The sequence below is a fragment of the Neovison vison genome, chromosome 8 (assembly GCF_020171115.1).
Source record: "Neovison vison isolate M4711 chromosome 8, ASM_NN_V1, whole genome shotgun sequence".
In the NCBI taxonomy this organism is placed as follows: Eukaryota; Metazoa; Chordata; class Mammalia; order Carnivora; family Mustelidae; genus Neogale; species Neogale vison.
In genome coordinates this window covers 30,006,859-30,076,121 of record NC_058098.1, presented here as the reverse complement: position 1 = coordinate 30,076,121, position 69,263 = coordinate 30,006,859, and the positions used below count along the sequence as shown (strand labels likewise).

Here is a 69,263-nt window from a genome sequence, read left to right as displayed (position 1 = left end):
AGATCAAGAGTCACATGCTCTTCCAACTGAGCCAGCCAGCCTCCCCAAAATAAAAAAAATCTTAAATTTAACTTTGTTATATAATTATGTAAAACAGTAACATGGTTCCAAAGTCAAATCTACAAAAGAAGGTACATCCAGAAAAGTCTAGCTTCTGTCCTTGAACCCTCCTTTCTGTTCCTGCCCTTTCTTTATAGGTAACCATTTTTGCGATTAGGTTTTGGTTTACCCTTTCATGAAAACAGACAAGAGATTCCAGTCCAAATTCTTTTGGTTTTAGTAGTACTCATGGCTAAGATTTGTTACAGGGAAAGGATGCAAACCAATATCTGCAAAGGGAAAGCTATGTGAGGCAAAGTCCAGATGAAATCAGGCCCAGGTTTGTTTTTGTTTTTGTTTTTGTTTAAAGATTTTATTTATTTATTTGACAGAGAGAGATCACAAGTAGGCAGAGAGGTAGGCAGAGAGAAAGAGGAGGAAGCAGGCTCCCCGCTGAGCAGAGAGCCCGATGCGGGACTTGATCCCAGGACCCTGAGATCATGACCTGAGCCGAAGGCAGCGGCTTAACTCACTGAGCCACCCAGGCGCCCCAGGCCCAGGTTTTTAAAGTCCTCTCCAGTAGAGTCACATGGGATACCAAGACCCAACTCTTAATTAAAAGCTTTTTTTTCTTAAATAAAAGATTATACATTTTCCATCTTTTCCTTCTTTTAAAAGATTTTATTTATTTATTAGAGAGAGAGAGAGACAGGGAGAGAGAACATAAGCAGGGGCAGCGGGGAGAGGGAAAAGAAGGCTCCCTGATGAGCAGGGAGCCCCGATGCAGGTCGATCTTGTGACCCTGAGATCATGACCTGAATCAAAGGCAGATGCTTAACCAACTGAGCCACCCTGGTGTCCCTTGAGTCTTTTGCTACTTACAAAGTGTGCCATAATGATTAGCCTTGTACATATATCTTTGTTTATTTTCGCCAGTGTATTTTGGGCTTAGATTTCTAGAAATGGGATTGCTGGGACAAAGAATTCATATATATGTCCTGTTGCAGGTCAGAGTCAACTTCCCTTTCTATAGCATGGTCCCCATGTCCTGGTAAATTGCCCTGTGAGTGCAATTTAAAAAGTGATGAGATATCACTTCTAAGGTTAATTTAAGAAAGACTATGACTTCTGTTCTGCTCTCTCTCTAGCTCTTTTCTCCTGCTTGTTCTAATGAAGCAAGATATTATGTTGGGAGCTGTTTTACGGAGAGGCTCATGCAGCAAGAAATGGAGGGCAGGCGGCCTCTGGCCAACAACCAACAGCCAACAGGAAGTGAAGCTCTCAGAGCAACAATTCAGAAAGGAACTGAAGGAACTGTACCCTGAAACAACCACAAGAGTAGTTTGGAGGGGCACCTGGGTGGCTCAATGGGTTGGGCCTCTGCCTTCGGCTCAAGTCATGGTCTCAGGGTCCTGGGATTGAGCCCTGCATCGGGCTCTCTGCTCAGCGGGGAGCCTGCTTCCCCCTCTCTCTCTGCCTGCATCTCTGCCTACTTGTGATCTCTCCCTCTGTCAAATAAATAAATAAAATCTTAAAAAAAAAAAAAAAAGTAGTTTGGAGGTGAATCCTCCTCTCCAGGCTGAGCCCTGAGATGGCTGCAGCCCCAGCCAACACATCAGAGACCCTGAGCCAAAGGACCCAGCGAGCCTGCACCTGAAATCCTAACCCACAGAAACCATGAGATACAAAACGTGTTGTTTTACGCTAATTGGCCTGATTTCTCTTTTGCAGCATTCATTAGCAGATACACCTCCACTAGAATTGTTATATGTACTCTTTTATTAAAAGAATTTGTTTATTTATTTCTTTATCTTGGAGAGAGAGAAAGAGAGCATGGGGAGAAGAGCAGAGGGGAAGGGACAAGCAGAGAGCCTGACTTGGAGCTTGATCTCACAGCCCTGAGATCACGACCTGAGCTGAAATCAAGAGTTGGATGCTCAAGCAACTGAGCCACTCAGGTGCCCGGTGTTATATATACTCTTAACTAGTAGATGACGATAGGGAGCGTAGAATACTGATTGAGTAATGGTGAGGTCAACTGATAAGGCTGGTTGGCCAATGGTCTTCAGTGGCACTGTGTGGGGCTCTGGCTCTGGATTTGCCCTGTTCTCCATTTCATCAGTGATTTGGGTCGGTCATCCTGCACATAGTGGAGAAAAACTCAGAAGTCGAGGGTCCTCAATCAACTGAAGCAAGGACCAAATCATTTGGATTGCTGTATGAACTAAATTCAACAAAGACCTAGTCAACTTGGCAACAATACTTTGTGGGGTACTATGAGGAGCTATAGAAGAGTCTAGAGGCTAGGAGACCCTGCACCCCACTGCTACGAGCAGAGAGTCCTCACTCCCAAGCCACAGATGGGATTAAGTTAGGATTATCAAATGGCACAGTACATAGGCAAAGGCAAAGAATGATGTCTCTCAAACTTACAGGAGAGTGAAGGACATTTTCAACTACGGTTCTTTGTTTTTAACTCAAAAAAGTCTCCTTAGATGAAAGACCAAAATGTGAGACAAGAAACCACCAAAATTCTAGAGGAGAAAACAGGCAGCAAACCCTTTGACCTCAGCCATAGCACTTCTTAATAGGCACATCTCTGGAGGCAAGGGAAACAAAAGGAAAAATGAACTGTTGGGACTTCACCAAGATAAAAAGCTTCTGCATAGCTGAGGAAACAATCAACAAAACTAAAAGGTAACCTACAAAATGGGAGAAGATATTTGCAAATGACATATTGGAGAAAGGGCTAGTATCCAAAATCTATAAAAAAACTTATCAAACTCAACACCCAAAAAATAAATAATCCAGTTAAGAAATGGGCAGGAGACATGAACACTTATCCAAAGAAGACATACAAATGGCCAACAGATACATGAATGATGCTTCACATCACTTGGCATCAGAGAAATACAAATCAAAACCACAGTGAGATACCACTTCACACCTATTAGAATAGCTAAAGTCAATGACTCAGGAAACAACAGATGTTGGCAAGGATGCTGAGAAAGGAGAACACTCTTATACTCTTGGTGGGAATGCAAACTGTGCAACCACTCTGGAGAACAGTAAGGAGGTTCCTCAAAATGTTAAACACCTCAGGGCATTTGCATTCTAGTATGGAAAGTAATTTTCAGGGTGGCTGGGTGGCTCAGTGGGTTAAAGCCTCTGCCTTCAGCTCAGGTCATGATCCCAGGGTCCTGGGATGGAGGCCTGAATCGGGCTCTCTGCTAGGCAGGGAGCCTGCTTCCCTTCCTCTCTCTCTGCCTGCCTCTCTGCCTACTTGTGATCTCTGTCTGTCAAATAAATAAATAAAATCCTTTAATAAAATAAAAAAATAAAAATAAAGTAATTTTCAATTTATTAAAAAGTACAGGAGCATCTAAGTGGCTCAGTCAGTTAAGCATCCAACTCTTGATTTCAGCTCAGGTCATGATCTCAGGGTCATGAGATCAAGCCCCATGTCAGGCTCCACCTTCAGCTCAGAGTCCACTGGAGATTCTCCCTCTCCTTCTCCCCCTTCCCACCTCACTGGTGCTCTGAATAAATAAATTATATATATATATGCATAAATTATATATTTTATATATATGTATAAATTGTATGTGTGTGTATATATACACACACATACATATATTTTAAAGATTTTATTTATTTATTTGACAGAGAGACAGCAAGAGAGGGAACATAAGCAGGGGGAGTGGGAGAGGAAGAAGCAGGCTGTCCGAGGAGCAGGGAGCCCAACGTGGGGCTCGATCCCAGGACTCTGGGATTCTGACCTGAGCCAAAGGCAGATGCTTAGCGACTAAGCCACCCAGGTGCCCCATTAATAAAATATATTTTAAAAATAGAACTGCCTTACAACCCAGTGATTGCACTACTAGGTATTTATCCAAAGGATACAAAATCACAGTTTCAAAGGGGCACACACCCCCCAGTGTTTATGGCAGCACTATCAACAATAGCCAAATTATGGAAAGAGCTCCAATGTCCATTGACTGATGAATGGATAAAGAAGTGATGGAATATTACTCACCCATCAAAAAGAATGAAATCTTGCCATTTGCAACAACATGGATGGTATTATGCTAAGCAAACTAAGTCAGAGAAAGAAAAATACCGTATGATTTCACTCCTATGTGGAGTTTAAGAAACAAACCACGTGAACACAGGGGAAGGGAAGGAAAAACAAAATAAGATAAAAACAGAGAGGGAGACAGACCATAAGAGACTTTTTTTTTAAAACTTATTTGACAGACAGAGAGCACAAGTCAGCAGAGAGGCAGGCAGAGAGAGGAGGAAGCAGGCTCCCTGCTGAGCAGAGAGCCAGATTCGGGGCTGGATCCCAGGACCCCGGGATCATGACCTGAGCCGAAGGTAGAGGCTTTAACCCACTGAGCCACCCAGGTGCCCTAGAGACTCTTAACTATAGAAAACAAACAGGGTGGCTGGAGGTTAGGTAGGTCAAGGGATAGGGTGACTGGGTGATGGGAATCAAGGAGCACACTTGTTGTGTTGAGCACTGGGTAATATAGAATCATTAAATTCTACTCCTGAAACCAATACTACACTGTATGCTAACTAACTTGAATTTAACTAAAATCTTAGAAGGAAAAGATTTCTTCAGAAACGTAGTGACTGCATGTGTCAGCACCGGCCTTTCACAAGATCCCCAGGGGAGTGGTATCTACGCTGAAGTTTGAGAATCTCCAGCCTAAAAACTGCTTGGTTTGGGGTTTTGATTTTTTGTAGTAAGCACATTTTCATGTATTCCCTGTGTAATTAAAAGATGTTTTAGGGACACCTGGGTGGCTCAGTCAGTTGGGCATCTGCCTTCAGGTCGGGTCATGATCCCAGGATCCAGGGATCGAGTCCTGCATCGGGCTCCTTGCTTAGCAGGGGGGCCTGCTTCTCCCTTTCCCTCTGCCTGCAGCTCCCCCTGCTTGTGCGCTCGCTCTCTTTCTCTCTCTTGCTATCTCTCTGTCAAATAAATATTTTTTTAAAGATTTTTTATTTATTTATTTGACAGAGAGACACCACAAGTAGGCAGAGAGACAGGCAGAGAGAGAGAGAGGAGGAAGCAGGCTCCCTGCTGAGCAGAGAGCCCAACGCGGGACTCGATCCCAGGACCCTGAGATCACGACCCGAGCCGAAGGCAGCGGCTTAACCCACTGAGCCACCCAGGCGCCCTCAAATAAATATTTTTTTTAAAAAATTTTAAAGAGACTAGATTAAGGGCACCTGTGCCTGGCTCAGTTGGAAGAGCGTGCAACTCTTCATCCCAGTCTCATGAGTTTGGGCCCCATGTGAGGTACAGAGATTACTTAAACAAACAAAAAAACTTTTAAATAAAAAATAAATAAAGAGACTAGATTATAAAGAAGGTGAATATTCAAAGGGGGAGATTAGCTGCTGGACTGGGTGGGAAGGAGTCCACTGAGCCAAGTCCAAAAGGTAGCAGGCCGCCCCACACCCTGAGAACGGAAAACTCCTGACAGTGAAGGCAGTGGGGAAAAGGGGGAAAGGTCCTGAACGAGCCATCAGGATTGAAAGCTCTATACTGCAGTAGCCTCGCTACAAGCTGACATCTGGTCATCGTAGACCTTCATAACAGCAAGCTGAATGAAGGAAATGTCCAAGGATTGTAACTTCTAGAAGCAATAATAGTAGAATGACTACAAATGAGTAGCCATGGACCCACAATTCTAAGGATGTCGTGACAGCGAGTAGGCAAAGAAGTCATTCTTTCAACAATTACCAGTTTCTCTTTTTCCCCATTCCTTTGGACAGGCCTCCTGCAAGAAGCCGATTTCCAGCTGCATGTGATAATGAAAGGATTTTTGCTTTCTTCTTATGTTAAATACAAGTGAATTGATTAAATAGAAGAGAGAGTCTGATTGCTAGGAAATCAGTGATTCAGATGGTGTGGAACGGCACCTGGGGACGGGGGAAGAGAAAACAGGAGGGGAAGGAAGTCTATACAGCCATCTGAGCCAAGGACACTCAAGGGCTGATGGGACTGAGCCTTGGAGAAGGAAGGATTTGAGGAGCAAGGATTTGACATCACCCACTGTTTGTGGGTCCAGGAGGATAAGGGATGCCATGAGTTGGCTGTGAACCCAAAATTAGAACCCAGGGCCTCCTCCCCTTCTTCACCTTCCCCCCACCCCCTGCTCTCTCTGCCCGCCTCCACCCTTCTTGCCACAGATTCCTTAATTCCTTTCTCAGTACACTTTCCAGTATGTATGTGTTACTTCAAATAAAAAGTTGTATTTGGTGGGGGCGGGTACTTTGGATGCTGTTTTTGTTGTTTTTTTTTATAGAAACAGTATTGAATATGTAGAAGAAAAGATACTCAGTATAGGCTTTTAAAATACAGGCAAGGCAATGGAATTTACCTATTGCAAGCCATGGCAACTTAGAGGCAAGTTGCCTCTAAGCAACTTTTGAGGCAAGCCACGGGAACTTAGAAAGCCTAATAAATGAGAGTGGTCTGACCAAAGAAGCCTTCCAATTGCAGCTGGGCTTTACGCCAGGCCTAAAGAAAAAAGACACTTGGTGGGTGTGATAGCTCAGCAAAGACTTGGAGCAGGGGGTCTTACCCTCACAGGCAGGCCCCCAGGCCATGGGGAGGGAGAGGGAGCTGGAGGAAATATGTATGTGACAACCCACCTCCCATTCCAGCAGGGGAGGCCCCCCTCGGTGCCCGTACTCTTCCCTCTGAGAGACTGAATATACAAACGGACATGGGCCAGACCAGGTATGACACTAGAACTCTGACCCCAAATCTCTGCAGTAAACAGCCTGGAAAGCCAAACCACAATTTAACCCCATTTAAAATGAGACTTCAGGGCGCCTGGATGGCTCAGTGGGTTAAGCCGCTGCCTTCGGCTCAGGTCATGATCTCAGGGTCCTGGGATCGAGTCCCGCATCGGGCTCTCTGCTCAGCGGGGAGCCTGCTTCCTCCTCTCTCTCTGCCTGCCTCTCTGCCTGCTTGTGATCTCTGTCTGTCAAATAAATGAAAAAAAAAATCTTTTTAAATAAATAAATAAAATGAGACTTCACACCAACACATTCCTCCCGGTGTGCCAAGATCTGCCCCATGTTGCGATACTGTAATAATGCCCAATATTATAACTAATGGTCTCAGGGGTGTTGTAAGAATAGGACTATCATCACTGTGTGTGTGCGCGCATGCACATGCTAACACACCCCAGAACTGCAGCGGTGGGCCCAGTACAACTAGGACTCAGTGTCTGGCAGCTTCTTCCCAGTCCCCACCACACCTTATCTCTACCAACTCAGGACCAACGAGGGAAACCAAATTCCCCAACCAACCACAGAGGTGCCCCCTCTAGCTAGCCAGCCTCCAGCGTCCCTCCCAGGTAAACCATCTCCAATATAACATACCTGGAGCTTTCCTTTCTTTCCCACTGTGACACTTTCCCCCTCCCTGCCTTTGAGTCCCTTCCCGCCAAATGCAAGTGATGATGGTAGCTGACTCTTCTGCAAGCTCTGAAGGAAGAGCCTCTGTTTGTTCTCATTTAGGTGATCTTGGTGTATTTCTATATCTGCAGCAGGAGTCTGGACACAGAACACCATACTCTATCTCCTCCAAATCAGGAGGTAGAGCCACCCCCCAGAATGTCCCTTCCTGCCTCTATCCCTCCCAAAGGTGACCAGTCTGACCGTCAATGCCATGGATCATTTTTGCTTATTTCTGTACTTTTTATGGGAATAGAATCCCACAGTGAGGACTTTTTGTGTGTGTACTGACTTCTCTTGCTCAACACCAGGTCTGTGAGATTTACCCATGTTGTGTAGAGCAAGGTCTTCATTCGTACTCATTGCTATATCCCAGTATTCTATTTTGTGATGTTACCACAGCTCCTATATCCATTCTAGCCTGGAGAGCCCTTTGGGCTGATTCCAGTTTGGGGCTATTATAAATATCACAGTTAGAAACATTCTTGCACTAAGAAGAAGAAGAAGAAGAGGAAGACAAAGAAGAAGAAGAGGAGGAGGAGGAAGAACAAGAGGAGGAGGAAGAAGAGGAGGAGGAGGAGGAAGAGAAAGGGAAGAGGAGGGAGAGGAAGAGGAAGGAGAGGAGGAGAAAAAGGAAGAGGGGGAGGAGAAGCGGAAGAAAAAGGAGGAGGAGGAGGAAGAGGAGAAGAGGAGGAGGAGAAGGAGGAAAGATAGAAAGGGAGAGAGAAAGGAAGGAAGAAAGGAGGGAAGGAAGGGAGAAAGAAAGAAAGAAAGAAAGAAAGACAGAAAGAAAAGAAAGAAAGAAAGAAAAAGAGAGGGAAGGAGGAAGGAAGGAAGAAAGAAAGAAAGAAACATTCTTGCACATATCCCTTGGTATACAGAAGCTCTCCTTGCTGTGCTGTTCATACCCAGGCATGGAATTGCTACATCCACGGTCAATTTCAGTAGGCTACTTCCAGGTTGCAAACGTTTTATCAACTTCTATTCCCCCCCAGTGTCTCAAAGTTTCAACTGCTTTGTTTTCACTGACATGTGATCTTGCCAGACCCTTTGATTGTAGCCTTTCTGCTTGGGTGTCTTTGTAAATTTACACTTCGCATTCCTCTGATTCCCTATAGGCTCTAAGTATTACTGTTTCCCTGGATTTGGTTACAGTAATTATTAGTAGGACATAACTGATGGAAACAACACTTGTGCCTCCTCCCTACCACCACGCTTGCTTCAGGAGCACTCCTTTAGACAACTCACTATTGTATTGAAAACAATGTGTAGTGGAAGGGGGCCCGCAGAGTAAGGTCTTTGCTTTGTCATTTTGTCTCTGATGCCTTTCCCAATACTCTGTGCACAGTAGGTGCAAATCATTGTATAAGGACATGAAAGTATGATATGAAAGCCTAATTGCAACTTACTTTGTGAGCCATTCCCAACCACTGGAGGGTAAGCAGGAGTCTTACTCCTTTTAGGCCTTAGATCCAGCACTGGAGAATCCTTAATTTTTTTTAATTTTTAAGTAATCTCCACACCTGACATGGGGCTCAAATCCACAACCCCAAGATCAAGAGTTGCACACTCTACTGACTGAGCCAGCCAGGTGCCCCACGGAGAATCCTTTAATAATTGCGGGCTGCCTGGGTAGTTCAGTGGGTTAAAGCCTCTGCCTTCGGCTCAGGTCATGATCCCAGGCTTCTGGGATCGAGCCCCGCATGGGGCTCTCTGCTCAGTGGGAAGCCTGCCTCCCCGTCTTTCTCAGCCTGCCTGTCTCTCTCTGCCTGCCTCTCTGCCTACTTGTGATCTCTGTCAAATAAATAAATAAAATAGATAGATAGATAGATAGATAGATAGATAAATGTTTGCTACACCAAACTGGCCTCTGGAGCTCTGGAGGCCGGGCATTGTAGCCTGTGCCCCCTGCCTTGCCTCTCGGAGCCTCAGGCCATTAAACCTGGGCACCAATCATGCACACACAGTGATGACAGTCCTATTGTTACAACATCCTTCAGACCATTAGTTATAATATTGCACATTATTACACTATCACAACATGGGGCAGATCTTGGCACACCGGGCAGGAACGTGATGGTGTGAGATCTTGTTTTAAATGGGGTCCCCAGCTCCAGACATGCAAACAGCTGTGGGTCATGAGCAAGAGTAGGAAACTTCTAGGTCTGGGGTTTGGGGTCACAGCGTTCCCTTGCACGTTCTCCTCTGGTCCTTGCTCCCTCCCAGTGTTGCAGACTAGCTATATACATTGGGTCAGAATGGTGCCCCTTGCCTAGGGCTGAGAACTGAGCAAGTTGATCTGTGTAAAATGCTTAGTTCAGTGCCTGGCACACAGCAAGGTATGGGGAAAGCAGCAGCAGCCCTGTGTATTACTATCATTGTCACCAGCTGCTGCAGGAGTGCGGAATGCTGGGGGACTGTGCCCAATACCAAGTGTAAGCCTCATGGCCCTAGGCTACAGGGAAGAAAGCAGAAAGGTGAGCAGAGGGGAAACATGGGATTCTCATCCATGGAGACTAGTCACTTCTAGCACAGATTAGATCAGGAATGCCAAACACTACTTTCGCTGGGGGAAGGTGAGGCCAATTCACAGAGAGCAAGTGACCTCAAGGCCTGAATGACTCCATTCCTAGGAGACGCCTAGAGAGCAAGAGACATACTGTGAAATTTGAATCTAGCCCATATAGGTCATTTCTGCCTCCTGGAAGGGTTCTATCAGAGCCTGGCAGAGGCCCCCGATGCAATGGCAAGCTGCCACTGGACATACCCAGATGTCGCCTCTCTGGGACAGGAGCGTAGCCGGACCCCTCCAAGGACCCCTCCAAGGACCTTGTCCATGGAGGCTCCCCCTTTGGTCTCCTCTCACTAAGATGGGAACCCAGTGCTGCTCACTCTTTGAACTGCTTCACATGGGATTTCCCCCACAGAGACCAAGCAACTAAGAAGGGAATGCCTAATGCTGCCTCGGCAGGAAACAGACGGCCTTTATCAAAAATTCTCCCAGCTGATATCTCCACTCCTTCTTCATTTGACAGCATAGTTTTCCTGTTTGTTTGTTTTTAAGATTTTGTTTATTTATTTGACAGACAGAGATCACAAGTAGGCAGAGAGGCAGGCAGAGAGAGAGGGGGCAGCAGGCTCCCCACTGAGCAGAGAGCCCAACTCGGGGCTTGATCCCAGGACCCTGAGACCATGACCCGAGCCAAAAGCAGAGGCTTAACCCACTGAGCCACCCAGTTGCCCCAGTTTTGCCTGTTCTTAAACAAGGAAGGAATAAATGGCATATGATGGTAAATTAAAAAAAAAAAAAAGATTCTCCCAGCCAAGTTGTGCCTCGCCCCTTGGTTTTCTGCACTCCTCAGTCTCTGAGTAATAAAAGGAACCAGTACAGAAAAAGGGGAAATCCGGCAGGAATGAACAAGACTGGCTATGAGTCCATAATTGTTGAAGCTGGATGATGGGCATGGGCTGCGGGTGGGGGGGCGTGTTCTCATTCTATTTTCTCTTACATTTATTTCTGATATATATTTCCTTATGTTCTATTTTGTATTTCAAAGTTTTTCATAATAAACAATGTTTCTTGAAAGAATCTGTAAATAACCCAAAGCCCAGGAGGGTAAGGGCCATCTTCTTGATCTCTTACCAGAAATTCCCCCTAAATCAGGTGAAATCTGAGTGTATCCAGCAAGGAAAATAAGGTGAGGGCACAGCACTGGTCTGGCTTCGGCAGGTCATCAAACAAGGTCTATGTTTCCCACGGGGAGAAAAGCCGTGGTGGCTCTTGGGTTTTGAGGAAAATGTTTCAGTGGGAGAGAGAAGGTGAAGAGGGACTGATAAGCATACTCTGATGGCTGCTGAGTCCACCCTAACCCACTGGGACTTGGGACGGCACTGGGCCTCTGGCCCCACCCCAGCCTTTTCCCTGAGGTGAAGTGTGTTCTCCCAAGCCTCCAAGGATAGGTGGCTGGGCCCCACACTGAGGGCAGACGTCCTCTCTCCCTTCTTGGGGTTCTGGCCCCCACATGGTCCAGGTCATGGTGATGGGGGTAACCTATCTGTATCACCCTCCTATACGCCCCCTCCTGCGGCTGAAAGCCACACTCCAAACCCAGGATTCCTGAAATCAGACACATCATATCAACTATCCCAAGACGTCTCCTGGCCACAGGTCTCATTACTCTGGCCAATTCCCAACCCTGCTTGAAGCTGGCATTTTAGAGGCCTTTGGTTGACAAGAGCCAAAACAGGCCTGCTGTTTCAGGCCAGATTAGGGCTCCTGGGCAGCATCAGGTGAAAAGTGCCTCGTAGGTCCCTGAATGATTCCTACGTACCTTACCGAAAGGTGTCTCCCACATGGCTAGTCACTGTTTGAAATTCCACCAGCAAAGTAGCATCCTTCGGGACTATACATTGCTTTCTTGAGATAATCTTTTCCAAAGCTACCCTGGGAAAGTCACACATTAAAACTATACTGGTGCATGAACTGTTTACTGACCCGAGTATCTGAGAGGGAGGGAGAGCACAGAGGGCTGGCTAAGAGCAAGGGTGACAAGGAGTGGTCCAGACAGCTTGGGTAGGGACCTCTCCTAGTTTCAGGGTGCAGGCTGTTGGGTTCAGAGTGAGGGTTGAAAAGATGTTTAGGGGCACCTGGGTCGGTAAGTGACTGCCTTCAGCCCAGGTCATGATCCCAGGGTCCTGGGATTGGGCCCTTCCCCCTCTCCCACTCCCCCTGCTTCTTGTGTTCCTGCTCTCACTGTTTCTCTCTGTCAAATAAATAAATAAAATCTTAAGGAAAAGTTAGAGGAAAAGGGACAGGTCACTCAAGGTAGAGGTCACTGAAGCCACCTACAAAGCAAGGCTGTAGCAGCCAAAGCAGGGTCGAGAACCTACCAGCTGACAGTTTGGGGGTACCTCCCCAGGAGCTAGCCTTTGTCTCTTGCAGAGCACAGGAATGGAAGTGGCTCCTGGGGTTCCAGAGATGGCTGCCTGGAAAAAAAAACCCATGAAGATATTCCCCAATCCATCTGGCTGCCGGAGAGGCACCCCAACCCTCACCCTGCACAGCTGCCCCAGTGGGCGTGCCTCCTTTCCCACCCGCCAGTGACTCAGTGCACAGGACAAAGGAGGCTGGGAGGGGAGGCTGTAGGGTCTGAATCTGCCTTGTAAGGTTGTAGCCGAGCGCTCCAGCCCTTCCATGTTTATAACAGCATGTACCCAACCCTTAATAAATGCCAGGAACCATTCTAAGATTGGTGTAGATAAACTCATTTAATCCTCACAACACTGGAAGATCTATTTTCTTACACATAGAAGTTTTAGTATTTCATCCCTATTTTACAGCTGAGGAAACAGAGGCACAGAGAGGTTAATCAAGAGAGCAGAGGGACAGAGCACAGAGTGAGTGAAAGTTAAGAGTGGGGTACAGGCCCACCCTACACTACAGAGCAGAACCCTTACTCACTGGGCACGCTGCCTCTGCTACCCTCATGTCTACCTGGCGGCACAGGGGAGAGGTAGGGGGAGCTGTCGGTGTTCACCGACTGGGTCAGGCACTTGACAAACACTTGTGTGCTTCAATCTCAGAAGAACCCAGTGGAGATGCGCCATGATACTCACTGTCCATGTGGGGAAGCAAGACCAGAGAAGTCTGACCATCTGCCAAGGCCACACAGCCCAGGAAGGGGTGGAGCTGAAATCCAAACCTTGGTCTAAGCTCTGCCTGGCAGGCCTCTCCTCCCCAAATCCGCCCTCCTCCCAGCTAAAGAACATGGAGACCAGAAGGGAAGGAAAGGCTGTAGTGAGGAGGCTGGAGAGAGGCTTCAGAGGCAGTCCTTAGCTGAGCAGCTTACATTCCCCAAGGTCCAGGAGAATGTCTGGACCTCCTCCACCTCTTGAGGGACCACAAGCAGCCATGTCCCTGGAGATGGACCACCCTGATGCTCCTAGAGCAATGGCTGGGCTTTTGGGGTCTGGAGCAAGGTCCTGTGGAGGTCCGCCCCGCCCCACCGCCACTGCACAGGGGCAGGATGGGGGGCATTGCCAACCAGTGGTACTTCCCGATCTGTGGACTCAGACAAATGGGTATACAACCTGGATGGGCGTACCTCACCTCCTCCAGAGAATAAAGGTGATAATCCAGATTGCAGGGTAGGCAAGGTCTATAGCACATGGAGAGGGCATGAGCTGGGACAGAAATGTGGCCTGAGGCCCCCTGGATCCCCTCTGACCCAGGCTCCACCAGCCCCACAAAAGGGACAAGGCAGGAAGACAGCACAGTCCGTGCTTGGGCTGGATGTCTTCTGGGAAAGGGAGCAGATTCCCAGCACAGAGGACCCAGGGGCTTCACTGGAGCAGGCGCCGCCTGTAGACCACTGCCAGGAACAAGGTCAGGAACACCCCAGTAGCAGCTGCCCTGAGCCACGGAGCCCAGGTGCTGACCTGGATGTAATCCTCCTCCTCCAGGGGCTCCGGGGTGGCACGCGGCCCAGGATTACCCTCCAGCAGGTCAACGCTGGGGTCCTGGGTCACTTGGATCCTAATGGAATCTACCGACTGGTACTCGTTCTCCTCTGGGGCATTGTCAGGCCCCGCATCCAAGGACTTGCTGTAGCTGAGGGCCAGGTCCGCAGAGCAGCCCGAGAATGGCTCACTGTCCACCCGGGAGGCCAGACAGCCTGGCTTGCTCAGCTCCAACTCGGACTCCCAGCCAGAAGAGCTTGGGTTTGGCTCGGGCAAGCTGTCTCTGGTGGAGATGGTGGGCCCTGGAGCTCCTGCAGTCTCCTGGGAAAGAAAGGAGGGGCTGAAAGGGACTGGGGATGGCAGGGAGACAGCCAAGTTGCAACCCCATTTCCAGCCAGGCCATGAACTAGCATTCCAACCCTCCAATTCCCAGCCCGAAGTCCAGAAAGGAAGCCGCCCCCTCTTGGAGACTCAACCCACTGATGGTACGAGAGGGCAGTGGGGGATTCGGGGAACAAGGCTCTGCTGGCTGGGGTACCAGTGGTGACTTCCTCCAATGTACCCCTCTTGCTACTCACTGGCCTGCCTGTAAGTTCACCCCCACCCTCCTGGAGCCCTTGGTCGCTATGGCCCCATCCTACTCTGACGTTCTGCCTGGGCGGAGGGCCATGGAGCAGCCACAGCGTCAGAGCCCTGCCATGGGCCTAAAGGGTCCCCTGGACTTGGTTGCTCCAGGCAGACAGCAGCTGCAGGGCTGCAAGGGCTTGCCCCAGCCATGAAGCGGTGGGGGGGGGGGGCACTGCTGCATCAGTGTGGCTACCTCCAGCGGGTTAGTCCCATCTAAGACTGCAGTCAGTAAGGAATGGCTCGTGGTGGGGCAGACTGGATATTCCAGTGGTAAGGAGCAGGGCACTGAGGCAGGCAGGCCGCCCCATGCTGCCCCTCATTGTTCAGTCTGCAACACACACTACTGAGCTCCATGGGTAGCTGCAAGCTCTAAATGGGCTAAGGCACATGACCAGAGGGGTGGCCATCATGCCCAACCCTCCCAAGGCATCTGCACTCAGGGGCTTGAAGGATTATTATTACTCTAAAGGGTGTATGTGGGGTCTGGAAGAGGCTAGATCTCAGCTAGCCCTACACCCTCGAGGAGCAGCACTGGGATATCCCAGGCTAGAGACGGACTGGGGACTGGAAAGCGTCCAAGGACAGGGCTAGAGGGAAAAGCCTGGATCACTGTTGGACAGCGCAAAGACTCACCTCTGAGGGTGTGTGGCTCCTGACGGAGGGCACAGTGCTGGCGGGCGCCTTGCTGGGCACCGTGCTTGTGGACATCCTGGGCTCGGGCACCAAGCCTGTAGGCACTCTGGGTGCTGCTGTGCCAGCACGCACTGAGTTGATGGGTAGTTTGGACGGTGGCAGACTTGTGAGCACATTAGTGGCTACTGCCCCTGAGGGTTTTGAGCTGGCAGGCAACTTGGAAGGCACTGTTCTGTCAAGTGCTGAGCTGGCAGGAACCCTGGAGGACGCAATGCTGGTGGTCAGTGAGCTTGTGGACACCCCAGCCCCCGTGGAGCAGACGCCGGCCTCACGGTAGTCACCAGCGCCCCCGGCACTGGCCAAGCCCATGGACGAGGAGGAGGTGCCAGCAGATGGCACTGACGCGGAGGGTGCAGGCAAACGGCTCGCCCTGTGGGTGGAACGGCTCAGGGGCTGGAAGGAGACAGATGGAGACACAGGCCCACGGGATGAGGGGAGGCTGGAGGCCGTGCCTGCAGGGGGCAAAATAAAAGGGGAGACACAAATCACAGGACCGTTACTCTAAAATCACAGTCACCCTGGGATCAGAAGGCTGAAGAGCCACTGTGCCCTAGCTCAAGTCCCTACTGCCTCCAAGCCCCCCAACTTCTTACCCAGGGAATCTCTACAGTCCCTTTGGTCACTGTGCCCAGGCCCGGGTTCTTGGTCCTATATATCCTTAGTCCCTGACCTAAAGCCGAGTCTTCTAAGAGTGAAATGGTCCCTCTCCCTAATAGCATCTAGGAGCTTAAAGATCACTCATTCTCCTCTGCTCTTTCTTCTCCTGCCTGGGACACCCTCCTTTCCTCCTGGGTCTGCTCCTTATCTTGGAGGAAATTCTGGATGCTCCTCCCTCTGCCACCTACCCCTCCCCGCCCATAGGAGCAATTCTGGACCAGGCAGAAGAGCTCCCAGCAGTCACAGGGCACCAGAGGCCCAGTGAGCCCCCAGTGTGCGCAAATCTCCCAGGAGACCTATGGACTCCGGGGCAAAGGGTGCAGGGACCAAGCCACCCCTGACACGAGGGCTTAAACTGGGACAAGCAGGAGGAAGCAGGTGGTGACAGTCCATAAAGGCTTTCCCTGTGGAACTCTGAGAACACACATGCCAGGCTCTATAGCTGACAAAGGCCAGGAGTCATTCTGATGTACCACCTGACCCTCTCCAATCTAACACACAACAGAATCTTGTGGGACCTGTATCCATGCAGGTACTGAAATCTAAGTGCCCTTTGCCTCTCTGGTCCACATCAGCGTTTCCTGAAAGGTGTTTTATGGCAAGCTGACATTGCAAAGTATAAACAGGTGCTGGGGGAAGAATTCTAGGGTGGCAGGAGTGTAGGCCACTAAAGTGGCTTCTCTGAGCCTGTAACTATTCATGTGCCTTGTGGCTGTCCCAGGGGCACCAAACGCGGGGCAGGCCATAATGTTCCATGGAATGCAGTTTGGGAAATAATGATGCAGAGAAATGCCAGCCTGGGAGGTCAGAGTGGACGTCTTCTATATTCCCAAGAGGGAGCGCTGAGATCTGGTTTGGGGTCCAGGCCCTTACCTGATGAAAATCTTACTTTCTCTGGGGACTGAGAAGTTTTAGTGATTCCCTGGGAGCTAGATCCCCATTTGGGGTAGGGCAGTGCCCATGGGCTCCCCTGCCAGTAGGTGGACCAGGCCTTCTGCAATGTCCTCCAGGTCCTGGAGAACCCCTGCAGAGTCAGTCCTCTTGGTAGAGTCCCAAAATAGCCCTAATCCTCTTCCCTTACCTGTATCCACACCCTCTGCAATGTGACTGTCAGTCCTCTCATCCAGGGATGGAGTCTATTTCCTGACTCCTTGACTGTGCGCTGGCCTCCGTGACCTGCTTTGGCTCACAGAATGAGGCAGGATGAAACTGCCAGGTTGAGTCTTTGCCCAGGAGCCTGCTCTCTCAGAGTTCTGCTCAGCTGCCATGAAACAGACTTGTCTGGTGAAGGACGAGGACTAGCTGAAGAGAACCAAGGTGCCCCAGCCACCAGGCATAAGCAGAGCGTACGTGTGTGTGGGCATCAACGTGTATACAAGAGGGAATTCAGCCGAGACCTGAAGAACTACCCTGAACCAGCCCAAATTGCTAACCCACAGAATCATGAGCTAAATCATTATATTTTAAGCTACTAAATGTTGGAACAGTTTGCTAAACAGAAAATATGGATATGCCCTCTAAGGAACTGAGTTGCTCCCTGAGGTAAACTCCCTTTATTCCCCCTTGCCTCCTGTGCAAGGGGGGCAACTCTAAGTCTTCACCCTCACTGGGTTGGAGAGGCCCCAGAACTCCAGATTCCACACATACCTGGTGTGTGGGCACCGCCTAGTTCTGTGTCCTGCTCTTGATGTCCACTGGAGGTCAGAGGGCTGAAGGCCGCCATGTCAGAGGAGGACTCCAGGGGGCCAGCGGGCCTCCTCAGGACATCCCCAGAATGGGGCATCAGTGGGACTTTCTTTGAACTCTGCAAGAGGGAAAATACAAATGAGGCAATTGCTTTTCCCAGAAGTGGGCATCTCCTACAGGTCTCAGCCCATAGCACGGAGTACAGAAACTGAGGAAGCCCCTAGCCCGGGCTTTGGTCATTGCCAGACCCTGTCTACAGGAACCTACCTCACCAAAAACACACACCGTCCCATGGGGAGTCTCTATTCATCTGCCTTGCCCTGTAAAAGGTTCTCCTCTCTGATACTATTGCACAGACCCCTTTCTTGGGCTTCAAGTTCATGGTCTGACATCTCCTGGACATCCCAACAGAATCAGCCATGTCTGCTCTGAATCAGCTTTACTGGCAGTAAGTACTCCAACCACCCCATTACCTCCTGCTTCCCCAGTACCCCTCCACTGTTCATTCCCTGGTCCCTCGATGTAGCTCACCTCATCACACAAACCACTGCAAAGACCACAAAACTGTGGCTTTATAGCTGGCTGGTAAGAGGATTGAGCACTGCCACAGGGTGAAGCCCAGCTCAGCAGTCTGAAAGCTGGTTTGGAGCCTACCTCCACCGAGGGAGCCCTGAGGTTCCGAGCAGAGATTAGACATGGTTTGTGGTTGGGAGAGAAGAGAGCGTCTAGCAGCTGGAAAGATAGGAACACAAAAGCAGGAGGCCCAAAGTAGACTGTGAGGACACACCTCTTCCGGGGACTCTGATGGCTGGGTGTCCTGGACTGGCAAGGGGAAACTTGGCTCCTCCTCTCTGTAGCCGTTGTGGGGGGCCCTGGGGGCCACAGCAGGTTTAGAGGGCCGTGGAACTTCAGCAGGAACTAACTGTGGTTCCACTGGGGCTGGAGGCTGGTTCCGGACCCCTGGAGGCAAAGATAGAGTGATGTCAAGGGGGAATCATGGATTCTCCCAATGACAGGAAAGGCCTGCGTGTTCCTGGACCCCCAGGTCAATGACTATCAGCCCCCACCCCCAACTCCCAAAGCTGTCCTGATGTAGGATGTACTTAGAAGAGACAAGACTCATTGAGTGGGAGGCAGTAGCAGGAGGGAGAGAGGAAGGTAGGGAGGACAAAAACCAGGAGAGGTAGAAGGAGTAGGGTGGGAGAGGTTGTGGGGAGCATGGGGGGCACTCCACAAGCCTCTCACAACCCAGACTGGGTCAGCGGTCACCACTTCTCTCTCCCCTGTCATTCTGGAACCCAGTGGCTTTCTCCTCCTCTTTGCTGGTGGCTGTCACATTAACTGACCCCTCAGAAAGAAGGATGGAAGGGAGGGAGGGAGAGGGAGGGAGGGAAAGGAAAAAAAAAAAAAAAGCAAACAGGAAGCTATTCTAAGGCTGTAAATCTCGTCAGGGTCTCAGGAGTTGTCTCTAGTCTAAAACATAAATAGGGCTGGTTTGAATTTTCTTCCTGTTATGACTGCTCAGACCTGACCTCACCAGACCCCTCTGGCCACTTGGCCTGGAAGGGTAACTCTGCAGCTGGGGTGCAGCACTGAGAAGACTCCAGGGGAAGTGAGGGGGAGAGGACGAGATGAGGGAAAGGAAGGAAGGAACCCATGAGGAAGAAAGAGGAGACAGTGAAGGGGGAAGGGAAGAGAAGAGAAGAGTCGAGTAGAGTGGAGAGAAGGCAGTCAACTGAAAGAGAGACAAGAGGAAGTGAGAAAGAGGAGGGAAGCAAATGTCACAGCCACAAAAATTAGAGGAAGTCCCATCTGGTGAGCACATGGGAGGTGTCCAGTCCCACATCCATCATCTCGTGGTACCAACCACAGTCCTACAATGTAGATGTCTGGCCGTGAGCCCCATTTTACAGATGGGAAGACTGAGGTTTAGAGAAATGAAGGGACTTGGCTGAAGGGACATGGCTAACAAGAAGCTAAGCTGTGATCCACACCCAGGTTTGTCTACTGCCTAGGAGTCATGGGAGGGAAAGTGACAGAGGGAGGCAGGAGTACAGAGGTGAGGGGAGAGGCTGAATGGAGGCCAAGGGAACCAACAGGGGTTCCACAAGGAGGGCCACAGCAGGAAGCTCACCGGGCAGGTTGCTGTGGTAGATGCGAGCCACTTCGTCAGCAAGATCCACCAGCTCACAGGCCCTCAGTGCACTGATGAGGGACTCCACCCAGCCGATCCGCCGCCGAAGGCTGCTGAAGAGCTCCCAGAGGGTGCCCTGGTTCCCAGAGAGCTGGCAAGAGGCCCGCAGTCGGTCCTGGAAGACACAGCCAGCTGCCCTGTTCAAGCCAGGGGGCCCTGGCCCCTTCCCTACTCAGGAGGGGACAGTTGCAGAGAGAGGCTCCAAGTAGCCCCAGGAGCAAGGCAGCCATCTGAAACTCAGTCAGAGCCCAGGACAAGGCCAGTGTTTGGGCCCAAGTTTAAAGGCAGTTACTAGGAAACAGGCTCTTACTGTGTGCCAGGCCCTGTGCTCAGGATGCTGAGAGCTACTGTCCCGACTCTACTGGTGAGGAAACAGAAGCTTAGCAGAAATAAGGTAACAAAGACCCTACAGACAGATCCTAGTTAGTCCTTCACCAAAGCCCGGGGTTTGTTCAGGTAGCCCTGAAGGCAAAAAGAAAGGGTTTGGATTAACAGCAGAGGAAAGGGTACAGAGGAAACAGAAGATGAAAAGGAGGTAAAGGGACAGAGAGAGGAAGCCAATGCTAAGAATCAGGAGGCTGGGATGCTGGGAGACTCTGATAAGGAGTCTCAGGGCAGAGAAGGTTTTATGGGCACTGAATTCCCACATGCAGACGGGCAAACAGAGAGCAGAAACGAAGACCCACAGGAAACATATCCTGCAGAACTAGTCAGGAGGCACCCCCTATGCCCCCTAATCCAAGGGAGGGGGCCCGAATTACAACAGCCACAGGCCCGCACCACCATCAGCACAGCCGCGTGGTGGCAGCAGAGAGCCGGAGCCACTGGGAGCAGCTAGAACTGGGAGGCGGCCAGCCCCACTTCACTGGGGGCCACAGCCAGTTCTGAGAGGCTAGGGCAGCCTGGCTCCCGCGAGCTGTCAAAACTGAGCCCTGGGCTCCCTGTCAGGACAGGGTCCCGTGATAAGGTGAATGGAGTCAACACTGAGCAGGAACAATGACAAGAGACGACGTCAAGGTTAAGTCCCGAGGGGAGCACGTGAGGGGACGGAAGCCCAGACATCTCAGGCAGCCAGCACCCTCCCTACTTTTTTAGCACTACACCATATGGACGCAAGAGGGAGCTCAGCCACGTGGGAAAAGGCCAGCCTGAACCACACTTCATTCTGCAAGTTAGAGAAGCGTCAAGGTCAAGAAGCAGGATGCAGAAGATGGAGAAGGAAGGAGTTGGCCCTGGCTGTGGCGGAAAGCTCCGAGCCCCATGCCCCTGCACCGAGTCAGTCAGAGGACCATGCCCCCAGCTCACCTGGTCACTTGTGGTGAGGCAGGACAGGTAAGGCAGTATCTCCAGAACATGAATGCGGTCGACAAAATTGCTGTAATGGTAGCGGATATACTCGTAAGTCTTTTCCTCCGCGAACGTCATTGCTGTCTAGATTCTGAAGTGATGGCGGGTTCTGGCCCATAAAAGGACAGATGGGGGGAGGGGGTAAAAAGGCTGGAAAAGAAAGCATACCAGGTATGGTAACAGAGTTGGGAATGGGGTGGGACAAAAGGCAATGATTCCTTTCTCAATTCTCTGGAGTGCTTGCTTCTTTCTTTAATCGTCTAATTTTATGACTGCCTGAGTCCCAGAGGCCCTCAAGAAATTTGCTTAAAAATGAACTGATGACCGGGGCGCCTGGGTGGCTCAGTGGGTCAAAGCCTCTGCTTTCAGCTCAGGTCATGGTCCCAGGGTCCTAGGATCGAGCCCTGCATCGGGCTCTCTGCTCAGCGGGGAGCCTGCCTCCCCCCACCACCTCTGCCTGCCTCTCTGCCTACTTGTGATCTCTGTCAAATAAATAAATAAAATCGTTTAAAAAAAATGAATTGATGACCAAAAGCAATCAGATCCAGCTCTAGGCCCCATTTCTTCCCTGCAGGCTGGTCAGTGTTGGGGAGGGCTCTGGCTCCCTGCCATTGTCCCAAGGTCTGTTTGTGCTCCTAGCTGCTGACAGCAAGTGGGCTCCACCAAAAAGTGCTGCTTCCCTGGTGTGTACCAGGAAAAAAAAAAAAAAAAAAAAGAAAAGCCCAAAATAATAGTAGGATCATCCTACTTTAAATGTGAAGAAAACAAAGTACCAAGAAATTAAGGGGCTTGCTAGTTAGTGGAAGAGCAAAAAACAGAAGTCTTCAGGCTCCAGGATCAGGTTCTTTCTAGAACATGACTGCAAGCCCACCATTAAGGCTTGTTGCATACATGTTCTTAGGGTAGGAGGCTGGTTACACTCACTGTGTGATCTGGGGCAAATTACCAGTCCTTTGCAGGTTTCTCTTCACCCCTAAAATGGCTTAGAGAGCTTGTTTTGACAACACAATAGTTCAACCACATAAGGTTCACATTTAGAAGTGCCTCAATTACTAGTAATTGCTACTAGTTGCTTAGGTAGCACTTACCACAATTTGCAATTATAGATGGGGTTGTCTGTGAGTTTCTTACCTGCCTCCCCCCTCAGGGAGAGCTGTAGGGAATAAGAGGGACAAGATCTCTGCCATCATCCAATTTATATTCTATTGGGGTGGACAGATAACAAATCAGTAAACATATACATAAAAAAGAATTCCAGACATTAATCATAAGAAAATAAAGCAGGGTAATGAGACAGAACCCCTGGAGAAAGGTATGTTGCATGAATGGAGGTGGTCAGGGAAGTCTTTCTGAATCCCTGACATTTGAGCTGAGGCCTTCTGGGCTGTAACAGGATCAGCTCTGGGGGTGGGGGTTGGAGGGCAGCACAGCAAATTAGAAGTCCTAAGGCGTAAATGAGCTTGGCATGTTTGAAGAACAGAAAATAGGTCTGGGGGGTCCAGGTTTAGAAAGCTAGGGGGAGGGGCAGAGATCAAGATCAAGGAGGTTAGGAGAGGTGGCTCATGTGGGGTGTTGCAGGAAAGGACTCTGGGGGTTGTTTTGGGGGGGTTTTTTGGAGTGAGATGGGAGGCCATCAGGGGGTTCTGAGCAGGGAAGGGAGAGGCCTGAACTTTTGTTAAAGACCTCCCTGGTAGTTGTGAAAACCTGGATTGTGGAGGGGCCAGGATGGAAGCAGGGAGATAAATCAGGAGGCTAAAGGAAGGGGCCACAGGATGGGGATGGCGGGAATGCTGCCCTCGGAGGTAGTGAGAGGTGCTTGGGTTCCTGGTGTGCTGCGGATGTGGGAAGTGAGGAAGAGAGAAGAATCAAGGATGCTCAGGTGTTGGTGGATGGAGGGTGCCATTCAGGCAGGCTAGCGAATCTGGTGGAGAAGCTGTGGTACAGAGAGGTCTCCAAAGCTCCATTTTGAACAAGTGAAGCTTAAGATGCTGGAACATGTCCAAGTAGGTTTTGTGGGAAGGAAGGGGTCAGAAGACAGAGGGTCAGGCTGGAGCAAACACACAGGTGCCTGGCGTGGGCGGGACTCTAGGCCTCATAGCCTCATGTTACATGCCTTGCTTTGTTAGCCACCAGGGGCAACATTCCTGCTGGTTAATGTGTTAATGACAGAGGTCAAGAGGATCAAGGAGAGGGGCGCCTGGGTGGCTCAGTGGGTTGGGCCGCTGCCTTCGGCTCAGGTCATGATCTCGGGGTCCTGGGATCGAGTCCCGCGTCGGGCTCCCTGCTCGGCAGGGAGCCTGCTTCCCTTTCTCTCTCTCTGCCTGCCTCTGTGCCTGCTTGTGATCTCTCGCTATCAAATAAATAAATAAAATCTTTAAAAAAAAAAAAAAGAGGATCAAGGAGATTTGGCGGGGGTGGGCCTCCTCTGAGCCTTCAGGAGGTGAGCAAAGAACAACTCTAAGGTGGCTAAATGATCCTTTCTCCTTCTCTTCCATGGCATCCAGAGAGGTACCAGGAGAGAGTCAAGTAATACATTCTTCTGCATCTGAGCCTCAGCCCTTAGGCATAAGAGTTTGGGAAGTTTGGGGACTCCTGGGTGGCTCAGTTGGTGAAGCATCTCCCTTCAACTCAGGTCATGACCCCAGGGTCCTGGGATCAAGTCTGGAATCAGGCTCCTTGCTCGGCCAGTTCTCCCTCTGCCTGCCGCTCCCCCTGCTCTCTCCCTCTGACAAATAAATAAAACCTTTTAAAAGGGGGGTGGGGGAGCGCCTGGGTGGCTCAGTGGGTTAAAGCCTCGGCCTTCGGCTCAGGTCGTGATCCCAGGGTCCTGGGATCAAGCCCCATATCGGGCTCTCTGCTCACCAGGGAGCCTGCTTCCCATCTCTTTCTCTGCCTGCCTCTCTGCCTGCTTGTGATCTCTCTCTCTCTCTCTCTCTCAAATAAATAAATAAATAAATAATCTTTTAAAAAAGGGGGGGGTGGGAGTGGGGAGTATGAAGTATAACATGCTCCAACCAAAAAGAAAGGAAACCTATATTTGTTCACATTTATTCACCGTTCCACTATAGGCGGGCCCATCCTAAGTTTCTTTCATTTAGGAGAGGAGAAATGATGCCAGGTTGCACAAGCAGACCAGTGGCCCTGTCAGGAGTTGAACCCAGGACCTGCTGCCTCTTTGCAGCTCACCATAACACCTTGCAGAATATAGGCCCTGCTGCAGCAAGTGAGACTCACAGCCCCAGAGGGACCAAGGGCACAGCTTGGGTGAGGGGAGTTGCTGGATAAGGGTGTGCCCGTGATGCTGAAACATTTAGTCCCTTCTCTTGAAAGAACTGTAAATCGTTCAGACAAGCCCGAGTGCATTCCCTCTATGGCAGTCACGGTTCTCAGGTTGTTGACTGTACTTCCAAAAGTTTTTGCGACTCCACAGCATGCACACGAGAACGTCGATTTTTTTTTTATTTGTTTTTGTTTTCCCAGCATCTCCTTCCGGTCTCAGAGAAGGGCGGACCGACGCTGCAAGGAGAGCTGTCTACCCCAACCACCCGGAGGCTCTGAGAGCGTCCAGGAAAGAAATAACCACCGGCCGAGAGGGGCGAGGCCTCACCGACTGGGCTCCGATTGCTGGATGGGACCGGGACCAGGCTCGCTGAGGGAGGGAGGCTGTTCTGAGCAGCTGTCACCCCCCCCCCCCGAGAACTGTCATGGCTCCGGGGAGGACGGCGGCCCCAGACTTGTAGGCGCGGCCCCGGCTCCGGGAGGTTGGCGCGCCCGGGCCAGGCCTCGCCCCGAAGTCACCCTTGGCCTGCGGGGAGGCTGCAGGAGCTCCGCAACCGGCGCCTGCCTTCTTCCCGCCAACTTCCCCTCCAGTCCGGGCAGACGCCCCGCGCCACCCCCGGGGCTGGCTGAGGCTCGTGGAGTCCTTGCTGCGGCGAACTGCTCGTGCGCTCTTCCCCAGGCCCACGCACCCAGTGGCGTCCCTGACCCCCGTGCGCCGGGCGGACTCCGAGTCCCACTCGGCTCTTGACGCCGCTGGCCACCTCCCCGAACGGGATCCGCGTGCCCTGAGCCGACGGGACAGAGGGCCCAGGGCTGCTAACTTACCTCGGGTAGCCACCACTCCGCGACCCGCCGACCTCCGCGGACACTCCGGAACCCTCCCCAACAGGGAGGGGGCGCGGCGGGGAGGGGCGGGACCCCGCGGCCATTGGCCAGACGGCGGGGGCGGGGCTTCTCGGCCCACCAGAGCCAGAGGGCAGTTGGCTGGGGGCGCTTGGCCTTGGCTCCCGGACCTGGACACGCCGGACCGCGCTCCCGGACCGACCTAGGTCCCTGCTGGGGCGTAGAGGATCAGATTATTTTCTTTCCTTGTTTGTCTCGAGCAACGTCCGGGGGAAATCCAAAATCCAAGTGGACGGCCGACCTCGGAGTCAGTGGTCGGCTGGGTCACCGTGCTCCCTACGCTAAGCAATCACTCCTCCCGCCAAGTAATTTGAAAGGGGAGGGTCTTTATGTCATTTGTACCTGGGCACCTAGGACCTGGCACACAGTTAGTGCTCAATAAATACAGGGTGATACGCGAAGTTCACAGGGTGACTCCTGGGGAAGCAGGATCGCGGTGGGAGGAAGCTGGGTAGGTAAGAGCTGGGCAGGGGAGCCGCGACTGACTTGCCCCGCCTGCTGGGTGTGGGTCTTTAGTGCTGCGTGGGAAGCTTCTCTGCCCAAGGGTCTGAGGCAGGTACTTCCCCACAGTGCCAACTGCCTGGCCCTTCCTCTGCTTGGGGCAGAAGCCAGCAATTACTAAGCCCCCACTGTGTTCCAGGTACAGGCTTAAAGTCTTATACCCTAGAGCCCACTAAATACTCTCACAATAACCAGGTTGAGGTTTATTTTTCCCGGTTTTAAGAGATATTAAAAGATTCAGAAAATGGCAGTTCTTACTAAACTTAAACATGCCAAGTCTATCACCCAGCCACCACTCCCTTAGCTGTGTGTCCAACTAAAAATGTACAGGATACCTAGTGTTCATAGTGGCTTTGTTCGCAATTGCCAAACTCTGGAAACAACCCAAAGTTTCCCTCAGCAGGAGAATGAAGAGACCAACAGTGGTGTGCTCACATTATGGAATAGTATACAGCAGTGAAAAAGACAATCGATCACTACACATAACATGGATGACTGTCACCAGGATAAATGGGAACCACAGTTAACCAAGTCAAGCACAAAGAATACATCCTGTTTGTTCCTTCAGTGGCAAGGTAAGGCAAGGTTCAAAAACTGGCAAAACTCATCTACATAAATAGAAATTATTCACTGGTTACTTCTGGGTGGGTACAAGGGAAATTTTGCAGGGAATAGAAATGTTCTCTATCATTGTTTTAAAGTTTTTTTTTTTCATTTATTTGAGAGAGAGAGCATGTACATGACCAGGGGGAGGGACAGGGGGAGACGCAGACTTCTTGCTGAGCAGGGAGCCTGACATGGGGCTTGATCCCAGAGCTCTGGGATCATGACCTGAGCTGAAGGCAGGCGATTAACCGACTGAACCACCCAGCCAGCCTGGTGTCCCAGAAATATTCTATATCTTGATGTGAGTGGTGGATATATGGGCTTGTACAGATGTAAAAATGCATCAGCTGTACAGTCAAGATTGTTATACTTTATACTGCAACTTAAAAGTGAAAGGCTGGGCACCTGAGTGGTTCAGTCAGTTAAGTATCTGCCTTTGACTCAGGTCATGATCCCAGGGTAGGGAGATCAAGTCCTACCTCTGGCTCCACACTCAGTGGGGAGCCGGCTTGAGGTTCTCTCTCTCCTCTGGGGCCGGGGGAGGGGTGGGGGTGGGGAGGGTAGGGAAGTGGGAGGTGCTTTGGCAGAGATCACATGCAAATGCCTGAGTACACACCTATCTTAAAAGTCAGTGCTCCCAAACTAAGCCACAGGAAAATGCCTGAACATTTTTTAGATGAGATTTTATTTATTAGTAACCCTGTGGATATTTCACAACATTCAGCATTTATAAAATGTTATTATCACACCTGAACTCAACTAACTGTAATAAAGCCAGTATGTCTTGTTTAGCCAAGACAGGGTGAATGCCAATTGGTTCGAGAATTCATCTTGCCTGCTACCTACTCCAATCCATGACCTCATATCTAATTCCTGCAGGAAGAACACGGGAGGGGCACCTGGGTGGCTCAGTGAGTTAAAGCCTCTGCCTTTGGCTCGGGTCATGATGTCAGGGTCCTGGGATCGAGCCCTGCATCGGGCTCTCTGCTCAGCGGGGAGCCTACTTCCCCCTCTCTCTCCACCTGCCTCTCTGCCTACTTGTGATCTCTCTCTCCCTGTGTCAAATAAATAAAAAATTTAAAAAAAAAAAAGAATATGGGAGTGTGACGACTGGCTTCCAAATGCAGTTTTCACCCCTGTCTCTACCCTTATATTAGGAAAAAAACAAACAAACAAACAAACAAACAAAAACCACAGCTTTCTCAAAAACACAATGAGATACTATCTTAGCCCATTTGGGCTGCTGTCTGGGAGGCCCAGACAACAAACACATATTTCTAATTCTGGAGACAGGGAAGTCCAAGATCAAGGTGCCAGTAGATTTGGTGTCTCATAGACACTCACTTGCTACTTCAGAAACACAGGCTTCTTGCTGTCCTCACGTGATGCTCCCATCATGTGAGCAAGGAAGATCTCTGGGTCTCTTTAAAAGAGCACTAATTTGGAGCACCTGGGTGGCTCAGTGGGTTAAAGCCTCTGCCTTCCCTCAGGTCATGATCCCAGGGTTCTGGGATCGAGCCCTGCATCCAGCTCTCTGCTCAGCAAGGAGCCTGCTTCCCCTGCTCTCTCTGCCTGCGTCTCTGCCTACTTGTGATCTCTGTCTGTCAAACAAATAAATAAAATCTTTTAAAAATAAAAGAGCACTAATTTGATCCATAAGTGCTCCACACTTGTGACCCAAATCACCTCCCGAAGATACCACCTCCAAATACCATCACATTGGGGATTGGATTTTAAAATATAAATTGGGGGGGGGGCATAAACCTTTGGTCTATAGCAGATACAAACCTTTAGGATGGCTACTATAAAACCAACAAACAAGAAAATAACAAGTGTTGGCAAGGATATGGAGAAACTGGAACCCTAGTACATTACTGGTACGAATGTGAAATGGTGCAGCTGCTATGGGACAGGATGGCTGTTTATTGTGGTGTAACATATACAGAACATAAAATTTAACATATTCTAACCACTGGTAAGTGTACAGTTCTCTGGCAGTATTCACACTGCTGTGCAGCCATCACCACCGTCCATTTCCAGAATTTTTCATCTTCTCCAACTGAACCTCTCTACCCATTAAACACTAAGTCTCCACTCTCCATTGCTCCCCGGCTCCTAGAAGCTCCTATGCTACTTCCTGTCTCTAGGAGTTTGACTGTTCTAGAGAGCTTATGTAAATGGAATAATACAATATTTGTCATTTCGTGACTGGCTTATTTCATGTAGCATAGTGTCTTCAAAGTGCATCCCTGTTATAGTATGTGTTAGAATTTCCTTCCTTTTGAAGGCTGAATAAGATTCCATTGTATGGAGAGACCACATTTTGTCCATTTGTCCACTGCTTCTACCTTTGGCCAGTTGTGAATAATGTTGCTGTGAACGTGGAGGTACAAATATCTGTTGAAGTCCCTGCTTTCATTTCTGTGGGTATACCTCCAGAAGGAGACTTGCCAGATCTTTTGATAATTCTATTTTTATTTTTTATTTTTTTTTAAAGATTTTATTTATTTATTTGACAGAGAGAGATCACAAGTAGGCAGAGAGGCAGGCAGAGAGAGAGGAGGAAGCAGGCTCCCTGCCAAGCAGAGAGCCCGATGCGGGGCTTGATCCCAGGACCCTGGGATCATGACCTGAGCCGAAAGCAGAGGCTTTAACCCACTGAGCCACCCAGGCGCCCCTGTAATTCTATTTTTAAATTTTTGAGGAAATGCGTAGAGAGGTTCAGTTGGGAAAGATGGAAAAGTTCCAGCAATGGAAGGTGATAAAGGCTGCACAACAATGAATGTTCTTAATGCCCGGGAACTGCACACCCCACAATGGTTAGAATGGTAAATTTTATGTGTATGTTACCACAATAAAAATCCTGGCCTACATGGTCTCCTGCCCCCTTTGCCTGGGATCCTAAGGAGGGTATATCATCTCATCTATGCTATTCTTGCCAAAACTCATAATCTGAAGCCAATCATGGGGAAATGTCAAAAAACCCAAATGTGGGCCATTCAAGAAGTGTCTCGTTCCATACAGCCACTTTGCACCATAGCTATTTCCCACAAATTAAGCTATTGATGTAAAACTCAGTTACTTAGCCCCACGAGCCACATTCTAAATGCTATTTTTATATGGCTCATGGCTGCCACAGTACACAGCACAGATATTGTGTGTTTCTGTCATTGCAGAACATTCTACCAGAGAGTTTTAAAAAAAAGGTATACCGGACAGCACTGACCTACAGAATAACTCTCCAAAAATGTCAAGGAAAGGCTGAGGAACTGTTCCTGATTAAACAAGAATAAAGAGATAGAACTGAAAGCAGTGGGAGATCCTAAATTGGACCCTGAAAGAGAAAAAAGGACATTGGTGGGACAAATGTGGAACGCTTACTAAGACTTTGGATTAGTTAATAATACTCCATCGGTGCTAATTTTCTGATATTTATCATTGTGCTGTGGTTATGTAAGATGTAAACATTTTATTATTTTTGCAACTGTTTTGTAAGTCTGAAATTATTTCAAAAGGAAAAATTTTTAAGTAAAATAAAATGTAAAGCCATCCCTATCTTGCTATTTATATTATTGTACCTTTTACAGTTGACTGCGTTCCACCCTATTTCATGAGTAGATCGCATTTGGGGGGCTTTTGAGGTTTTTATTTAAATTCCAGTTAGTTAAGATGCAGTGTAATATTAGTTTCGGTGTACAATATAGTGACTCAGCACTTCCATAGCCACCCAGGGCTCAGTCATGACAACTGCTCTTCCCAATTCCCATCACTTGTTTCATCCATCCCCCACCCACCTCCCCTCTGGTGACCATCAGTTTGTTCCTTATAGTTAAGAGTCTGTTTCTAGATTTATCTCTCTCTCTCTCTCTCTCTCTCCATGAGCAGTGTTTATTGATCGGTGTCTGATTATTAGTGGAAGGGCAAGAGAGTGATCTATATCCCAGGCACCCACTCCACCCCCTCTACCCCCTCCAGTGAGGGCCTGTGGAATCCACCTCCATAATAGCCAAGCATAACCAAGCAGGTGGCCCAAGTCCCCAAGCGGGTGCTACTAGGAGGGCCGTGGCTCAGATGTGTTGACTCAGCAGCCACCAGCTCACGTTTCCCCCCAGAGAGCAGAGTCAGGCCCAAAGAATAGTGACAGACAGCCCCAAAAAGGGAAATGTTCTCATGTCTGAGGCCCTTCAGGGAGCTAAGACTGAAAAACAAAATATAAACCCGTCTTTACAACCTTGTTTCAGATAAGTTTTTAAACTGTTATTATTTAAACTATTTTATCTTTCACACTGCCAATTTCATTTCCAAAAAATTGATATATTTTCATTAAAGCTGGGAAAAAATTTTATGCTTATATAGTTCCTATGGGGAAAACTAGAAATGCTTGATGAAGAAAATGGAAATCTGCACTCCTAAGGCTACCACTCAGGAGAAACTGCCAGTGATATTCCAGTATTGTCTTTTCTTTCTTTCTTTTTTTTTTTTAATAAAGATTAACTTATTTATCAGAGAGAGAGAGAGATGAGAGGCTGTGGGGGGGGGCGGTGGTGGGGAGGGAAGGGCAGAGGAGGAGAAGAATCCGAAGTAGACTCTCCACTGAGCACAGAGCGCACAGGGGGCTGGACCCCATGACCCTGAGATCACCACCAGAACAGAAATCAAGAGTCGGATGCTTAAGTGATTGAGCCACCCAGGTGCCCCACGCCAGTGGCTTTTCACCTAGGATATGCTTTCCTGCAATACAGGGCCTCTGAGTCCTCTGGCTTCCAGGAGTCACCCTTGGACTCTCTGAACATAACAGGGTCTGGTATAAGCTCACCTTACCTTTCAGTGGTCTCAGGAGAAGAGGGCTTGTCAGCTTGTGGGTCAGTCCCTGCTGCAGATGGCTCTTCTGGGGCTCAGTCCCAGTGGTCAGTCTACTTGGCCTCTTCATCAGCCTCAGGACATTGTTTGCTGGTCACCTGCCACTCAGGCACTGCTCTCCTGCACTTTCTTCCTGAAAACCACTGACGTAAGTTGCATGGCAACAGACATTTACCTGAAATTTGTGGGAAAACAAGCCAATGCATGTGTGGGCAGGATATGGCTTGCAAGCTACCAGACTTCACAGACGTCCCCCAGGACAGCAACCTTCCCCTGATCACATTCCTCCATGGCCCCAGCTTCCTATTGCAGCCTTCCTTGCTTTCAGCCCCTCTTGCTCTCTCTTGTCCTAAGGCCCCTCCCCTAGGATCTGGAACCGGTGCAGAAAACAGAAAACACTGTGGTTCTTTTGTGCACAAAAGCGCTTTGTTTCTTGAAGCATAATTCTGTGAAATGTATCAATCTTGAGTGTGCCACTTGATTTTTACCGAAGTAAACACCTGTGCAGCCAGCACCTGGATCAAAATCAAGACTCTTTCTGCCTCTCAGAAAGTTCCCTTGTACCCCTTTATCAATCTCAACCCCAATTCATTATTCTGATTCCAACACCATAGTTTAGTTTTTGCCTGTTCTTGAATTTAATATAAACAAAATCAAATAATACATGTTCTTTGGTGTCTGGCATCTTTCACCCAGCATTTTTTTTAAGTAATGTCTACTCCTAACAGGGTACTCAAACTCAGAGTTGCATTCCCCACTGACTGAGCCAGCCAGGCGCCCCTACTCAACATGTTTTTGACATTCGTCTATGTTGTTGCATCTATCAGGAATTCGTTCTTCCATTGCTGGGTAGTATTCTATCACACAATTTATGTATTAATTTATTTTATTTATTAATTCTATTTTTCTTTTTTTTAAAGATTTTATTTACTTGACAGAGAGAGAGAGAGAGATCACAAGTAGGCAGAGGCAGGCAGAGAGAGAGGGGGAAGCAGGGAGCCGGATGCAGGGCTCCATCTCAGGACCCTGAGTTCATGACCTGAGCCAAAGACAGACGCTTAAACATCTGAACCACCCAGGCGCCCCTATTAATTCTATTATCTATGGAATACTTGGGCTTCTCTGGGTTTGGGCTACTAGCAATAAGGCTGCTATGAGCATGCATGTATAAATCTTTCTGTGGAGCTAAGCCCTCATTTAAAAATTGCTGGACAACAAGTTATGTTTAGCTTTAATAGAAGCTTCCAGGGGTACCTGGCTAGTTTAGTTGGAAGAGCATGTGACTCTTAATCTCAAGGTCATGAGTTCAAGCGCCACACTGGGCATGCAGCCTACTTAAAAAGATTTAAAAAAAAAAAAAAAAAAGCTTCTAAGCTATTCCCTAAAGAGGAATTTTACACTTCCATCGGCAGTGTACTGATAGTTTCAGGCGATTCAATTCAGTCCTCTACTTCACCAACACTTAACATGGTCAGTTTCTTTTTTTTTTTCCCAGAGGAAGGAATTTAATAAAGAAAATTAGTTCGTTTCCATATTGGGCTGGGGTTGGGGGGATGCTACAGGCAGCAGGAGGCCACCAAGGTAGTAACTGAGCTCAAGAGCACACCCCCACAGTCAGAAGTGAGAAGGCTGCTGCTGCCACCCCCAGCTCCACAGGGCTCTGTCTCAACATCCAGTCAAGGCAGGAATGCCAAGTCTGGCTGCTGAGATTTCTCTAGATCCTCACATATTTGTGCCCTTGCCATCAACAGAGATGGTAGCAGGAAGATGGCTCCATCCCCCAAATCTCTGGTGGGGCATCTAATTGTCAGACCACATTTTTTTTTTAAAGATTTTATTTATTTGACAGAGACAGCAAGAGGGGAAACACAAGCAGGGGGTGTGGGAGAGGGAGAAGGAGGCTTCCAGCCAAGCAGGGAACCCGATGCGGGACTCAATCCAAGGACCTGGGGATCATGACCTGAGCCAAAGGCAGAAGCTTAATGACTGAGCCACCCAGGCGCCCCTGTCAGACCTCATTTTGAATATGTATTTATAGTTTTATGTACATTTACATATTTGTATATATTTAATGATTTATTTATTTGAGAGAGAGCTTTATTTGAGGAAGAGGAGGGGCAAAGGGGGGAGAATCCCAAGCAGATTCCCCACTGAGCACAGAGTCCAACAGGGACTTGGTCCCATGACCCGTGGGATCATGACCTGAGTCCAACCGATAGAGCCACCCAGGTACCCCTCATTTTATATTCTTAATTCTAGCTGCAAAGGAGTCTGATAAGTATATTTTTCCACTTTCCAGCCTCTGCAGCATATAGGAAAGCACCCTATAAAGAGGTAGGGAGGAAGCCTGGCCTTTTCAGTTGGCTTTTGCTGAGTAAAAAAGCTATCCCAAAATGTAACTGACTAAAATAGCAACCACTTATTTAGCTCCCAATTCTGCAGGTTGGTGATTTGGTACTGAGCTCAGCTAGCCAGTTCTCAACTTAGTTGGGCTCACTGATGCCAGTTACCAAATCTATTGGGAACTGACTGGCTGACGATGGGTTCAGCTGGGATGGATCACCTCTGTCTCATGTGGTCTCTCACTCTCCAGCAGGCTAACCTAGGCTTGTTTTCATGATGGCTGGGCAGCTTTCCAAGAGAGAGCTCAAAATGCTCTTCAGGCCTTGGCTCCAATATAGCACATCACTTCTGCCACATTCTGCTGGCCAAAGCTAGTCACTAAGGCTGGCTCAGATTCGAGGGCAGTGGAAATAGATTTCCACCTCTTCCAGAAGGTGACGTAAAGCCACAGTGCAAGGGTGTGAATAAAGGGTAGAATGAGAAGTCATGGCAATCTAGTCCCCAGCACCCACCATACCCCCAACTCCTGGAACCAGCCAGCAAATCCCAAGTACTCTCTTTTCAACAAGCAACAAGATTCCCTATATCTTACCTTTTCTGTTCCTTTATTTTGTCCTGTTTCCTGGGTTCCTTCATTTTCCAGATCTTCAAATTAATGTTTAATGTAAGCAATACCTTCACTTTCTGAGAACTCATTCTTATTCTCTGTTGTTCCATAAGGCAAACCTCGGGGATGTGAGATCTTCCTGAATCTAATTACTAAGAATAGTAGGGAGAGAGCTTAAAAAAATTTTTTTTCCTACTGTTCCAACTGCATGGTTTTCTTCTAAAGCCATTTTTTTTGCTGTTTTCTTAGTTTATTTTTTGCATTGGCAGTCTTTCCCCTAACGTCTGGTGAACATTTTTTTTTGCATTAAGAATGAGGCAATAGGGGGCACCTGGGTGGCTTAGTCGTTGGGCATCTGCCTTCGGCTCAGGTCAAGATCCCGGGGTGCTGGGATGGAGCCCCACATTGGGCTCCCTGCTCAGCGGGGAGACTGTTACTCCCGCTCCCACTTCCCCTGCTTGTGTTCCCTCTCTTGCTATGTCTCTCTATCAAATAAATAAAATCTTAAAAAAAAAAAAAAAGAATGAGGAAATAGGGGTGCCTGGGTGGCTCAGTCGTTAGACATCTGCCTTCAGCTCAGGTCATGATCCCAGGGTCCTGGGATTGAGCCTCGCATCGAGCCCCGCATCGGGCTCCCTTCTTGGCAGGAAGCCTACTTCTCCCTCTCCTGCTCCCCCTGCTTGTGTTCCCTCTCTCATTGTGTCTCTGTCAAATAAATAAATAAAGACCTTAAAAAAAAAAAAAAAAAGAACGAGGCAATAAAAAGCACTGGGGAAGTTCTGTGCACATCCACTGGTTGGCTTCTTCCTGGGGCAGGCAGTTGGGGACTGACCTGTACCAGAGCCTCTGTAGGCCAGAACACAAGGCTCTCATGGATGGGGCTATTCTGTTTCTTTAGGGCATGGATGCTTAACCTGGTTCAGGCCAATGACTCCTTGGATTGTCTGGTCAAGTCTGGAGGCCAGAGTAGTATTTTTAAAGGCATTTAAAAATACATAGGATTACCCACAAATCCCAGTTATACTGAAATAGTCATTGAGCTTTTAAACAACATTTCCTCTCTCTCCGTGAGCACCCAGGGCTCTGTTGGTGGGATTCTCTATCTCCTGACTGCTATACATATTTAAAGTATACAATTTGGGGGCGCCTGGGTGGCTCAGTGGATTAAGCCGATGCCTTCGGCTCAGGTCATGATCTCAGGGTCCTGGGATCAAGTCCTGCGTCGGGCTCTCTGCTCGGCAGGGAGCCTGCTTCCTCCTCCCTCTCTGCCTGCCTCTCTGCCTACTTGTGATCTGTCTCTATCAAATAAATAAATAAAATCTTTAAAAAAAATAAAGTATACAATTTGATGAGATTTGACATATATGTATACTTGCCAAACTATCATCACAATCAAGATAATGAACATATCCATCATCCTCCAATTCCAAAATTGCCTTTTGTAATTTTTTTTCCTTTTTAAATGTTGGCCACAAGTGGCAATGGTATAGCAGAATCTGAGACTTGATCACTAAAAGAAATGATGGATATTTTCTTTTAAGTTTTTTTAATCTATTTGACAGAGAGAGAGAGAGAGAGATCACAAGCAGGCAGAGAGGCAGACAGAGACAGAGAGAGGAGGAAGCAGGCTCCCCACTGAGCAGAGAGCCTGATGCGGGGCTTGATTCCAGGACTCTGGGATCATGACCCAAGCTGAAGGCAGAGGTCTTAACCCACTGAGCCACTCAGGCGCCCCAAGAAATGATGGATATTTTCATATAACAAAGAGATACCTCAGATCATCATTTATGCATAATGCTACTTAAATATCTCATTGAAACAAACACCTGTCAAAGGGCTTCAATGTCCTTTTACTTTTGATCAAGTAAGCACTCCAAGCAATGCCCAGAGAGTAAATGCTGTGCTGTCAACTCTAACTGAAGGCAGAGTCTTTGCTGGGCCAAAGATTTCTGGGCCCTCAAGCTGCCATGGCCTGCATAATTGGGGTGGACATAGGTATGACTCTTCCCACTGATAGACTTCATAAACCAGGCGATTATTTCAGGGAGCGGAGGAGTTCTACCACTCTTTTACTCACCTTTACCCAGGGCAGAAATCATAGGCCTATGCTAACACCCAATCATAATGCTAACCTCTTTCAGAACACTGAAGGGAAAAATCATTCCTTCCCTTTAGCAGCAGTATAGAAAGCAAGCCAGCCTAAGTTCTGAAACAGGGAGGCTGTAGCAGGAAACTTGCAAATGCTACACCACTGTTTCCTTTGCTCTAACAAACAGCTTATCATCTGGGAAAGGGACGTGTGGTCCTGGGCGTCCCATCCTTGAGAGATAAAAGAGGCAGTGTGTTATTTCTATCTGCTTCCCAGGAGAAAGAAGTTGTTACATGATGATGTTGCAGAGTCCCTGGCCCCAACGGTCTCCTATAAACCACCTACTCATTCATGCATTCATCCATTCATTTGTTTCATATATTTTGGGTGCCTGCTACGTGCCAGGTGCTATATTTAATTTTAGAAAACAAGAGACACAATGTGAATCCTCCTGGAGGTCACAGCCTGATGGGAAAAGGAAGCATTAAACCAAATAGCACACAAAAAAAACCATACGTAAACATATGTAATGGCGGGGTGGAGAAAACGGATTTTTAAAAGTTAGAATAGCAGGGCGCCTGGGTGGCTCAGTGGGTTAAAGCCTCTGCTCAGGTCATGGGCCCGGAATCCTGGGATGGAGCCCCGCATCGGGCTCTCTGCTCAGTGGGGAGCCTGCTTCCTCCTCTCTCTCTGCCTGTCTCTGCCTATTTGTGGTCTTTGTCTGTCAAATGAATGGATAAAATCTTAAAAAAAAAAAAAAAGAATAGCTATATCTGCTTCTTAAGGGGTATATATAATTCATGTCTGGAAGGACAGATCTTTCTACGGTCCCCTTCAGCCTACAAACATTAGTGGGGAAGGGATTCTTGCTTGAGAATTTAATCATGTCCTGTAAGAGTTTGTGAGTTCAAAGCAGACCTGAAAATGTGCTTTCAGTTGCTGCCGATGCAGACTCAGAACAGTCTTTTTCTTTCTCTTTTTCAGGTGCGCACAGGTAGGTCACCAGCAGGCATGCCTGGAGCCAAGCTGGGTAGGGGATGAGGCCCTACGTTGCTCAGCATGAACAGGACAGGGGGAATGAACACAAATGAAAAAAGACTGCTGAGCACAGCACAGAAGCAACACGGGAAGGTACTACTTAATGGACGCACAGTTTCTGCTTCCCATGATGAAAACATGCTGGAAACACACAATGCTGTGACCACATGTAATGCCACTAAATTGTATGCTTAAAAATGGTTAAAACTGTCAATCTTAAGTTATATATTTTACAATAAAAAGAAGAGAAACAATTGTTAATAAAAAAAAAAAAAGAAGAAGAAGAAGGGAACAGCCTGAAAGTTGATGGGACGCTGAGGCTCCAAGAGGAGCTAGGAGTAAGAAGACCCTTCAGAGGGAATGGTCTAGAGAGTCAGAGAACAGGAATGTCTAACAATCAATCTTAAGTTTTTTGATCTTTGTTATTTTTTTTTAAGATTTTATTTATTTATTTGATAGAGAGAGAGAGCACAAGTAGGCAGAGAGGCAGGCAGACAGAGAGGGGGGAAGCTGACTCCCGGCTGAGAAGAGAGCCCAGTGCAGCAGGAGCCTGAGATCATGACCTGAGCTGAAGGCAGAGGCTTAACCCAGGCGCCCCATGCTCTTTGTTCTTTAAGATAACTCTCCTCTATCTCCCTAAACTTTAGTAAAAGTTTGCTACACCCAAATGCCTGATTCGAGGTGGCATCAAGGGAAAGAACGTGTATTCTGAGTCTGGGCGGACACAGCACCACAGGGAAAAGAGAGGAGCTCCAAGTTTTGAGACCCAAGTGAGTGGACACCACCAAAGAAGCAGAGAAGACTCAGATACATAAATGATGTGCGGGGACAGTGCTGAGCGTCCCGGGGCCTGTGGGATGACAGCTCATGCAACTGCCATTGCAACACTTAGGGATGCACCAACGCCACGGGGTGGAAGACCCGGAACCATCCAGAAGGTAGCAGACTGAGTCACACAAGTGGGCCTCATGAACTTCATGGTCTGCCAAGCTGAAGTGGGTCCTGCTGGGGCTCTGTCTGTACTTCCAACCTCATGGAAAGTAAGATATCCATCTTCAGGAAGTCATTTTTCATGGGACACCTGGGTGGCTCAGCTGGAAGCCTGCTTCTCCCTCTGCTGCTCCCCCTGTAGTTCTCCCCCGCTGCTCCCCCCCACACCCCCGCTGTTCCCTCTCTCGCTATCTCTTTCTCTCTCTCTCTAATAAATAAATAAATAATCTTTTAAAAATAAATAAATAAATAATAATAAGTAGGGGCGCCTGGGTGGCTCAGTGGGTTAAAGCCTCTGCTTTCGGCTCAGGTTGTGATCTCAGGGTCCTGGGATCGAGCATCGGGCTCTCTGCTCACCAGGAAGCCTGCTTCCCCCTCTCTTCTCTGCCTGCCTCTCTGCCTACTTGTGATCTCTGGCTGTCAAATAAATAAATAAAATCTTAAAAAAAGAATAAATAAAAAATTTTAAAAGATGCAAAAGTCTTTTTAAAAAAGGAAGTTATTTTTCTTTTCTGATGCTTTCTGGGATCTGCCATGTTAAAAGGAGTAAAAGGTGGAGGGATTGATGAAATAGATATAGGGAATTAAGAGGCACTTCCAGTTATAAAATACATCTAAGTCAACGAGGATGAATAGTACAGCATGGCAAGTACAGTCAATAACATTGTTAACAACATATACGGTGACAGATGGTAATTCCACTTGTGGGGAACAATGCGTAATGTACAGAATGGCTGAATCACTCTACCATACACCTGAGATTAATATAACATTGTATCTCAATTATACTTCAACAATTTCTTCTTAATTTTTTTTAAAGTAAGCTCCAGGCCCAGCCTAGAACCCAAGGCAGGGCTTGAACTCACAGCCCTGAGATGAAGACCTGAGCTGAGATCAAGAGTTGAATCCAACTGTGCCTGGGTGGCTCAGCAGCTTAAAGCCTCTGCCTTTGGCTCAGGTTATGGTCCCAGCGTCCTGGGATTGAGCCCCACATCCAGCTCTCTGCTCAGCAGGGAACCTGCTTCCCTTCCTCTCTCTCTGCCTGCCTCTCTGTCTACTTGTGATCTCTGTCAAATAAATAAATAAAATCTTAAAAAAAAAAGAGTTGGATGCTTAATCAACTAATACACCCAAGTGCCCCCAATAACAACTTTTTAAAGGATTAGGGAGGAAAAAAGATAGCCATGGATAACAGGCAAAGAAGAGCCAACTAGCACTTAATCGGAATCCCTGGAGGAACAAAAACAATGAAATATAATAGCTATTAAAGATATAATTCAGGGGACGCCTGGGTTGCTCAGTTGGTTAAGCATCTGCCTTCAGCTCAGGTCATGATCTCGGGGTCCTGGGATGGAGATCTGAGTCGGGCTCCCTGCTCATCAGGGGAGTCTGCTTCTCCTCCTCCCTCCCCACTGCTTATATTCTCTCTCTCTTTCAAATAAACAAATAAGATCTTTAAAATAAAATAAAATAAATATTTAAAAAATCAAGGCTGGCCCAGATGAATTCAATGGTAATTCTACCAAACCTTTAAGAAAGAAAATATACCAATTCTCTAAAATCTCTTCCATAAGATAGAAGCAGAGGGACTACTTCCTAACCCATTCTAGAGGAGAGCATTATCCCAATACCGAAACTAGACGATATTATAGGAAAAGAAAATTACAGACCAATATTGCTCATGAGCATAGATAAAAAAGTCTTTAACAAAATATTAGCAAATAGAATCCAACGATGTATGAAAGGAATTACATGCCATGACTGACCAAGTGGCATTATCCCAGGTGTGCAAGGCTGGTTCAACATCTGAAAGATACTTAATGTAATCCATCACATCAACAGACTAAAGAAGAAAAATAAATGATCATAAAATAGATGCAGAAAAGGCATTTGACAAAATCCAACACCCATTTATGATAAAAGCTCCCAGCAAGCTAGGAATAAAGGGGAATTTCCTCAACTTAATACAGAATATCTACAAAAATCTGCAGTCAACATCACAGTCCATGGCAAGAAACTAGAAGCTTCCCCATTAAGATCAGGAACAAGAAAAGGATGTCCCATCTCACCACTCCTTCTCAACACTGCACTGGAAGTGTTACTTACTCAGTAAGACAAGGAAAGGAAATAAATCTATCTACATTGGGAAGGAAAAATAAAACCATATCTGTTCACAGATGACATGACTGCCCATGTGGAAAATATGAAGGATTCAGAAGAAAAAAAAAAAACTGTTGGAATGAATAAATGCCCACAGCAAGATTGCAGGATATAGGATTAATACTCAAAGGTCGTTCACTTTCCTCTTTACCAACAATGAACAAATGGAACTGAAATGAAAAAAATATTGCTGTTTACATAGGTATCATTAACACCCCCCAAATGAAACTTAGGTATAAACTTAACAAAATAGGTGCAAGATCTCTATGAGGAAAACCACAAAACTCTGATGAAAGAAAGCAAAGGAGAACAACATAAGTGGAGGGTATTATTCCCTGTTCACGGATCAGAAGCCCCAATATTGTCAAAATGCCAGTTCTTCCCAACTTGATCCATTTGATCTACAGATTTAATGTGATCCCCGTCAAATTCCCAACAAGTTATTTTGTGGATCTGACAAGCGGATTCCGAAGTTTATATGTAGAGGCAAAAGACCCAGGACGGCCAAATCATTACTGAAGAAGAACAAAGTTAGAGAACTGACACTACCTGCCGTTAAGACTGACTACTACAGGGGTCCTGGGTGGCCCAGTGGGTTCAAGCCTCTGCCTTTGGCTCAGGTCATGATCCCAGGATCCTGAGATGGCATCCCACATCAGACTTTCTACTCAGCAGGAAACCTGCTTCCTCCTCTCTCTTTCTGCCTGCCTCTCTGCCTATTTTGTGATCTCTGTCAAATAAATAAACAAAATCTTAAAAAAAAAAAAAAGACTACTAGTTAAAGCTACAGTAATCAAGACAGTGTGTTACAAGCGAAAGAACAGAGAAATAGATCAATAGAACCGAAGAGAGAGCCCAAAAATAAAGCCCCATAAATACTGTCAACTGGTCTTTGACAAAGCAGCAAAAGCAATCCAGTGGAGCAAATATAGTCTTTTCAACAAATGATGCTGGAATAACTGGACGTCACATGCAAAAAAAATCAGTGTAGGGTGCCTGGGTGGCTCAGTGGGTTAAGCCACTGCCTTCGGCTCAGGTCATGATCTCAGGGTCCTGGGATCCAGTCCCGCATCGGGCTCTCTGCTCAGTGGGGAGCCTGCTTCCTCCTCTCTCTCGCTCTGCCTGCCTCTCTGCCTACTTGTGATGTCTCTCTGTCAAATAAATAAATAAATAAAATCTTAATAAATAAATAAATAAATAAATAACATGTCACGTAACCTTTAAAAAAAAAAACAGTGTAGACACAGAACTTATACTTCTCACAAAAATTAACTCAGATGGATTGTAGACCATTTTGTCTAAATGTAAAACAAAAAATGATAAAACACCTAGGAGATAACATAAGAGAAAATCCTTTGGATGTTTAAAGCACTTTGGATCAATTTAGTGATGCTTAACCCATGCCGTTTTGCAGGCGTCTGTGGCCCGCTGTCTCCTCGACTCTTGGGGGCACCTCACACCCTAAGAGCACCTAGGCCTGTTTGATAAACCTGACGTAAGCCTAAGAAGTTGTGGCAGAAACCTGGCTCAGAGCTGCTGGGGCAAAAGTGTGAATATATGGAAATGGTAAAGGGCAAGCTCACAAGGTTAAGGGAACCCATGTACTAACCGGGCATCTGGAACAGAAACCAGGAGCTCAGAGGTCCCAGGGCAGGGACTCAGTCTCTGCCATTCTCTGCACACCCATTTTTCTACACCTGACAGGAACCAAAGTTTCCAGTCCCACGTAACCCCAATTTCCCACAGCTTCCAGGGTAGCAGGGTCTCACCCTCTTCCTCAAGCCTGGTTAGAAAAACAGGCAGAAAGGTTTCAGACCAGTCAAGCTTGGGTTCTTCAAACAAAGCCAGAGGGGACTGTTCTTTTTTTTTTTTTTTTTTTTTTTAATTTATTTGACACAGAGAGAGATCACAAGTAGGCAGGGGTCAGGGGGGAAGCAGGCTCCCGGCTGAGCAGAGAGCCCAATGAGGGGCTCTATCCCAGGACCCTGAAATCATGACCTGAGCTGAAGCAGAGGCTTAACCCACTTAACCACCCACGGGACCCAGAAGGGCCTATTCTTGTGAGAACACGGGCATTCCACCAGGAGCACTAACCTGAGTGAAGGAAGGGGTAGCCTTAGAGAGAGGACTGTATGGATCAGGGGTGTCTCACTAGGGATCTGAGGGACATTTCCAGAGGCATGACTTGCCACACACAGAGTAAGGTCTCTCTAAGTCTTCAAAGTCAGAGGGTGATTTGTGACACCCTATGATGGAGAAGGTAGCCTTGTCTCAATGGTGATGGTGGAAAACATGGCATGGCTGGTGGCATTGGCAGCAGACTCAGAAAAGCAAAACCCTGATCATAAGTGCCTCGGAGTAGGTGTGGGTGGGTCCTTCCTGGGTGCCAAAGGGCAACGGATAGTTGGCAAGCATGATGGGGCCAAAACCTGAACTCTGACCACCTAGGAGGCTCATTTCTCCTGTGCAAGAAAGTCACACCTCACAGGTAACATTCAGATCATGAAAACAGATGTGAACGGGGTTCTTTCTAACAGAATCATTTTAAACCACCACTAGGAGCTGCTGATTAAAGACTCTTTTTTTTTTTTAAAGATTTTTTATTTATTGGTTTGACAGAGATCACAAGTAGGCAGAGAGGCAGGCAGAGAGAGAGAGAAGGGGAAGCAGACTCCCTGCTGAGCAGAGAGCCCCATGTGTGGCTCGGTCCCAGGACCATGGGATCATGACTTGAGCTAAAGGCAGAGGGTTTAAACCACTGAGCCACTCAGGCGCCCCTGATTAAAGACTCTTAATAGGTGTTTGGTGCCCCACGCACATCCCTTTGGGCCTGACCATTGTGCAGCCAGGCCCAGCTCCACACTGCCCTTTTCTGGGGACAGAAAGAGCCAGGGAATTTGCCCTAGGACCAACTCACAACCACTGACTGAAAGGAATGGCAGACAAACATTCACAGCCCCTCACCCCTCTTGTGAGGTCATTCAGAAGTGACTATTGTTACAGGTCTCCAGAGGCACGAAGCGCCCTGCCCACCCTTGATAATGTACTTGTATGGGCTGCCTCCCCTTCCAGTCCTTCCTGGGATCACCTCCCACATAAACTACTTGTACTTAATCCTTATCTCAGGCTCTGCTTCTCAGAGATCCACACCAACCCACCACACTTCGGTAAAGAAAACAAGTGCTACCATCCAAAGGAGGCACATAAGGAGACAGGGGTGATGTGGGGTCACAAGAGGTAGAAACCTCCCAAGATGCTTCTTGGGATCCTCTCTGACCACAAAGGCTCAGATACCCAGCTCAGGGCCATACAAGAAAGCAAGTACTCATCGTAGCAAACATGCATTAGCCAAATTTACAGAAATGGGAGCATGAAATCACACAGTGCTTTTAACTCAAAATGAGAAAGACTTCATCCTGGCTAGACCTCTTGCACCCACCCGGTGGTGCCTTCTCTCTCTACAGACAAGGAAACCTATGATTATCTCAAGGTTGCCTGGTGGGCAAGGGCTGGGCCCCAAATGAGCTACAGAATCCCCCTGCTAAGTGAATGACACATTTGGGAACTGTGGTGGGACTGGACACCAAACAAGTGCTCACTGACAAAATCCTTATTTTTTTAAAAAAGATTTATTAATTTGACAGAGAGTGACAGCAACAGAGGGTACACAAGCAAGGGGTAGTGGGAGAGGGAGAGCAGGCTTCCTGCTGAGCAGGGAACCGGATGTGGGGCTCCATCCCAGAACTTTGGGATCATGACCTGGGCTGAAGGCAGACGCTTAATGACTGAGCCACCCAGGCGCCCCCAAAATCCTTACTGATAATGTTGCCTAAGTGGGTGCAAAGACAGCAGCCAGCTCCCCAACCCTGGGAGTCTCAGATTCCCTTTGGGTTGCAATGACTGACTGTGGGTTTAGAATGAGAAAGTGGACTGAGTTCTGTTCTTTATGCTCTAACACTAGCAACTGGTGGACTGTTTTGGTAGCTGGCTGCCGGAGATGGGAGAAACTGGGGTCAAGGACAGGTGGGGCTGGCCCACTGCAGCAGTATGAATAAGTTACATGGCAACGCCAGGCACAGGATGTTCTGGGATTCCTCCCCACCGTCCTTTGGCCAGCCCCCTCTTCTGTCCACTGTTATGGACAGTTTGTGCTGTCCCCTTATCCTGTGTGTGGTACCATGCCAGAGCTGGGGGCAGGTTGTGAAGGAGGCCAATGCCAAGCTTCACCTGGCTGTGTGTCCACCCATCCCTGTCCTCCCTCCTTGCCCTATCAGGAAGTCCCATCCCAGTGAGAGATTAGCGGGGCCACGCAGCACTGAATTCCTTCTCCAGACCCTGGACAAACTGGTCATTGAGAAAGAGCAGTTGACCATGGGGCAGGAAGCGGGCGAGGATGCCCTCGATGCGATCAGCCCGAAGCAGGAGGTTGGTGCTGGGGGTCAGCAGCCGGAGGTGGTCGAGGAGGAGGCGTGCCAGCAGCCGGAGTGTGCCCTCAGCCAGCAGCAGGTTCTCGTGGGCATCCAGCACCAGGGCAAATCCTAACGAGAGCACACCCAGCCATACCACTGTCCGAGGCTCCTGAAAAGGGTCCCCTGCTGCCAGGCGGAAGGCCCCAAGGGGGGCCTCATGCAGGGGCACTGGCTCATCTGACGACTGAGGCTGCAGGTCCATGGGTGTCCGGCCAGATGCCTGCTGCTGCAGCCGGCACATGGAGTCCACCTGCCTGCGGAGAGTGGGTGGGTCACTGACTTCTGTCATCCTTATCACCACCCTGAGAACTGAGAACTGCTATTAACTCCATATCTCAGATTTAGAAACTGAGCCCCAGAGAGACTAAATGACCTGCTCAAGACCACAGAGCAGGAAGCATGAGCCATGACAGGAATCCAGGCTCCTGCCTCCAGGCCCTGAACCATTTCATTCCATGTGTTTAAGAGAAGGCAGGTTTTGAACACAGCCCCTTGGGCCAGGAAAGGGCACCAGGGGAAAAAGACCCTGCCCCCACCAGCTTCACACAGGGATCCTTAACATAAAGAAATGCAAGACTTGGGTTGCCTGGGTGGCTCAGTTGGTTAAGCATCTGCCTTTGGCTCAGGTCATGATCCCAGGGTCCTGGGATCGAGTCCTACATCAGATTCCTTGCTCAGTAGGGAGCCTGCTTCTCCCTCTCCCTATGCCTGCAGCTTCTCCTGCTTGTGCTCTTTCTCTCTCTTTGTCAAATAAATAAATAAAATCTTTTTAAAAAGGCAAGCCATGAGAAGTTGAAGTCATGTTCAACTGTACTGTCCAATCTCTCTAACCCTGTCCTACCCTGCAACCCTCTCCAAACAAAAAAGAAAGACCTTCCACTTGAACATTTAGGCTTTAGCAATCACACTCTGATCCCTTCTGAATCACCTTCTGCATTTGGGCCGTGCACAAGCTGGTTTTAAAGGCCTTTGGTTTTCTGTGCCACGGGAGGGGGGTGGAAGCCCAGAGAAAAAAAGGGATGGCAAAGGCTAGCAAAGAGCTGCCCCAGAATGTTAATCCCCCCCCACCCCACCCTCCCTCCACAGAATGCAGAAAGGCAAAGGATTCTGGCACTTGCTGGCTCCATCTTGGTCTGGGATGGGAAAGGCCAAGGAAAACCACCACATCTGGAACAGTTTCCTAAATGTTCTCAGTGGATCCCAGGCTTTCAGGAGGCTCTGGGATAAGAGTTCCTATGTACCACATTCTCTCTCCTCCTTAGGGATTCATAAAACCTACACATACACTAATCGTTCTGAAAAGTCCTGCACTGCAAAGCATGTTTAATCTGTTCCAAAGTCTGCCTGCCATGTTCTTGCTGCATAACCTTGGGCTGGCTAAGTTCCTGTGCCTCCTGAGAGGTGGGGATAATAACCATATCTATCTCAGTGGACTGTTACAAGAACTAATGAGTTCATATACATGAAATGCTCAGACCACTTAGTACATACGTACAAGCTCAATTAAGGCGAGCTATAATGGTAATGATGATGATGATAGCATTATTATTTCTTTAACTCCTTTTCATAAAATACTTGTGAACAACCATGGGTGACTTTTGGAAACAGTACTCAAATTTTTCCTTCTTAGTCTGATTCTCTGTACCCTCCCAGAAAACCTATCACAATCAGGCATGTGTTCAATGAAGGCCTGCATTACCTGGCCACAGCCAAAATCTGCTCCTTTCGGAGGAGCCTGTCCCTCTCAGCACCACGTGGTCGTGGGTCATCCGGTGAGTTCTCAGCACCAAAGACGCAGGAGTAGAGCACTCGGCAAAGGCCCGCGTCCTGGGCCTGTGGAGCCCGCAAGGTGTGGATGAGGAAAGCATGGACCATGGCTCCAGGGTGGACACTACAGGGAAGCCAGAGACCTTGGTGAGTGTGAAAGCCCAGCAGCGCAGGCAACCACAAAACGGGTCTCGGAGCATGTGTGGAGGCTGCTGTGACTGGTCACGGGTCCTCCTCTGCCAACCAAGAGGCACTCCCTACCTCTGAATAATGGCGTCTGGTCAGCAGCACTTCTGTCCACCACAGAGTCAACTGGTGAAGAAATCTCAGACAACCCCAAACCGGGCTCTACAAAATAAATGGCCAGGAATCTCCAAAAGTGTCAAAGTCATGAGAGTCAAGGGACGCTGGGGAGCTGCTCCAGAGGAAACTAAGGAGACAGGGCAGCTGAACACACCACGCCGTGTGGTCCCCAGCCAAAAGGGTCGTTTCAACATACAGCATTATTAGGACAACTGGAAACAGCTTAGGTAATAGTCTTGATCAGTGTTACCTGATTCTGGATGTAGGAGAATGTGCTCGTTTTTAGAAAATAAACACTGAAGTACCACTAAATACAGAGGTTAAACGGCACCGTAGCGGCAGCCAACTTTATTGTCAAAGGGTGTACGGTAGTTCTTTGTAAGAAAACTCCTGAAATCTTCTACAAGTTTCGGAGTACTTAAAAATAAAGTCGACTAAATAATGACACTACTAATAATAGCAGCGTCTGGCTGACTCAGTGGCCCGCCCGGGGTTGGGAAGGCAGCCGGCACACAGGAAGCTGATATCTTGATCTCTAATTGAGGGTAAGTAGATCGTCCGTTTAAATTGGTCAAGCAAGAAGTTTCGCGAAGGCACTTTGAAAACTGCAGCCCGCTGACCCGCGAGTACCTCCGGTGACCCCCACCCCAGCCTCACGAAGAACACGTCATCAGTCTTCGCTACCGTGTCCCCCCAAGTCACAGCGAAATGGTAGCGACCAAACCCTCACGTCACTGTCTCGCGCAAGCCTGCGGCGCAGTGCATTTCGGGAGTTGTAGTTCCTTGCTCCTGTGAAACAGCCCTGAGTGGAGCACCCCAACCGAGTGTGCTGCCCCTTCAGCCTTGGAGCCGCTGTCCTCCCGGCCTCATACTCACCCTTCCTTCCTTGCCCGCGGACTTCTACTCAGAGGCCGCTCCACTTCGCAGGAGGAGAGCAATGGCGGCTGCGCGGCCCCTGAGCGCCTGCGTACACCGGTCGCGGGCGCGCGCACGAGCTGATGCGCGCGGGAGGGGGGCGGGGCGAGGCCCCCCCCAAGTCAGGTGGGGTCCCCACGTCAGGTATACTGTTCCGGGAACGGGCAGGGGTGGTGTTCTGACACCTGGACGCCCCCCCACCCCGGCAGGGGCGGCTTTCGCCCTCGACCAAAGACCCCTTGCTTCGAACTCCCAGCGGGACCCTCGCGGGTTACCTCCAGACCGGGTATTGGTGGAGTCCCGCTGCGAGGCCTGGAATAGCCGAGCCCCAGGCCTCCGCGAGGGGGCGCAGCGTCCCGGAGCGTGAACCTTCCGGAAAAGGCCGGGTGGCCACATCGTTGCGGGGTGGCGCGGGTCGGTCCTCTGCGGTCCCTGCCAGCCTTTTGAGGCTCGTGGGGCCTAAATAAAGGTGCGGGGCCGGTTCTCGAACTGGCCAGTATGCGTGGGAGTCACTGGGGTGCCCGTTAAAACGCAGATTCCTAGGCTTTATTCGTGGAAATTGTGACTTTAGGAGAAAGATGCATGTTTAGGCTGTCAGTGGGGGAGGGTTTGGGGTTGTGGATTTCCGCAGCGGGTTAAGACCAGAGTTCGTTTTGGAGTAGAACGATTTAAATTTGTCCCCACCCTGTCACCAGCGGTGTGAATCACTTCACTGGGGCCCAGTGAAGAAGCCCCCGTAGGGTTTAGCAGGTTTACCAGTTTATCTTCATATTCCCACCACTAACAAGGTGACCCATCTTTGAAGGAGGTCATCAAAGTAAAGAGACTTACTTCACACTGAAAGGGGCACTGTCAGCCACCAGCCTCTAGGGACAAACGGTGGGATAAAAACCCTACCCAGAGGTGTTTGGGGCCCTGCAAGGTCTGTCCTGAGCCTCACTGCCTAACCTGGGCCATGCACCTACATACTCTTTTAGCTACTATGGCCATGTGAAGGGCTCAAGACCCCGTGGTCCATGCCTCAGAGCCTTCACACCGGCTGTTCCTTCAGCCTGGAATGACCTTTCTTCCCCTTCTTTTGCCCTTCCAGATGTGCTCAGACCAAAAGAGGGGCAACCGTCTTGCCTGGACTGTCCATTAGCATTCAGTTGCCCCTTTGCACCCATTGTTGAGGATCTGTCTGTGATGGTGACATCTCCCAGGGGGCATACCCAGGCTAAGGTACTCACCCATTCTCCGCAGGGCCATGCACACTCCTTGGTGACTGAAGAAATGAAGGGCAGGGCAGCCCAGGCAGGGATCCTGGAGTCAGGACCCTCCAAGGGCAGGGGATGTATTCCTGGCCCCTCTGGCCATAGAACGTGGGCGGGGGGAAAGTAAGGAAGGCTAGAGGAAGTGCCCAGGGTGTGTGGGCATTTTGACCACAGGTACAAGCCATAAATTGTAGATGGACGGGCAGACCCAGAGATGATGTGGGGACCCAGTCACAAGGCTGGGGATCATGGTGGCTCAGTTCCTGGCTCCCGGACCCTATCACCCTTAGCCAGAACCCATGTCTGCTAGCTGATTACAGCAGAAAGCTGGCAGAGGGCTCTGGTTGCTTGGGGCCACCTAGCATCTGGGACACAGTATTCTAGCCTCTATCCACTCTGGACGTGAATCCACTCCAAGTCCCAGGCCACCAAGGGGCTGGCTGGCCTTGTGTGAAGTATGTGAAGGAGACAGCAGTGAGAAGCTGCCTGAGCCACTATGGTGGAGGGCTGTGAAAGACCCAGATGGGGGTGGTGTCCTGATAAGGAGGAGAGAGGAGTCAGGTGCCATTGCCAACTTTTTGCAGCCTTCAGCCAACCTGTGCCTTCCGGGTCAAAACCCTGGAAGCTGGGGACAGCGAGGTGGGAAGGAGCCCGAGTTCCCCAAGATGCTGCAGGGCCTTCCTGCTGAGGGAAGAGCACACACGTTGATTTTGCTAAACAGCTGTGTGGGGTTGATGTTATATACAGTCTAATTCATTCCTAAGTGAGGCAGCATGTGAAGAGGTCAGGGCGTTGCCTGGCCTAAGGTAGCACTCAGTAAATCTATAAATGTTGACAACTATTAATACAGAGGCAGGATAGGAAGAGGTGTCAGAGAGGTGTGGGTCATCACTGGAAAGCAAGTGGGGCCTTCTGGTCTGATGGGAGTCGGAAGCAGAGAGATGGATGGGCTGAACTTTCTAGTGCTTCTTGGAGTTGTAAGACCTGCCCTGAAGACCAAATGGAACAGCCTGAGTGGGATGGAGGTAGCATGTGTCGCATGTTCGTGTGTGTGAGGTCTTCATAGTGGTTACCTACAGATCATGGCTGGGCCAGGCATAGTAAGTACAGATATGGGCTTGTGGGATACGGACAGAGAAAGAGAGGTAGAGACAGAAACTGGGTAGAGAAGGAAGAAAAGTAAAATTAGACAAAGCACTGCAAAAAAATTAGAGGAACTTCAAGGAAGCAGGTTGCTGGATTTAAGACCTGGCCCACCTGTCTAGAAGTGGCTGGAGACCACACCTTCTATCTTTTCCCCTCCCCTCCCTCTGGCTGTGGGCAGAGTTGCCCATCATCCCTCTCCCCAGCCCTGCTCTTCTCCGTGGACCTCTGAATTGGGTGGGGGGGCTGGTATGCCTACAGCCTCTTGCATTGGCCCCTTCCCCAGACTCCTATCCTCCACTACTGTCTGCCCCACGTCAGGGCGAGGCCTACCCCACAGTGCCCCTTTTCCAGTACCCCTTGGTGCCCACCACTGCGATGTCTGCACAGTGACTTAAACTGATTCAGTTTGCAAAGCAGTTTTCATTCCCCACCTACCCAAACCACAGCATTGTCGTGAAACACTGGTGAGCAGGCTCGCTTGGGAAGTTCTGCTGCTGCTCCTAGATATCAGGACCAACTCCCTTGTCCTACTTACACACCTCCAGGGACGGGGAGCTCACTCCTTAGAGACAGCCCCATTGGTTTTTGACAGCTGGAAATCCTTACTGATGATCTTGAGTCCTCAGGCTAGACTAGCAGAGCAGCTGCCTACTTCTGGATGTGGGGAGGGCAGTTGGGTGGAATCTGCCAGCCCCAGGCAGTGGATTTTTTTAACGACTCCCTGATTAAGAAGTCTAGCTGTTTCTTGAAGAGTAGAGTAGCAAACTAAGAAGAAGGAATCTGCCTTTTCGAGAATCCAGGCAGGCTGAGATTAAACTGATAAGGTTGCCCTAGAACCAAGGGGACCAAAGTCAGGCAAGCCTTGTCCCTTTGTCCCCCTGCTCCTCCCTAGATCACCTCAGAGATGGCATTGCCCTGTGCAGGCAGCCTCCCACTGGACACACAGATGGCTTCCTCCTCTCTCTCCACCACATCCCCTTCCACAGCTTCTTAACTGCTACCTGGACTGGTGCAGTAGGCTACCAGCCTACACACAACAGCTGGGCTTTTCTTCTGCAACCCATCACCAACCTGACTGCTCTTGCCCATGTGCGGAATGGAAAGAAACTCTCAGCCTAGACCCCTCTCTTTTAATTGTCTTCAGGCTCCTCCTTTTTACCTGTCTGATCTTGTAATCTTGTAATCTTCACACTGGCCCTAAATCATAACAGCCCTAGCAGACTCTTGTAGGGCATTTGCTGTAGACAAGACTCTGTCAGAGTGCTTTACATACACTAACTCTATTGTTCCAATCCAAAACCATTTGAAGGAGGGTCTTTACAATTCCCATTTTTTCGATGTGGAAGTTAAGACATGGGAGATCAAGTAACTTTCCTGAAGTGAACACATGTGCTAAGGGAAGTGTGCATGTCAAGAGATTTCAGCCTGCCCCCTCCCTTCCCCTGGTGTGTCCCCTTCTCCCCTGTCACCTCATAGTCCCCCTAGGGGCTGGCTCAGCCCCTGCTCCCAGCTCCAGAAGGCCATAAGCCTCCTTCAACCCCAGCCCTGCTTACCTTGTACAACCCAACCCTGGGAGCTCCATCTCACCCTCAGGGAGCCCTGGGCCCCATGGAAGCCATCTTGGCTGGGCTCCAGGAGGATGAGGCCATGTGTGATTCGTCCTTTCAAACAGCCACGCTTCCTGAAGGGCTGACAGCCAGGAGGCCCCACGAGGCAGCTCAAGCCCAGCCACGTGAGGCTCCCTCCCCTCCCGCTGCCCCGGGCCTGGCCGCTGACTCAGCCTGGCTGCTGCTGGCGGGTGCAACCACTCCCTCCCAGGGGCGTCTGCTGGTGCGGGCAAGGTGGGGCAGACTCAGCCCTTGCCTCATACCCCCTGGCACCCCACAAATTCCTGTGTGGGTTGGGTGGGAATGCTTCTTACCTTCTGTCCCATAACCAACTGTCTTCTTTGAACAATCGGCTGTGAACAAGTCCACATCCTGCGGCATTCTCTCAAGGCATGACTTTCCTGGCCATAGACCAGCAACTTCTCCATCATTACTCAACTTCCCTCTCCTGATTGTTTCCAGATTCCACAAGGCGGGGACCTCCCTGTCTAAACATCCCTCCTTTCTGCACCTACGGTTTTCTTGCCTCTGGAAAGTGGGTGCCTTTGTGCTCAATTCCAAGGTTGAGGACTTTTTAGAAATCCCAAGTTTTCTAGAAGGCTGTGGATGGACTCAAGCCAATGACATACAGCCAATTAACTCCAAGGAGTCACTTTTCAAAGAATCTGACCTGCAGAAAAACTAGACTAATATTCCCATATAGGAGAGTTAGAAAAGAAGCTGGGTTTACAATGCTTGAGCCCTTGCCACTATCACACCATCGTGGGTGGGTTCAGCACTGCAGAGAAGTCTTTGCTATATACAACAATCAGATTTTCCGGCTAAGGGAGAGACATTGAAATTGACCTATTTTGCTGAGCAAATGGAGCAACAGAACTCTCAGATTCTGCGGGTGGGAAGAACGGTATAGCAACCACGTGGAAAGTGCTAATGCTGAAGGAACACACTGCAACCCAGAAGTTCCACTCCAGTTCCAATCCATACAGGATTATATCATGCCGAATAACCTATCAAGGGGAGAATGGAAGTGTTCTATATCCTGACTGTGGTGCTGGGTACACAACGGCATGCATTTATCAGAACTCACAGAACAGGGGCGCCTGGGTGGCTCAGTGGGTTAAAGCCTCTGCCTTCGGCTCAGGTCATGATCTCAGGGTCCTGGGATCGAGCCCTGCATTGGGCTCTCTGCTCAGTGGGGAGCCTACTTCCTCCTCTCTTTCTGCCTGCCTCTCTGCCTACCTGTGATCTCTCTCTGTCAAATAAATAAATAAAATCTTAAAAAAAAAAAGAACTCACAGAACAGAACTGTACACTCAAATGGGTGAATTGGGCTGCATGTAAATGATATCTTAATTTTTTTAAAGTGAAAACTGGAAGAAAAAAATGTAGGATGAATAATTCAATTTAGGAGGAGACCCATATGCTGGAATACTATACAGCAAGGAACAGGGACAGACCACCCCCCCCCCCGCAAAAGAAAACATAAATGAATCTCAAAATCATGCTGAAGGAAGCCAGACATAAGGGATGCCTGGGTGGCTCAGTCAGTTAAGCTTCTGCCTTTGGTGCTCAGGTCACAATCCCAGGGTCCTGGGATTGAGTCCTGCATCAGGATCCCCTGCTCAGAGGGGAGTCTGCTTCTCCCTCTGCCTGTCTCCCCCCTCCTGCTTGTGCGTGTGCGCATGTGTGCTCTCTGACAGATAAATACAATCTTTAAAAAATAATAAAATAATGGAAAATTTTTTTTAAAAAATTGTTATTACAAGGGACCTAGTGAGCAATTCAGATGATGCCCAGACCCCACCAGTGCCCACTGACTTGGCCAGCTCCCTGCCTGTGCCTGGCCCCACAAAGCCCTTTACTCACGGAAGCAAGCTGCACACGGCTGTTCTGGGGCTGGAATTTCTGCCCCGCCCTGGCCCGAGCAAAACAACCTTTAAAACTGGCCAGCAGCCCAGGTTTTTAAACAGCTTCCTTGCCAGATCTGCTCCCCTTTATGAGCATCCAGGAAGAAAGTTACAGCTTCTCTGTCTGGGGGGAGAGGAGGAACTGGAACACCTCTACCCCATCCCCTGAGCTTCCCAGGTAGATGGGGTCCTGGCCTGAGCTGGAGGGGCAAACCTCTGGAGCTCCCTTCCCCAGGCTCAGGCCTACTCCCCACGGGGTATAGGCCAGCACCAGGACCTTCTCTGGGGAAAGTTTTGTTTCCTGGTTAACCAAGGCCCTCTCCCTGCCTCTTCCTCCTCTTCTGCAAAATGAGCTATATACCAACCTTGTAAGCTTAAGAAACAATATGCAAGTGTCTAGAACAGTCTAAAGGTCTTGTGACCACAGCTGTGCTTCGGATGGTGGGACAGATGTAGCCTCAGATGTCAGCACCTGGCACACAGCCTGGGCATTGTTAAACTCTCAGCACCCATTGCTCCCTCCTCCCCACGTGACCTGCTCCTAACCCACGGAGTGGAAATTTGACACCCAGGGCAGAAGTCAGGCAGCCTGACCCCACCCCCTTGGCTGGGACCGTGGCAGGAGGTGAAGAGTGGGAGAATCTTAGGCAGCTGAAATGCCTGCTCTGCTTGTATCTGCTGTGTGACTTAGGGGCAAGCGTATCCCCTCTCTGGGCATCCAGCAGTCTTCCTCCTTTGTATAATCAGGAAGGATGGAATGGAGCTTCCCGAGATCACCTAAGCAGAGTGGAGCTGGCAGATCTCAGTGGAACAGTGCCCAGAGCTCTCTCCCTCCCTCTTTCTCACTGTTCCTTGGGGGGTCTAAACAGCTACTTTTCCTTTTCTGGGGCAAGTCCCCTCACCCAAATAAATGTTATCCTTGGTATCAGCTGCCTGCTCAATGGAGAGGGCTTCTGGAGCTCTCAAAGCCCCTCTCTTCCTAAGCAAAGGCCCAGTATCCCCAGACCATCAAAGCCACACCCCAACACCCCCTCCCCAGCCATTGTGCCCTTGTGGGAGGAGTGTTGGGGGGTAAGCCCAACCTTTGGGCATAAGAATCTTGGGAGAAAAGCTGGAGACAGGGCAAGCATCATTTAGACTCAGCCTAGGAATCTAGAGTCTCTTGTTGCTCTGGTAGGAAATCGCCTCTATTTTCCCATCTGCAAAATGGAGCCAACAATCATTTGCACCACCTAGTTCAGAAGGTAGATGAACTTCGACAAAGTGGTAATGGTGCCTGACATGTTGTATGTACTCTGTATCAGGCCATTACCTTACTTGTACAAAGGAGGTCCTACAATCGCAGACTCACATCTAGGGAAGAGGTCGCCTGCAGGGGTATTCTGAGGGAATTTCCCGAGATCCCAGGTTTGGGCCTGGGACTGGTTCTCCCAGAGTGGCCCTTTTCCACTCTCTTGATCTTGAACTTGGCATCTCCCAGGTGGTAGAACCTCTGCTGGGGGCTGGGTGTACGGAGAAGAAAGTCATTTCTCTGATGGGGCAGGAAGGAAGGCTTCTGGGAGGAGGCGACCTTTGAAATGGAGTCTCAAAGGGTGAATAAAAGATGGGGAAGAAAATTCCTGACGCTGCAACAGCTGCAAAAGGAGGAAATGTAAAGAGCAAGGTATGGGAATTGGAGCCTTATCTGCTGACCTGCCCTCACTCTATCCTGCCCTCAGGGTCTGCCACGGTCTTGTCAAAGGCCCACAGGACACAATGCAGGTTACTCCACTTGCTCAGTGCTTTATTGACCCAAGGCCCGGACAGAGGAGTCAACAGGGCCTTCTTCAAACACAGCCCTCCACACGTCCTGAGATTCAGAATCCAGACGTGGCTCTGTCCTTGGCTTTGCCACTTCCACAACATTTTGTCTTGAGTAACTCCAAAGCTTAACATGTAAAGATTTTGTCCACACAGACAGACACACATCTGTTCTTGCCGCAGGCAGTCACGCTCACTGAAATGCTTCCACTCAGCCATTTGTGTGTGCTGGACATTGGGCAACTGTGGCTCTCCATCCATCTGCCATCCATCCATTCATCCATCTGTCCATGCACAACAAGAGAGCAGCAAGTTCTGACCAATCGGACCCCGGGGTTCACAGCAGTGGGGGCTGGGCTGCAGACCTTAGCCCTTGCCCAACGGCCCCCCAAGGAGGTCATCCCTTTCTGAGGCAACAGAAACCAGGGCCGAGTGGCTAATTAATGGTTGGAGTCTCTAACCCCAAGTGGAGAGAGGAGCCGAGATCTCAGCCCATGCATCTCCTGAGATGGGCACCAAATCAGATGGAGTCAAGCACGCAGGTAACACTGAAACAGGAAAGAGTAAGAGCTTCTGTTTGTGCTAGAGGTGTTCACGTGGAAGGATGGGAAAGAGGAAGAGAAAGGGATCATGGCAGACACATCCAGGAGTGCCAGCGCCCCGGGCAGGGAGGGGTTCTGCTTTGGCCCATCCCGGGGTGCGGGGGGGGTGGGCAAGGTGTGGCTTTCTCCTAGACACATACAAACAGAGCCCCTGGGAAAGAGGGGGCTTTTTTCTGGACACAAGAAGACAAAGGGTTAACTCAGACAAGGAAGGAGAAAAAGCAAAAACGTTTCTGCTGGACACAAAATACTTCCTTTGAGCTGGACTTAATCCAGTTTCACCAAGTCAACAGGCTGGGCTCTCCCCGGGGCTGGGCTGGCGTAGAGGTGGCACAAGGATGTGGAATATGATTGCAGCAAGACATGGGGATCGGGGCTGGGTGCGGATGGACAGGACACCCTCACTGTCTTTCCCCTGGATGGCAGTTGGGGCCTCGAGCAGACCCTCAGCCCCACAGGCCCCTGAGAGGCTGGCACCCAGGAAGCAAGGCAAAGGAGGCAGGCAGGACTGGCACCAGCCCTTCACTGATCCTGCAGGCGGCTGCAGAGCTCCCGCCGGCTCCGCTCTCCAGCCCAGCTTCGGGTCTTGAGGCGGAAAGTCTTCAGCTCATCCCTGAAGGCTTCGTGGTTCATGGGCCGGTAGTCCTGGGGCTCACAGAAGGTCTAGGGCAGGATGGGAGGGTCCGTCAATATGGGGGGATGGGGAACTTATAGAGGAAACCTCCCTTCTCCTTGGGCTACAGGCTGACCGAGCCCTTCCCTGCAGTCCAGCCCTCCCAGGAAGGCTTCAGCCGCGCCCCGCCCCATGGTACCGGGTGTTGGGGGAAGAACTCCTTATAGCCGCCCTTGAGGATATACATCTCAGGATAGTAGAGGCTGGGGTAGTCGTTGGCAGCTCTGTCGCGCTCTCTGATGAACCGGCACCTGCGACCAGCAGGGGCGTGTGGGTCAGAGCTGGGTGGTAGGGCAGGATATACCTCAGGAGACCTGTTCTTTGCACCCAGTCTTTTGTGGGCCTTGGGGAGCCACAGAAGGCTTGAGTGCAGGAATGTCAGCCATAAGAATGCTTTTAAATCGTCTGGCTACTGGAACCAGAGGAGGCTGGAGAGATGGAAGGAAGGAGGTAAATCAAGGGAGTTGTTTCTAGAAGGCAGTTCATAATCTTTGTTAGAGATAACGGACCTGGACAGAGAAGGGGAAGCATAACAGAGAGAAGTGGACAGAATTAGAGAGATCTTTTCAGGAGGTCCGCATGAGACTTGGTGAGCATGAGAGTTGGGGAGCAGAAAGATCAGTCAAACCCTGGAAGGCTCAGCATAGCAGAGGGAAGGGCCCTTGGATATTAAGGACACTGCTGGAGACTTGGAAGCAGATCTTGAGGGGGGAGGGGTGGTGACAATGGATGGAGGGTGGACATAGGCCTGATGGGAAGGATGCGGAGGAGGTAGGGAGAGGGTGCCATGCACAGGAAGGGAGGGGGAAGTCTGCTCTGGGGTGCCAGGGGACTAGAGGCCCAGATCTAGGTGGGGGCTGGGGCTGGGCTCAGGCCTCTTGGGCAGCAGATGGTTCCAGCACCCCAAAGCCTGAGCAGGAAGGTCAGGAGCAAACACTAGCTAGCAGACTCACATGCGGGGACCGCGCTCAGATGAGAATTCACAGTGGAAAATGAGGATGATTCTCTTGTCCAGATTACAGGGTGTGATGGGGCTCTGTAGCAGGAAGGTCTCAGCGTCCCGTTCCAGGGGCAGGTTCACGGCAGTCTGCCAGAGGAGCTGGAGGTCAGGCCACAGCCCTGGGACTGGGTGGCACATCCACCCTTGGCCATCCCCAACTTTCAGGGCCTGTCCCCATCAGCCCGCCTCACCTTGATGTGCCCGCCTTCGTACTCGTAGGGGTACCTGCAGTCCACAATCACAAACCTCTCCACGATGTTGCTGAACTTGCCCACCAGCAAGGCTGCCATCTGTGGGCCACAGAGGTGGGTCCCAGCAGGTCAGGCTGGCAGATGGGGGCTGACCCCAACCCTACCACCGGTCTGGCCTTACAGCCCATCCCCAAGGAAAGTTAACAGGCAAATGGCCATCCCAAATGTGCCTGGAGAATGGCTTTCCCCCACATACCGTTTCTGGTGAGATGTACTTGAGATCTTGGTGCTTTCCATCCACAGTCTGCAGAAGGAAAGCCTGAAGAGAAGGGGAGAGAGATTGAGAAAGGCAGAGGGGGAGGAGAGAGAGAGAGAGAGAGAAAGAGAGAGGAGAAAAAGAAGGAGGAGGAGGAGGAGGAGAAAAGATGAAATTGGCAAGACTAGGAGCCTAGAAAGGATAGTTTCTTTCCCAAGCTCAGAAAGCCACACCTGCTTTGACCTTCAAATTCAGCTCTGGTTCCCATAGCAACCAAGAGACGCCTCTTGGGCCTGACATCCAGGGAACAATCCCTTCCAAGGGGAAATGCAGAAGGGAACAGAAGAGATGAACTCCCCACCTCCTGCTTCACACTCTGTCAAGGCCCCCGCATGAGGCCCGAGGAAGCTCCAAGCCGGATATTAGTTTGGAAATGTTTTTCAAGGTTGAAACACAACTGACACCCCAGACAGATCTGGAGTAGAGTCAGGAGACCAAGGACAGCTAGAGAGAGGAGTCTAGGTGAGAATAAAGAAGAAGCTGTGCTGGACAAAACCAGGGGTGGGATGGAGGGAGGAGGTACCAGAGCAGCTTCTGAGCTCAGGGGGCCACACAGTAAGGGGTCGAGCCTCCCGAGGGTCCCCATTGCTCATACCTTGGAGTAATCCCCAATCAGTTCCCGGTGGTCACTGTCCAGGATAGTCTCAATCTCATCGTGACACAAGGACTTGGAGCGGAGGACACGGGCTTTCTGCAGGGTAGATGGTGACCAGGGTCAGGGGCCAGGCTGCCCCTCAGCATCCCTGTGTGGCTGCCACCTCTCTCCCTGCACCTTGCCCGCTGCCACAAACCCCGCCCAGGTGTGCTGGTGGGGTGGACTTGGACAGTAGCTGCCCAGCCCCTCCCCAGGAGGGCACCCACAGGTTCCTCGGCCTCCTGCTGCTCCTCTGGAGGGGTCACACTCCTCCTGCGCTTGTTCTGTGTGGGCAGGTCCCTGTCGTGCGGCCGCTCCAGCCTCTTGAGGATGGGTCGGATCACGCTGCAGGGCATGGACGGAGAGCGGAAGAGCCGCTGGCATTTGCTGTACATGATGAGGTCCTGGCAGGGGTGGCAGTTTGGGGGTCAGAGTACCTCACCCCTGCCCCCTACCAGCCCCCCCAGTTCTGGGGCAGCCCCTCAGAGACCCACCTGCTCCTCCTCCTTTTCTGAGGTCTTGACCAGTGGGGCGCTAATGAGGCTCTCCATGCCTGGGGGTACCGTCTTGTCATCCTGAGGCCAAATCAGCGAGAGGATGGTCACACCCACGGGCAAAGGCCAACCCCTTAGGCCCCAGGTCCTCCAGCATAGCCACACGGGGCAGTACCCCAGAACCAGGAAACTGCAGGGCCCCACTTGCTGAGAAATGTGGCCATGAGGGAGGGCCGGCCTTGCCTCTGCCCTGCAGCGCCCTCCCTCCCTACAGCTTCAGCCACCTGCCAGTCTCTGGTAGGCCAGAGTCTGCTAGGCCAGAGGCTGCGCCATGACTCCGTCAGCTTGCATTCCTCTTCTGACATCGGAATGAAGTCGTGGTCTCGTGGCGGGAGATCAGGGCTTTCCTCTTTTGGGAGATCCCAGGACAAGGGAGGTCGAGTGCCTGGTGAGGCAAGACTGGTTACCTTTAAGTCGCTCTCCAGGAGGTCCACAAATCCATCATCTTCCTCGGAGGCCCCCTCGGTGGCAGTCAGGGAGAATCGGCCTCGGGCAGGGGGACTCAGCTCCTCTACTTCCATCTTCTGCTCGGGGGTGAGACACTGTGTGTGGGGGGAACAGCCACAGACTGCTTAGGGGTGGGACCCGAGACACAGAAAAGGTTCCCACTGCCGCTGGGATCAGGGTCCCCCTCCTCCTCCCCACCCAGGCTGCCTCCAGGGGTGCCCACCCTGCACAAAAGCCCACCCTGCAGGGTTCCTTTCTTCCAGTGTACCATCAGGTCAGGGGCTGAGTTTGGTCTCTGGGCAAAGGCTTCCCTGCGGTCGGCCCACTCTGCCAAAGCATGGGCATGACTGGGATGTGGGGGTTCCCATGGCATCTTGAAGACAAATCCATCCTGTGGGCAACATGGGCGAGTGTCATCGAATGCCAGAGAACCATCCCAGCACACCTTCTTCCTTATCCCCCTGACGTTCTCCCACTCCGGCCTTCTGGAAGCATACATTCTCTTTGTCCTCCTCAGAGCTTCGGGCAGCTTGGCCACACATCTCCCTCTTCCTCCAGCGGCCAGGTGCTTGGGAGTTGGTGATGTTCCGCAGCACAGGGCTGTGGCCCAGAAGCCTCACCTAGAGAGCCAGGTAGGGCAGGAAGGACTGAAGGTTCTATTCCTCTGGCACCAGCCCTGACTCTACCTTCTCCTGTCCCTCCTCCGACCCCCCACCTCCAAAACCACATCTCCCACAGCAAGACCAGGGACACCAGACCGTTTCAAGTCTGCCCTCTGGGAGGTGACCCCAGATCCCTCCTGCCCCTCTTCCAGCCTGGCTAGGGCCTGAGCCTCCAGTGTCAGACCTCAGAGGGTTCTCACCGGCAGGGACTGGAAACGTCGAATGGCAAACTGCTCGCTGCAGGAAGAAACAGGGAGACGTCAGGGCTGGACAGTAGGGGGCCGTGCAGGAGAGCATACAGGATGGCCCTCTGGCACAGATCCCTGCACATCCCTGGGGAAGGCAATGGGAGAGCACCTTTCCCATGCCTACTCCATCCAGTGGGGGGCATGGGGAGAGCCTGGGGTAGGTGGACCTCCAGAGCCCGCTTGAGGAAGTCTGGGACACTTACTTTCGGATGACCCGGCTTGCTGCCTGGATGGCCTGCTCAAACCTAGAAGAGAGAAAAGTCCCATGCAGCCCACCTCCCCCTACAGCCCAAAGCCCAGCCCCAGCATCAGCCCCCTCTTCCCATCCAGAAGGCCTGGGGGCCAGGGCTCAGGTCAGTAGAAAGGGGAGGAAAGAATGGAGATTCTCAGGGGTCCAGGTATTGGGGAGGGGGGAGAGGAGAAGCAGCCTGAGATTTTGAAGCCTGCCCTGAATGGAAGAGGGCCCAGAGAATGGAGCAACAGAGACAGCTGGAGGAGGTCACAGGGTGGCTGAGGCGCTACCAAGGCAACGGTCTTGCCAGCTTGCCCACAGGCCTTCCACCTGTATGCAAATCACCTCAGTGGGGCCATATGGCCGCCAGGAAAGTCATCCATCCGTCCCATGATGACAGACTGTGGCTGACAATGTGGGTATCTCCAGGGCCTGGATGCCAGCAAGACTGGGCTTCCCTTCCCTTGTGTGGGGGCTGTCCCAGCTCCCCCCGGGACAGGGGCCTGGTTTAGTGTGCCCCCGAATCAGCCACAGTGTGCCATGCCAGACCCCCTAGTGACAAATGTTCAGGGTCATATCCTCTCCTCCCTCCTATGGAATTTTCTAGGACCAAGCCTCCGTCCCACCCCCTTCTCCCGCCTTAGAAGAGGCCAGCCGGCAAAGAATTCCAACAGATGTTCCTTTTGAGGCTGGGGCACAAGCTTCTGTAGATAGGCCCCACCCCCTAGCTATGTTACCAGAGACCACCTGCCACGCAGGGCTTTTGTGTGTCTATGTGAGCTCAGGCACACACACACACACACACACACACACACACACACACACACGCTTCTTTCTGAGAAACTGTAACCGTCAAAGCAGGTGGAAAGGTTGGCGGGGGGTGGGGGGGAGGGCCACTGAGGGCTAGTGTTAGGGGCATGACTCCCAGGGCTGGGACGGGGTTGTACCCAGATAACCTGGCATTAGAAATGACGAATTTTATTGACTTGGTTTCCCATCTGTGCCTGCGATGCAGGAGTAAAGCAGGGACAGTTCTGACTTGTCAACCTGCAGTCCCCCCACCCCCACCCAGTTCTCTCCCTGTTTCCTGTTTGTGAACAAACCTTGTAGCCCAGCCCAGTCCGATGAAAGGCAGTGGGAGGAAAGACAGCCACTGCCCTAACTCCAAAGCCATAGTCCCTCTGCCCAGTCTGGGGATGCCCAGCTGTCCCCACTAATGCCTGGCAGCTGCTCTCCCTGCCGGGGCTCTAACAGCTGGATAGGGACAGCTGTGCTCTAGAAGATACTACGCATGCCCCACAACCCAGGAGGAAGGACCTGTCCTGAGTACAACTCCCTCTCTCCACTCTGTCTCTCATAAAGGGCCTGGTCCAGGGGTTGGCAGGAAAGTGTCCCTGAAGCCAGAGGTTGCTGATAGGATGGCCAAGGGCTGAATCAACCTGCCACAACTGTTTCTGTTTGGCCTACAGTGAATTAAAGGTTTTGAATTCATTAGACCATATTTTAAAATTGTGAGGTTTCATAGAAAAAAAAAAAAAAAAGTGATGTGTATAAGCAAAAGAAAAAAGGGACATACACCAGACCTGTATTCCCACAGGCCAGGGGCTGGCTGAAGTATCCAGTGCTCCCATAAGCCTCTATCTCCACACTTAGCTGCTCCTGCAGGAGCAGACTCTGCTCTGAGACAGGAAGCAGAATCTCAGGACTTGGGAGATCAAGAGGTCACCCCCACATGTGGATTGAAGGGGTCTGTCCACTCTCCCAGACTTTCCCTGGTGGGTGTATGCTGAAACTAGGATTCTCAAAGGTAGGCCTCAACTCCTTGGTAGTGGGGATCCCTTTACTCACGTCCGCTCTGCCATCTTGGGGTCCATGGGGCTGGGAGAATCCATACAGAGGCCTGGGGGGACAGAGCACCTTGGTTTGAAAGTAGTGACATCCTCTGCACACATTCCCCCACCATGTCCCAGTTCTAGTCAGAGAAAGGAAAAACCTGTTTCTAGTTTAGATCTTGATACATTAAAAAAAATGAAACAAGGGGTGCCTGGGTGGCTCAGTGGTTTAAGCCTCTGCCTTCAGCTTGGGTCATGATCTCAGGGTCCTGGGATCGAGCCCCACATCGGGCTCTCTGCTCAGCGGGGAGCCTGCTTCCCCCTCTCTCTCTGCCTGCCTCTCTGCCTACTTGTGATCTCTCTCTATCAAATAAATAAATAAAAATCTTTAAAAAAAAAAAAAAAAAAGAAACAAAACCCTGTCCATGAACACCAAGGGCTAATACACTGCCCCCCAAAATTGGGCAGGGCTCTACTCCCTCCTTACTACAGAAACTCCTTTGTATACGTTTTATTTTTTTTAATATTTAATTTATTTATTTGAGAGGGAGAGAGAGAGAAGCAGATTCCCTGCTGAGCAGGGAGCCTGATGTGGGATTCGATCCCAGGATCCTGGGACCATGACCTGAGCCAAAGGCACGTGCTTTACCCACTGAGCCACCCAGGTGCCCTTCAGCTGTATAGGCTTTAAGCCAAAACTTTGCTAAGCATTTTTCTTAAGCTGGTTTAATTTGTTCTAGAAGAGATAATAACTTTTTAAAGGAAAAGGTTACCGCTGAAGGCAAGTGAATATTATAAAATGACCAACATTCAACCCTAATGCCTCCCAGCTGGGGCTGTGGTTCAGAGACTTTGGCGCCTGGTTTTAAATAGGTAAGATCTCATCTCCCCAAGAGGGCCCCACCCTACCACCCGCTCAGCCAGACTGGACTGGATGTGGGGAGCCCCACCAGAGGTGGGCAGGTGCAGGCTCCTGGGCCCACCAGGTTGTGGGGAAGATGTTAGTCTGATCAGCAGTGAAGTGAAGAGACTCAGGTGCCCCCTCCCCCCCACAAGCCCCGTGGTACCCCTGAGCCTCACCTGCATCAGAAGATTCAGAGGACTGGGAGGACAGGGAGGATTCAGATGCCCGCCGCCGGGACAGGGACAGGCATGAGAGCAGGCTGCCTGCCTGACTCTTTGGAGTCTCACTGGGAAGGCAACAGGGGCCCAGGGAAGGAGAAACGTCAATGTGGGGCTCAAGGGCTAGCTGGCCCATGTTCCCACCAGCCACCACCTCTGAAGGGCTCACCCCTGCCCCAGGGAGGGCTCTGAGGGCCTGCCCTCTTCTCAGGTCCTCTGCAGAGGCACTAAGTAGCTTTTCTTTGTTGATTAAGAAAGGTCCTCCTGGGTTCAGGGGGAGGTGAGCCCAGGGCAAGAGCAAGGAGGTGGGTTGAGGGCCATTCTGGGGGATGGCAGGGCAGCAGAGTAGCCCTGGAGGGCCTTCCTGGGGACTCCTCAGACCCCTATCCATCCACAAGCCTTTCTGGAGCCAGGGCAAGACTTAGGTCTCCATTGCTGCTGAGGGCAACCCAGCCTGGACACTGCAGGTTGCTCAGGAAGCAGGACCAGTGTTTAACCCCTTAACCTCAGGAAAGAACTGGGGGTGGAGGGAGCAGGGGCAAGGACAGAAGAGCATCAGGCTTCTCTGCCACCCTCAAGTTCCCACTCCAGGCTCAGGATCCCCTGCCTGGGGCAAAATAGTGGTGATAAGGGCAGACAGTAGGGAGCCAGCGTGGTGGAGGCACGCGGGAGGCAGCGGTGGGGGAGTGGGGGGGGGGTTGGGACCGGTGGTCCCAGCTCCAGAGTCTTGTGTTGCCAACAGCAAGTCACCTCGAGAGTGTGCGCAGCACAGACCTGGCCTCATCGCCGTAGTCCCGGGTCCCTGAAGTAGGCACTACCCAGGACACCTCCCCACTCCGCTTCCCAGATTTGCCTCCCACGCCGGGTTCCACGGGAGGCGCGGGACCAACACTCCACACCCAGCATCGCAGTGCGCGGGCGTCCTACCTGCCGAGCCCCGCGAGGTTGTGCATGGTCTGGGTCAGGCTGGTGACCGGCGAGGAAGCAGCCGCGCGCTCCGGGGACCCCACGAGGCCATGAGCTCCCAGCTGGAGGCCCAGGAGGTGGCTGGGACGCTCGGTACCACCCCGCACTCCCGCCGGACTGAGAGCCGGGTCCGGCGCGGGCTCCGGTTGGGGCAGCTCCATCGCACAGCTAGCCGGGGCGAGGTGGGGAGCGGGCCCGGGGTGGGGGAGGGAGGGAGGAAGAGCCACGGGGTCGAAGCGAGGGAGAAGAGGGAAGCGGGGAGGGTGGGGCGGGGTGGAGGGACGCAGGGACCAGCCGCCAGTCCGGGAAGCCTCTAAGCAGCAGCTGCCACCTCCACCTCCTTATATATTCGAAAAATAACAGCGGCCGCGCCGCCGGCCGCCACCAATGGGGGCGCGGGTTAGGAGAAGGCGGGACCGAGGGCGGGGCCCGCGGGGTGAAAGGCGCGGAGGCTGACCAGCCCGGCCCAGCCCAGTTCCCGAATCTGGTGCGGGCTAAGGACTGGGGGTTTCTCCTAAGCCTCCACGCGCCGCCCCCCGCCGCCCCAGCCTGGACTCCAGATCTTGGCTGCCCAAATTCTGCTTCTTGGGATGTGTTTGGAGTTATCCCCGGCGGAGAAGGTCCCTGAGGAAGCGACAGCCGCTAGGGTGGTCTCCGAGGGACCCCCCCCCCCGATTTAACATCACCTACACCCACCAATAGGCTCCACTCCGGGAGTTTGCCAGACACGGCTACGCGGTGCGGACTGTGTTCGCCACTCTACCAACCCGGGCGCTGAGGCGTGGAAAACTTCATTAGCTCGTTCAAGGTCACACGGGGCAAGTGGCAAAGCAGAAATTCACCCCAGGAGCTCCTGAAGCCTTCCTGCCCGCTCGACCCGCAGCGCGGAGCGTCCGTGAAGCGTAATTGCCAAGCGGAGCTTCCCCCAACCCTCACAGGAGGTAGACCGGAGGTGGGGGCCCCGTGTAACTCATGGGGCCCCAGGTTATCTGTGACCCCAAGGGGTCCAGTTTTCTCCAGCAGCCTCAGAGGAGGCTCTAATGGCTGATCTAGCCATAGGTTTTGGCGATTGGAACCAAAGAAGGTGGCTTCCACCTCAGAACCAAGTTATGGAGTGAGGTCAATGGCATCACACTGTTTAGTTGACGTTTCTGATGGCCGGGGAAACTGAATCTGTCACTAGTTTAAACTGAGCATGCAGATCATGACATTTCCTTCTCCCAACATTTTGTTCAGCTTTTGTGATGTGTCGGGTGCTGTGCTTCCTGCTGGACAGGGGTGAGGTTTCAGGTACGTTTCCGGTTCATCCACCTGCATCAAGGGTCCAGCTCCCAACCTCCAGCCACTACTCACAGCCCATGGATGTGACTGTCCTGGGGAGCAGGGTGGGTGAGCGAGGAGACCGTCTGTGAGGCCTCCCACCTTGAAGACCAGAAAGAAAACTGAAGGATTGCATTTTCGAAATCAACCCAGCAGGGATTACTCCCATCCAACACACACACACACACACACACACACACACACTTCTACAGGGCGTGGGGAGGGTGTGTGTGTGTGTGTGTGTGACCAACAAAGGTAGGGGAGTATTATACTCTTGAATCCTTTCAAATTCCACACTCAGAGGTCACCTCTGGTCCAGTGAGAGGCCAGGATCACAGAGGGGTCATTCCAGAGCATTCCATACATCAGCTCTGTGTATCTTCCTGAATTTCCTTTTGCCAATTAGATCACAGATTATGTTCTCAATAGAAAAGAGAGAGAGAGAGAGAGAGAGAAAGTAAGAAAAGGTGCATGCCTGGGTGGCTCAGTTGGTTAAGTGACTGCCTTACGCCCAGATCATGATCCTTGAGTCCGGGGATCGAGTCCCATGCCAGGTTCCCAGCTCCACGGGGAGTCTGCTTCTCCCTCTGACCTTCTCCCCTCTCATGCTCTCTCTCACTCAAATACATAAAGAAAATCTTAAAAAAAAAAAAAAAAAGGAAAACTAATCAACAAAAATAAGCTAAAATAAATATTTGCAATCATATCATAAGAGGACTGACTGCTCCCATCCAGCCAGGTCCTGGTTATAATGATAGTTCTGGGCTGGGGAAAGCTCCACCCCCCATAAAAGGAATACCCGGGCTCTGGATTATACATATCAAGCTCTGGGCTTGCTTAACAGGGTCTGGTGTGACCCCAGTGCCCTGGCAGAAAAGAAGAGAAAATTATCACATGTTTGCAAAATCCTTCTGCTTCTCTAAGCCTATTGCTGCACAGCATCTTCTTTGTGGGACTCACTTTTCTAGTGCCTTTTCTGTCATGCTTTGTGACATGTTAAGTGGTTTTTAAAAATTGGGCCATGGTACCAAAAATTCACACAAAGGAGAAAATTCAAATGGTGCAAAACAGCATTGAAAAGTCTAGTCTCCCACTCCACACAAACCTTCAGGACCCCTGCCTAGAGGCAGCCACCAAAATGAGTCTCTTGGATATTCTGGAGATAGTCTGTGACAGTCCTGGGCAACTGAAATATAATGGGGAGTCACAGATATGAGCCACATACCTAATTTAAAATTTCCTAGTAGCCACATTAAAAAATAGAAAAAGAAACACCTGACATTTTAATATTTTATTAAACTTTAAATATTCAAAATATTATCATTTCAACATATTATCAATATAGGAATTATTAGATATTTTAGATCCTTTTTTAAAAGATTTTATTTATTTGATGGGGCACCTGGGTGGCTCAGTTGGTTAAGCGACTGCCTTCTATTCAGGTCATGATCCTGGAGTCCCAGGATTGAGTTCCGCATCGGGGCTCCCTGCTCAGCGGGGAGTCTGCTTCTCCCTCTGACTCTCCCCCATCATTCTCTCTCTCTCGCTCCCTCTCAAATAAATAAAAATCTATAAAAAAATAATAAAAGGGAATTATTGGAAGGTGTGGCTCTATTTATTGAAATCTCCTTTTCCCTTTTCTGATTTCATTTCCTCAAGCTGACTGAGCTATTGAAGAACAGGGACCAAGTCACTTGTCTCTCCTCCAGTCTCCCAGTACCTCATATAGGCCCAAGTCCAAGGTTGGCCCCTGACCCAATATCCCACTTCTAGGGATTTCTCTCTTTCTCTCTTTTTTTAAATATTTATTTGTTTGAGAGAGAGAGAGAGAGAGCGAGCGCATGCACATGGGCAGGGGAGGGGCAGAGGGAAAGGGAGAAGCAGACTCCCCGATGAGTCAGGACCCTGGGATCATGACCTGAGCCAAAGGCAGATGCATAGCTGACTGAGCCACCCAGACACCTATGGATTTCTCTTAAAAAGATGATAAAAATACACACAAATGTATGTTCATTGAGCACAGAGAGCAAGCTGAGTGTTCTTATAGGGGAGTAGCTAATGTGGTAACTCCTCTATAGTTCGTAATACCTGTGACTTTTAAAGAGAACAGGCATGGGGACAGGTAGGGATGCTTGGCACCAGGCAAGGGCCCAATTAGTAATTGTTGATGTTTGAATGATGACATATTGGGCTTCCAGAAAATGGTCTTTTGAAGAAAGGGTTCCAAGAGTAAAATAAGTTTGAAACTCACTGATGGAGATAATTATTGACATGAAAAGATGTTCACAATATGGGCTACAAAATATCATGCCAAGTGTGATCTCATTAAAAACTATGCACAGAAAAGTATCCCACAAGGATATTCTCTGAGTAGTGGAATTAAATGTCTCTATCCTCAAAATTTTCAGTATTTGGGGGGCACTGGGGTGGCTCAGATGGTTGGGAGTCTGCCTTCAGTTCAGGTCATGACCCCCAGGTCCTGGGGTCAAGCCCCATGTCAGGATCCCTGCTCAGTGGAGAGTCTGCTTCTCTCTTTCCCTCTGCCTCTCCCCCTGCTTGTACGCTCTCTCTCTCAAAACAATAAATAAAATCTTTTTTAAAAATTGTTGGTATTTTAAAATATTTTCCAAGGAACAGGTATAATTTTTTTAAAAGATTTTGTTTATTTATTTGACAGAGATTACAAGTAGGCAAGAGAGGCAGGCAGAGAGAGGAGGAAGCAGGCTCCCCGCTG

General features: G+C 50.2%; 3 protein-coding genes across 12 annotated transcripts; all 3 read right to left on the bottom strand.

Moving 5' to 3' along the window:
- Positions 1-13,535: 13,535 nt before the first annotated feature.
- On the bottom strand, positions 13,536-46,813 carry MAVS (mitochondrial antiviral signaling protein). 3 transcript variants are annotated; one of them, XM_044263379.1, is made up of 8 exons: positions 46,732-46,813; positions 31,298-31,511; positions 21,146-21,337; positions 19,781-19,955; positions 18,434-18,606; positions 17,608-17,764; positions 15,244-15,755; positions 13,536-14,304 (listed from the first exon to the last, which is right to left on the bottom strand). In XM_044263379.1, the coding sequence occupies exons 3-8, from the start codon at positions 21,263-21,265 to the stop codon at positions 13,867-13,869; spliced, it is 1,575 nt and encodes a 524-aa protein (XP_044119314.1). In that variant the 5' UTR covers positions 21,266-21,337; positions 31,298-31,511; positions 46,732-46,813; the 3' UTR covers positions 13,536-13,866. The 3 variants fall into 3 exon arrangements, with proteins under 3 accessions (XP_044119314.1, XP_044119315.1, XP_044119313.1); XM_044263380.1 differs by lacking the exons at positions 31,298-31,511; positions 46,732-46,813 and adding exons at positions 22,319-22,389; positions 25,292-25,313; XM_044263378.1 differs by lacking the exons at positions 31,298-31,511; positions 46,732-46,813 and adding an exon at positions 25,292-25,332.
- On the bottom strand, positions 44,174-53,907 carry AP5S1 (adaptor related protein complex 5 subunit sigma 1). Of its 8 annotated transcripts, none has more exons than XM_044263383.1 (5): positions 51,970-52,308; positions 47,979-50,428; positions 47,061-47,147; positions 46,732-46,923; positions 44,174-45,286 (listed from the first exon to the last, which is right to left on the bottom strand). In XM_044263383.1, exons 4-5 carry the CDS (start codon positions 46,905-46,907, stop codon positions 44,860-44,862), a joined length of 603 nt encoding a protein of 200 aa, XP_044119318.1. In that variant the 5' UTR covers positions 46,908-46,923; positions 47,061-47,147; positions 47,979-50,428; positions 51,970-52,308; the 3' UTR covers positions 44,174-44,859. The 8 variants fall into 8 exon arrangements, with proteins under 8 accessions (XP_044119318.1, XP_044119319.1, XP_044119322.1 ...); XM_044263384.1 differs by lacking the exon at positions 51,970-52,308 and having other exon boundaries at positions 47,979-48,476; positions 49,247-51,946; XM_044263387.1 differs by lacking the exons at positions 47,979-50,428; positions 51,970-52,308 and adding an exon at positions 53,890-53,907.
- A 1,779-nt stretch (positions 53,908-55,686) lies between these two features.
- CDC25B (cell division cycle 25B) lies at positions 55,687-65,429 on the bottom strand. The gene is made up of 16 exons (XM_044263377.1): positions 65,171-65,429; positions 64,202-64,311; positions 63,138-63,189; positions 61,261-61,302; positions 61,010-61,046; positions 60,645-60,767; positions 60,416-60,538; positions 60,108-60,242; positions 59,641-59,721; positions 59,374-59,550; positions 59,108-59,203; positions 58,453-58,515; positions 58,197-58,295; positions 57,959-58,092; positions 57,145-57,256; positions 55,687-56,995 (listed from the first exon to the last, which is right to left on the bottom strand). The coding sequence occupies exons 1-16, from the start codon at positions 65,368-65,370 to the stop codon at positions 56,855-56,857; spliced, it is 1,725 nt and encodes a 574-aa protein (XP_044119312.1). The 5' UTR covers positions 65,371-65,429; the 3' UTR covers positions 55,687-56,854.
- Positions 65,430-69,263: the final 3,834 nt, after the last annotated feature.

Coding starts and splice junctions, on each gene's coding strand:
- MAVS (XM_044263379.1), bottom strand. CDS start 21,265: ATGACGTTCGCGGAGGAAAAGACTTACGAGTATATCCGCTACCATTAC. Junction 18,607..19,780: donor CTACCACAGCAACCTGCCCG/GTGAGCTTCCTG, acceptor CTTTGCCTCCAG/GGGTCCGGAACCAGCCTCCA. Junction 14,305..15,243: donor GGAGCCACACACCCTCAGAG/GTGAGTCTTTGC, acceptor TTTCTTTCCCAG/GAGACTGCAGGAGCTCCAGG.
- AP5S1 (XM_044263387.1), bottom strand. CDS start 46,907: ATGGTCCATGCTTTCCTCATCCACACCTTGCGGGCTCCACAGGCCCAG. Junction 45,287..46,731: donor CAGATTTTGGCTGTGGCCAG/GTAATGCAGGCC, acceptor CACTCTCCGCAG/GCAGGTGGACTCCATGTGCC.
- CDC25B (XM_044263377.1), bottom strand. CDS start 65,370: ATGGAGCTGCCCCAACCGGAGCCCGCGCCGGACCCGGCTCTCAGTCCG. Junction 60,768..61,009: donor GACGTTTCCAGTCCCTGCCG/GTGAGAACCCTC, acceptor CTGGCTCTCTAG/GTGAGGCTTCTGGGCCACAG. Junction 59,204..59,373: donor AGCAGGAGGCCGAGGAACCT/GTGGGTGCCCTC, acceptor TCTACCCTGCAG/AAAGCCCGTGTCCTCCGCTC.